This window comes from Ostrinia nubilalis, chromosome 14 (genome assembly GCF_963855985.1).
Source record: "Ostrinia nubilalis chromosome 14, ilOstNubi1.1, whole genome shotgun sequence".
NCBI classification, from domain to species: domain Eukaryota; kingdom Metazoa; phylum Arthropoda; class Insecta; order Lepidoptera; family Crambidae; genus Ostrinia; species Ostrinia nubilalis.
This window is the reverse complement of record NC_087101.1, coordinates 4,955,057-5,027,145: the sequence shown is the minus strand read 5'-3', so window position 1 is coordinate 5,027,145 and position 72,089 is coordinate 4,955,057. Positions and strand designations below refer to the sequence as shown.

The following is a 72,089-nucleotide window of genomic DNA, read 5'->3' as shown; positions in this document are numbered from 1 at the left end:
CTGGACATTTTTGTACTTGACTATCTGAGGAGTTGACCGCCATGTTTCCGCTTACCCTCCTCAAGTTCAAAGTAGAAGATTGATTCCTACTACGCTAATTGAGGACGAAAGACGCAGGAGGACAAAGTGACTGACATAGCCCACAGAATCGCTAAAATCAAGTGGCAGTGGGCGGGGCACATAATTATCTCGTAGAGCTGATGGCCGCTGGAGTAGTGCCGCAGTAAAGTTTTTGAGTGGCGACCACGAGCCGGAAGACGTAGCGTAGGCAGGCCGCCCACTAGGTGGACCGACGATTTGGGGAAGGTCGCAAGAAGTGCATGGATGCGAGCGGCGCAGGACGTCTTCCGGCTGAAACGAAAGAACTAACACTAAGAGAGATGGCTAAGCTAAAGAAATAGCCAAAATGGACCCTCGTAAAACACTTGCGTTTGATCTGATCGCCATGAAGCCTATGATCTTGACAATTTGTCTCGAAGCGCTGGTAGGGCCCAAAAGATAAGGAGACATGTAAAGTGCCCCATAAGGGCTACCTTTTCTTTTTTTATTATTTTCTATTGACGTTCATAAGTGCCACTTGTGGTCTAAACTGAATAAATATTTTTGATTTTGATTTTGATTTTGAATGACCACACTGAGTGAGAAGAACCTCGCAAGTCTCTTAACTTTGGAAATGATCCATAAGGCTGGCAAGTCGCCTAACGAATTCTCTTATCGCTCAATTAATCTGACATTTGTGTTGTTAAAATTATGGAAAAGGATCATTCTTGCTCGTTTATTCCCTTGCCTAAGTATGACCCATGTAATATAGTATACCCGACCATAAATTTTGGCAGAAACCATACTAACCATAATCAGTACAATGTTTGGAAAAGAAAGAATCCTGTACGTCTGCTTTCGCTGCGGCTTCAGCTGGGTTTATAATAAAGGACTACTCTATGAAATTAAAAAGTACCTTCTAGCACACTTCTACTACCTGCTGATGGATTCTTATCTCAGTGACAGACAGTTTTAAATCAAACTCGGTGACAAAATCTTCTCTTTTTAGCTGCAGAGCTGGAGTACCCCAGGACTCTGTACTTGGTCCGATACTCTATAACATCTACTAGTAAAGTAGCCCAGACACCAGAAAGCTGCGGCATTCCTCAAATGTAACTGTGATCTTAAAGTGACTAGACTGTTGCAAAGTCAGCTACTTGGCTGACCAAGTGGCGCATGTAATTAAGCCCCGAAGTCTCACCATATTATCATTTAAGAAGTGAAACTTATCCTCCGGCCAATCTAGACCTCGACACATTGCTGCAATCAACCTGCATTAAAATCCTGGACCGTAGGATAACATGGAAAGACCATAAATATAAATAAAACAGAACTGAATATAATATTCCACCGACAGTCAGCTAATCCAACATTAACTATTTGCCTCTAAAGAGCTCAAAAATACATGTTAAAGGTACTTTTATCGGCACATTGTTACGCTCGCCTTTAGGAAGTACACGAGAACCTGATCTCAGCCAAACCCGCTATCCAAATATCAAAGTACCTATCTATGATCAAGAGAGCTAATTTACTAGGGTAAACCATTGCTCTAGTGGCTCAAACCCCAACCAACTGCAAATCACCTGATTAGTCTTGACGACAGAGACTAAAAAAAAACGGATTTAAAAAAAATACCTAATGAACAAAGGTCAAACAAGGTCACGCCGCCGACGCCGCCGCCGCCGAGGTCAAAAAGTCGGCGCGCCGCCGCCGGCCAATTTTATATCGGCGCCCACCTCTAGACTGGACTGGCACCACCTTGCAATGTCATCCTCTCATTGTTATCTGTAATGTAAATTATTTTTAAAATGTATTTAAAAAATAAAATGTTCGTTTTATTATTTCAATAATCTGACCTCTCAACTCAACTACACTACACAAACACCTTTGTTCGCAACTGTACTGACGAAACCTCGATATTATACCGTTCATTTAAGATGGCAAGCTTTTTGCTGCGGTAATGCACTCCGTGTATGTGTGGTAACCGTGTGTGATGCTTATTGCTCATAGTGATTTTCGATACAGAGCCCTGTACATACGTTATACATAAATTATGGAAAGAAAACATCCAGACCAATACAAACAAATATGTATGCAATTTTAGTATGATATTTTTATTTATTAATAAACAAAAAGACTGAACAAAATTGATGCGTGTACTGATTAATGTAATTAACCACATGCAAAGCTTTGTGAATTGCAACAACTATGATTTATTATCCAAGCTCTAAATAATCGCTACTACGAGTAACTGATCATAAAATGTTTTTCCAATCGCTCAAGCTCCCGAGGATCTACCGATAGGTCGGGTGACGTAATCTTGAAATGCTTTTAGCCAGCGCGGAACTTCCGGAAGGTCGGGTGACGCCACGCCTCTTTGAACCGTGTTTACTTTGGCAGTTATATTCTATATTTATTCGATTCTAAAATATATTCCCAAAAATTTTGAAAGTTGTTTTAATTTGTATCACTTGGATATGATTTGTATTAAAAAGTGCTGTGAGTGTGACGCTTGAACGGAAGGAAGTCAACCTAACCTAACCAACTGCGTATTTCTATACTGTGTAGTCGCGAGAGCTCTTTGGCGCGCTGTCTTCGGCGAAGTATTGCGCGCGCAGATTTTGACAGCGCGAAATACCTACTTTAGCAGAAATACCAAGCCTTAAAGCACCGTTCGAACAAACGTTTGTGGCGAAATTAAGATGGTATGAGATACAATTAGCTCAAACGTGAAGATTTATCTGGTCATTCGTGTAGCGAAAAATAAAATTCTTATCATGGTCTTGGGCAATTTTTTATATCACCTTCTGTCTGGACACCACTACCTATACTAACCAATGACAGAGTTCATGGTGATGGCAATTTACTTGTATGAAATTTTCATTCTAATAAAAAAAGTTAATTAGGTATCTTAGTATAATCGAGCGTTGTTAATCTTAGACGTGACTTCTGCACCCTTTTAACGTTTCTTGCATTTGTGTGAACTTAAAATCAACATTTCTTACGTCTAGTTGCTGTAAGCTTGGTCTGCTTGACCTTTTTACAAAGCTTTTTCAAATTAAAAAAAATACCGTCGAATTATTAACGAGTATTTTCATCACGATTCGAGTTGTTAGTAAAATGCACAAGCTCCTAAATGAAAATAAATTAGTCAACGCTTCTCACGGGCGAATGAGCAATTATAGATTATTTATAGTAATTTGTAAAACCGCATGTTAACTCCGTTCATGGTTTGTTTAAATATTGAGCAAGTGAGAATTATGAACAATGTTCTGTGAACTGTGAATGAAAAATCGTAAAAAGAAAACTATTTTGCTAGATACTGAACGCTTTGTAATGTGTTCCAGTCTGGCGATGTCTGCTATTGTTTTAGTCGCATTCTAAATTGGCACTCGGCATCTAGGGAGAACAATAACCACAGAAAAAGAAAAGAAATTATGTAGATGGGCAGTCAAGCTTTCGTCACGACAATCAACTAGCTGAAGCTGAATTTGGGGCCTATAGAACAGCGGGCAACTAGGCTATAGTGATAATATGGTTTCATTACGCTAAGTACCTAATTAGGCGGCTACTGCTGCTGGTAGAGCATTCTCAGATGTCTGTAAGTGTAATAGTACTAAGTTAATTTGCGGCCCAGTATAAGAAAAATCTGCTAAAACTCTACGAAATGCACATGAAACGCCACAAAATTATACAACAGGCATAATCCAACGACATATTTATGTAGAGCCTCAAAACTAGTAGTACCTACCCTACCTGCAATTAAGTTTTAAGTATTTCCTTCCTGCAGAAAGCTATATCTTGATGGAACCCTATGCACGATTCTAATCAAATAATACGATTAAAAGTATGATTATTCATAAGCATTCCGCCTACAGTTAGATAGTTACGCTCATCGCTCTGCCTTACGACTTACCTTCGAAGGTCTTGCCGTGAGAAGCCGCAAGTAATACTAATGCAGTATCTACGAGTACCTATCTATGTATCTATCTACTAAAGCGGCACGATTGAACTCATCTGCAGGCTTTACTATCGGTCTCTTGAAAAGGAAATTGACGCGGAAACCGCAAATAGTCTGAGTGAATTAGTCACTGCAAAATCGTTGCTGGTAATGGATTTCCGATGATTCTTTCATTGTGTGGGGTAAAAAGAGGTATTGAACTAACTTATTCTGTTGTTTGTGTCGATACGAAAAAAAGTTACCAAATCTCAACTAACGTTCTAAGATAGCTCTACAAGCCCCATAAAGTTAGTTTGTTTAGTTAGGGCACGAGTTAGGGTCTTGTAGAGTCAAAATATCTGGCACGGTCGTGAAGTGTAGTTGAGAGATAATCAATCGATATTGATGCCTAAGTTTAATGACCTTTTAAAATCTAATTAGCAGCTGAATTTTGAAGTCCAAGCAATCCGAAGCATCGACACTTGAGATTCAATGTTTTTGTGGCTCTAAACGGACCTTTTTGTCATCTGCAGTCTCATACAACGGTATCTTTGCACAGTTGCACTGCTTATTCTTAGGTCTCGAAGGACGCCGTTAGCATCACACTGCATCCCGCCCTGCGGTTTCCGAAGTTCACTTGACGTAACTGAGATTTGAGCATCATTTGTAACGAACCTTCGTGTCATCTGCAGTCTTATCATTCAACGAGAACATAGTAATATTAGCACCGCTTTTTCCTAGGTCTTCAAAGGCACCGTTAGCATCACATTGCCGTCACCAGTCACCCTGCGGTTTCCGACGACAGTTCACTTGACGTAACTGACATTTGAGCATCATTAAAATTTGTTGTAACGGACCTTAGACTTAGGCTGAGTTGCACCACCTAACTTTAACTTTATCAAACGTAAAAAAACTGTCTAACTCCATACAAAAAACACCGGTTATCGTTAAAGTTACGGTCAAATTTAGGTGACAACTCAGCTTCAGTGTCATTTACAGTACAGGGACAGGGTACAGGGAACCTAGCACAGTTGCACTTTTTCCTAGGTCTCCAAGGGCACCGTTAGCAATGCTAGCATCACATCGCCCTGCGGTTTCCGACGACAGTTCACATTTGAGAGACGATTTGAGCATCAATTGTTGTAACGGACCTTAGACTTAGGCTGAGTTGCACCACCTAACTTTAACTTTGTCAAACGTAAAAAAACTGTCAAACTCTATACAAAAAACACCGGTTATCGTTAAAGTTACGGTCAAATTTAAGTGACAACTCAGCTTCAGTGTCATTTACAGTACAGGGACAGGGTACAGGGAACCTAGCACAGTTGCACTTTTTCCTAGGTCTCCAAGGGCACCGTTAGCAATGCTAGCATCACATCGCCCTGCGGTTTCCGTCGACAGTTCACTTGACGTAACTGTTGTGACTGAATCACATGTGAATCTGCCGGAACGCTTTCACTCTCGCGGCCGCTCTTTGATTATTATCTAACTAACTGTTATGTTATACGATGCTCACCTTAAAAACGCGGTGTACCATATTATAATTGCCTACTTAGCATTTTAGGTGAGCAGTACAGAAGTGGTCGGTTTAATTTATTTAGGACGAAAATCGCAGATTTCATTTGCTTTTTGATTCGAGATTAGAGGCAAGTTAAGTTGATAAGATGCAAATTAGACATTTGGGTGTTAATTTTTCCAAAGAACCGTTTCGTCATTTAAGTTTTCTTCATGTTTTTATACTTTGAGTAATATCCTATTAAGTTTCGTTATTATTAGTGTGCGTAAGTAGGTACAGTGACATTGAGGAGAGTCACAAGTATATCTCATCTGCCTTAAACTTAATTAGGTTTGTATCTTTCAAAGTTTACGTTTATGCAAGTGGAAGCAAAGAGGTAACCCAACAATTTGATTAATATGGCTCGATTTCTGGATTGTGATTTTCGGCTTGAGCGTGCTCATCTTCAAATCATGTATGAACTTTTCATATTAAATTTATCCTGAGCACTCTCATGCTGGATATCTCGATTCAAAAACCGGGCCTATTATTCTATACTCTTAAATCAACATCATTGAAATGTCGACAATTCTACCTGACTCTACATGTCCACATAACAGATGCATAAATGGATACAAGTCCAGAAATTCCACTATAATTAGCAAGCCAAAGCACAATAAACCACTGTGTAATTGTTTCTATTAAACAATCCATTCGAGCACATTCAGGTTCAAGCTGTGTACCCTATAGATACAAAGGACATCAGTATGTCAAGCTAATTAGGGATCTTATTTGATTGTAATAGGTACTATTTTGAAAGCAGAATGTACAGTCTGATGTCCTCTCGACTGTACAAAGTAGGGATGTTATGGATATGTAGTTTCGGTTATCGATACGGTTAATATCCGTAAGTTTCGGTTACGGTTACGGATATCTGTGCTTTAAAATACAATTTGCAATAGTTGTCCAACACGGTTCATTCATGGCCGCACACTTTACATCGAATAAAAATTAATAAAAAAATAAAAATTTATAGTCCTAGATGACATTATAAAGGTAAATCAGGCTGTTATGCCTTTACATGTAATGCTATATAAAAAACAATTTTAAACTGCCTACATCCGAAACTTTTGAATCGGTTACGGTTTCGGATATTTTTTATTTCGGATATCCGAAAGTTTCGGTTACGGTTACAGATATCCATAACATCCCTGGTACAAAGTAGTGGCTTGACCGCAGTCGTCTAATCCTGTTTTAGACGGGATGTGACTAGTCTGGAAGCTAGAGTCCAGCCAATAGGCAAACGACTCGAAACGTTCTAAGCTACATCTTTTAGCTCAGCTCTGAATTTGTTAGAGAAATAAATTGCCTCGTCTTCGATTTATTTGGACCTGTCGTTGTGCTGGTTAATAAAAATAATGTACAGCAGATTGCAGCTTATTAACTAACTTATTAGGTACTTAATTCCTTAAAAGACAATATTCGTAGTAAAGATGCTCTTATGATTACTTTCAGATGTCCTTTACGTATTGTGTAAAAGACACAGTAAAAGCTCCGTTAACAGAAGAGCTTTTTTTAACTTAATAAAAAGCCCAAGTTTTCAAGTAGTAATTTTGTTGCAACGTAAAGCGCCAGAAGAAGGGTTATGTTTTTTGTAATGTAGAGTTTTCTTTGGATACATACATATTATGACAGTTTGAATTTTAAACCAGGTTAGGAGTTCATTATAACATAATCTCAAATCGAGAATTCCGTTTATTTCGTAATGTTTCGATTATGGCAAATTTTATTCGATAATTTTGCGAATTTATAAGTTTGTTGACCCGATTCCACCTTAATTAGCTAAAAGCAGCAAGTGATTAAGATATTTGTAAATATGTTTTCTGTTCATAATGTTATATCATAGTTCATTGACATACCTATATTTCTCATTAAACTAACGAAAATATGGCACTAAACTCTCCTTTTGCTGACACCAACTGATAGCCTATTCTTCTACTTAATGTAAGGTGCCACGATAAAGTTCTAAAAATATCACTTCCTCTTTTAACTCATTCACTACCAGTCTAAGGAAGTGAGTGCTTAATTTAAGCATCACTTAGTTTATTGATTCATAAATCATTTAAGTGACCACGAGCTGTATTGGAGTCGTACCGCTACCTCGCACACTTCTCTGACTTAGCATTCGGACCACGTATTGGCGACATCCACGGAGCAGACTGGTTTTAATTCTTCAATCTTATTAAAAAGTGGTAGAGTTCAAAATGGTAAGACTTTATAGAGTCCCAATGGTGGAGATTGATTGATATGAGCGCCATGTAGCTCGGTGACCCCATGTGCCTGTGACCTATACAACCTTGATGCGAGTTTGTGAAAGTCGGGAAGGAATCGGGAGCAGCTTGATTACCTACTTATCTAATCTTTGATATTGTTCTACATAATACATTTCCAATTCTGCTTGACCAAACACGGTAACGTCTTTTATCTTTTTGAAGCTTTCCTTGCTTTTTTTTCTTATTTAAACCGACAGCCAGGTGAGTGGTGACAAAGTTTTTGTGGGTCTTTTCCGCAGCACTTGCCAAACGTTTGGCTGCACTTTTAGAAAAAAAAAGAGACATGTAAAAGTTCTCCATCCTTCCATAACCCTTTACACACGACGATACACGTACGTGAGAGTAACTTTGAAAAAATCTCATGCCCATGTAAACTTGTTTTTGCGGCCGCAATCGGCAGCGATCGCTCGTGAGAGATATTTACTCGCACACAGTGCCGCTCATTTAGTGTTGGGACCTGTCAGTGCTCGTTTACTCGGACTTAAAGTTGACTGCATTTTTTGGAACGAGAGGCGGCCAGTGTAAATATTGATTTTATGTGGTTATTGTTGTTTTCGGATAAGTGTTATAGTTTTATTTTATTACGAAAACAGTGATTATCCGAATGGAATACTTTTATTGTTATTTCATTGCATAAATTAATAATTATGACTACCACAAAATTAAGTCGCACGATCGTAGCTGGTCGGTCAAACCTCCAGTAGTTGATTGAAAACTATTTTATTTGTTATTTGATATTATGGCTTAGTGTTTAGTTATTTTTCTATTTTAGTGCATCCTAAATATGAAGGATGTAGGGCAAGTGACCCGGTTGTGGCCACCGACCCCTTTGTGGCCATTTAGAACTTCAAATCGTTATAACTAAGGCAAAGACTAATATATTACTCTATGGTTTACGGGAATAAAAATATCTAATATTAGCAACACTGATAGCGTTAACAGCTTTGATGTGTCAAGCTTCACTTCAATCCAACAAGTCATTACTTTTTGAGAAGCGTTAATTGTTTTAAGTCTTAGCAAAAAGGCTAAGGCGAGCGGGTGAGTAAACAATCATTATTTTCTAAATCCTTCTTATTTTTTTAAATGTTTATGTTAATCCTTAATAAAGAATACACTGTCTAAGTGGTACTAATGATATTTTATCGCTATTTGTTTATTAAGTGGGTTTATGAGAGGTGGCCACTAATGGAGCCAGAATTAATGAATTTTCCCATCTTTGGCCACATGCCTGGCCAAAAGTGGTGCACGAAGAACCCCACTTTTGGCCATTTAGTTATTATCGTGATTTTTCAATTTAATTACTTAGCTATTTTGATATAAGTAATCGATTCATTTTCAGAGTTACGATAACCTATAATGCCTCCATCGAAACCAAATACTAAAAAAATCGGTGTTGTGAAAAGAATTGTTCCAGTACTAACCGCATAAACTTATACTATAGGTTAATGTTGATCTCCTTAATTGTAATTTCAATTCGAGCTGAGATATTATATTTAATACTAGCGGCCGCCCACGACTTCGTACGCGTGGATCCCGTTTTACCCCCTTCATCTATCTTACGCGGTTTAGATTTTTTCGAACAAATGCTTCTTCCCGCTAACTCCCGTTCCCGTGGGAATTTTGCAATATCCTGTTGTAACTAAGCTTTAAGTTTACTAAGATACCTGCATGCATTTCAAGCGTCTAACTTAAGCGGTTTAGATTTTTCATACAAAAGGATTTTCCCGCGAATTCCCGTACCCGTGGGAATTTCGGGAATTCCTTGTAACTAAGCTTTAAGTTTACTAAGGTACCTACATACCAAATTTCAAGCGTCTAACTTAAGCAGTTTAGATTTTTCATACAAAAGGATTTTCCCGCGAATTCCTGTTCCCGTGGAAATTTCGGGAATTCCTTGTTGTAACTAAGCTTTAAGTTTACTAAGGTACCTACATACCAAATTTGAAGCGTCTAACTTAAGCAGTTTAGTTTTTTCATACAAAAAGATTTTCCCGCTAACTCCCGTTCCCGTGGGAATTCCTAAGTATACTATAACCTGCCCAGGAGTATGAAAAATAATTGTACCAAGTTTCGTTAAAATCCGTCGGGTAGTTTTTGTTTTTTTTTTGATGAATTTTGATGGCCAGAACTGGCACATGACTGTGGCCAGAAATGGGGTAAAGCTGGCCAAAAATGGCACAAATTCCCATTTCTTTTTCTTTTCTACAGGATTATTTTTCCATTGAATCATTATGAAAAAAAATGTATCCTTAGGCTAGATCTAAATATATTTAATCACTTTTTACAAGAAATAAGTCCGTGATAACAAAAACTGTAAAATGATATAGCCTCAAAGTCTAAAAAATTCTTAAAATGGCCAAAACCGGGTCACCTGCCCTATCGTAGCATTATTTGGAAACGCGACCGACTATGAAATTAAAGATTTTCATGACTAAAAAGACCAGAAAACACAATTTCGGGTTTTTACGGACTTTGAAGAGTAGAATACCAAATATGAAAACTCAGTAGACGAAGTAGACCCTGAACATGAATCAGCAAGGCTGGTCAGACATTTTAAAAATACTATGTGGCAAGCAGAAGTTGAAACAAAAGCCACGTCCGCAACAAAATACAGGGTCAATTTGGAAGAAAATTCAAACAAATTGAATTCGTACTCCAACTGAGTATCTCAATTGATTATTTTGATTACACATTTTACAAAGAGATGGCTAGGTGTACAAACTTGCACTACATGCGTTAAATCGATAAAGAATTAAAAACTATTAGAATCGAAATTGCTATAGTGTTCGGTGCACATATTTTCATGAGATGCCTTCCGGGCCCATGTTTACATATGTACTGACACACTAGTATAAAAAATAGGGGCTTATTGCTAACAAAATAGTTCATAACCGATTTGTACACACACGACATTCCCTTTATGTATTTTACCATGACCAACTAGCAGAAACAGAACAAGACAACCGCTTTGGAAGGTGCAACCCATGATAAATAAAGGATCAATATACCTGCAAAGAGGTCCATCTTATTATTCAATCGTTGAACGATATGAGTGATGTAGATATTCTGGACTAACAAATGGAATGCCACCAAACCTTTATTACAAGATAATAGGGTTTGAAAGTTCTAGTATAAATTTTGGACCTGGCAGTTGTTAATTCGCGGCGGCTTTAGAAAATTGATTGCACAGCTAATGGTTATTCAAAAAAAGACATTTTAGCATTACTAGATTTTCGTTTCAGCATAGCTGAGGCTTTAAACAGATATGCTAATAAAGAGCATCGTGTCGAAAATTTACTAAACGACTCGACATCCATAAACAATATAATATAGACTTTTAAGGTCAGAAGGCAAATGATAACACAGATGAGAACGATTACCTGGCTAAAAAACACCGAGGTGTTACATGTTGGAAGGATGTTCTAGCTGGTCAAAAATTAAATGTGCTAAGTGAGATGTTTACCTGTGCCTTTCTCGCAAAAAAGCTGTTTCCAGTCATATCATCTTAAGCCATAAAAATGACATTTATTTCTTTATTATTAATTATAAAGTAATTTTGTTCTATTTTACAATCTCTTAATAATCATCTCGGACCTCATATTGGTACCAACCAAACTAATAAAGGTTTTTACTTTGCAAGTTTGTCAAAAGGTGGATATTTTTTAATTAATTCGATTTTTGTAAGACAATTTGCTAAAAGAGGTTTAATTGCTTGTTAAATTATAGCTTACTCTTTACTTATAGGGGTCTCTTACCAAATGAATACTTATGTGCTCATAAATTAGTAGTTTTCATTAAATAAATTAACTAAATAGTATAACACTCACTATCGTGAGACTAACAAATTATACCGAAGACTCACTATCGTGAGGGCATACTTTCAGGAAAACTGAAAATTCAAAATTTTTTAAAGTATTTTTCTAATCTTATTTAAACTCTAAAATAACCCCTAAGTAAAGTTTTATTAAAATATTGTCACTTTTTTATTCTCGTGTGTAAAGGGCTAAGAGCATTTGACGATTTGTAAGAACTAATTGACAAATAAAGATATTTTTTGATTTTGACGACCTATCTATCGTCTGACACTTCTTTTCCACTATTATTAACCAACCCAAGTTAAAATTATGACGAGAAACACAATAACTTACTAATAAAGTGAAATTCGACTAATTACTTTCTGTTCACAGCTCATACAACAAACTTGCATAACGCCAGCATAACAGCCCTCGTCCGCTCATCGTGGAAGAAGATCGTTGACATTGCTGGGAAAGGAATTGTTTCGCGAGCAGCCAAAAGTCGTAAACGAAATTCCCACGGTGCTCGCTAAAACGGAACTAAACAAACCATTATTAGTAACGTTGTATCCCACACGCAGCACGTTTTAATTTTAAGAGCAAAGAAGCCCTCTGGACCTTTTCTAGGGCATCCAACACCCGTTAGCTGACCGTGACCGTGTCAATGAACGATGACTTGTGTTTTGGTCTGTGCGATGACCACGCGCATTATGTCATTCCCGATAAGTCACTTACCGCTTTTCGTCTACGTCGTAAAGATCAAGATGCCTGTCAATGTCACCTTCTCGTTAATAATGTTGTCGTCGGTCGTGATGTAACGCAATGTCGGTGGGACTGGAGCCCTAATGTGGGTCACTATTCCGTTAGACGACGCTGAGAACGGGTCCTTACCGTTTAGATACAGTACAGATGCTGTGCCTAGAATATCAGGAAGTAAGGCACTTGTAAAATGCACACTATATTGAGGCCGCGTGCCGCCTAACGGGCACCGTTTATGTGGAGTAGATTATATTGGAGTTGCACCTATAAACAGATGAATTGCTCGGCCAAACAACTGGGTTTATAGTGTTTCATGTGACTAAGCATTTTCTCCACAAGTCTTATTGTTAACGCTATACAGTCTGGTTTGATCGAATCAGCTGGTCAGCTCCGTTGGTAGAGCAAACAATTTTAAAACCTTCAGCAGAGGTGGAAACACCTTTTTCTTGCACTCCTCAACAACTGTTAAAATTAATTAACATTGAATCTCGTCGATAATCACCTATTAACGACGTGATTACCTATTAACACCGTTGCTTTTGTTAAGTACCTTCAACAAAAAATAAAGTCCGACGATACACTTCGATGCTGATAACAAACGTTGAGCAGAAGCTGTATCTATCGATGAAGTGATTAATGACTGTGGGTCTTCAAAGCCTCGTAAAATATTATCGTTTCTTATTGAAGGGAGATATTACATCTATGTTTATCTTTCTTGCATTTATGAGATTATTTCCAACTAACATCTAGGTACACTGTTAGTCCAAGCTTCGAATGCTAGCCAAAACCGTTGTTATTCTTGTTGGAATCTAGAAACAAACTAGTCGACTGTGCTTCATAGCATTCCGTTAGTTTGAAGGGACGGTCCCGTTACAGGCTAGCTCGCGAAATGCTCTCCCAGCGGATTGGAAGAGGAATTTCACAAAACATCTTGTAATTACAGAGGTTGCGGACTTGTGTGAAAATGGCGGATGGTTCACACTTGTGAATAATGGCTAAATGTTTAACGCAGACACTCTAGTTTGCTGTAGGACAAAGGTATAACTCTAACACATTCCCCCGGGAAAAGAATATAATTGCTTAAGCAAGTATACTATTAAGAATCAACAGCATAGATAGGTAGACACTATTATATCGATGCTAAGGTGCAAAAGTTTGTTATGTTCTAAAGGCACGCAAGTCGTGCATCATAAATGGTAAATTCCTCAGTAAATAAATACTGGAAGAAGATAATATGAATTTTATTATGATCGTGACCAATTCAATCTCTGTGAAATGTTTTGCGATCAATACTAAACAAATAATTTCTCTATTTGAAGTGGTAGTGGTAGGTACTATCTTTACCTAATAATACTCCAAGAAACATGATTCACTGTATGATTGTGTAATTTTATACCAACGAGTTATTTGATTACTTAGATTATGATGTACCGATTCCTGTTTATTCAGAACTGAATGTAAATGAAATTACTTCATACTTGAACAGGGATAGGGAATTAACCAACCGGGAAGACCTTTTTAAGAGAACAGTATGAAAAAAGGATGAGATAAGGAGATGATTATCTGGACAAGACATGGCATGGGTAACATCAATCATTATAATCTGTCGTACGTAAATAAATATTCTCTTGTAAATTCCTTTTTGAGAGATCTTAACAAGAGTCCTTAATAATGTTTCATACTTAGTTTTTTCTCGTTATCGTATGATATATTTTATCACTAAAGCAAGGAAAATACTTAGCCGTTTAAAAACAAAATAAATAACAATTAGTTTTTAGTAGAGTTAAGTAGATACTAAATGACCGTTTAACTCCGTCTAGTCCTTCGGAAGTTTCGGAACAAACTTTTACTTGGTTTGTTTATAATTTTAATGATTTATCACACAAAAATGTACCTACCTACTCGCCTTTTTGTTCATCATCATCATCATCATCATTTCAGCCACAGGACGTCCACTGCTGAACATAGGCCTCCCCCAATGCTTTCCATGTTGATCGATTGGTAGCGGCCTGCGTCCAGCGCTTCCCTGCTACCTTTACGATGTCGTCGGTCCTTTTTGTTAGTTTAGTTAAAAAAGTAAGGTAAGTAACTACAATTAAGTAGAGTTTACGCCAAAAAATCAAGAAAAGGATTGGATGCCTGCGCAATCTAAGCAATTTTCGTTTAATTCACCCCACGAAATATAATTCTTGTGTGAAGATATTGGAATTAAAGGTTCCGAACAAATAATAGCCTTAGTTTTAAGTGCCGTTACGGCTTTGAGGCTCGAAGATCACGCGCGGTAATTCGAGAGAGGGCTACTCCGAAACGCTGTACGTAGTTTCGGGTCTATCTGTCACCGTCGCTCATGCTGGCATATCGCTTTGCGTGAGAAGGATAGCAACATTCGAAGCTTCAGATAACGTTTTTCAGAGTAACCCCCCCGTCCTATGATGCCGGCGATAGAGCCGCTATCTGATTATTCTATCTGCGGCCGCGAAGGACCTATCAGGGATAGCAGTCCTTAAAAGGTTCACAGACAGGTGGATTTTTTGTAGAGACTACCAAAAGTCTAGGCAAAACTTTCTCTAGGAACTTTTCTTTCGCTACAAATGTCTACTAAAGCATATTTATTCTGTGACTAAAGTTAACCTTCGGTTTGGGGTCTATTGCGACTTATTAGGAGTCCAATGTGTTAGTTTTAATTCATCAATGGGAGATTTTAATAATAAAAATTAACCTCACATATCATCCATCATCATCCTTCTGTTTTTGAAGTGTCGATTCAAGTCTGTAATGTGCAGGAGGTAAAAGGGACCCCTAATAGCTTTTCTGATGTCAAGATTAAAACAACTTGATCCTTTATAAAACACGATCTCATATTTATCCTAACAATTTTGTGCTAACCCTGAAATGGATCGTGAATCTGCTAGGTTCTTTGTAATAGCACGATTATTGTATCAGTCGAGGTATCGCCACTGGTCGGCCCGTTTGAATGAGTTACCCATCTATCATAGATGAAGCATACGTTTATTTATTTGTGCTTTGATTTTTACGATATTGATACTTGATAAGTTTTTGTTTAAGACGATGCACAAGCATTCATAGGATGGCTGGAAAGATCTAGTTACCAGTAGATAGTAGTTTTGGGCAGTATAAAAAAAACGGTGATAAAATAAAATAAGCGTAAAGGGTTGTATGTTTAGTCGTCGCTAGGTGGAAGTCGACGAAATTTTATGTATATAGTTTACTTATAATAGAAAACCATTTTTAACTGCGTTCGCCTGGAAACAGATCAGGAAGTTAGCACTTCAAATAGATCCTCATAAAATAACGCACTTAACGGTTCTCAAACGAACAATAAACTAAGTAATGATAGTAATAAGTAAGTTGTATGGATTTTTATGAAATAACGGTTGTTAGTCCGTTACTCAGATAATACAAACAATCCTCACGCACATGCCTATTATTAGTCGGGTTTCAGTGATCGCCTTTAATTAAACTAATTAACTAGCAACACTGCATCCCCTCAAATCACTCAGACAAAGGATTTAGCATATTTCCTCAAGTCATTAAAATTAATCACGACAAGCAGCGTTTAAACCAGCTTTATACTTATTTCATGCGTGCTAATGTCTTCATCTAGACAGAGATTGAATTCCAGACTGCTATCTCAGTTCCCTATTCATTACTTCAATAGGAGGCCATTAAACTGTTTCTCATGATGCTCGCGGAAGTACAAGGCGCACGGTGTAGCTAACTTACACACCCTATTCATAGTCAAGTGTAATCAACCCGAACCCCATTGTTCTAGCGAGAGCACCGGCGTATCTTGATCCCCCTCGTCTCCCTTTTCCCAAAGATATTCGCAAGGCCAGGGGCAAAAACTGCATTTGCGAGGATCAAACTTGAATGGTCGCCGTACTGGATGCACGACGCAGATAGTAAATAAATCGGAGCGAAAGCTTTATGTTCAGGTTACAATAATGGCTTATTGAATCGATGGCGTGATACAGGTTTGTTTATGCGTTAGGAATGGTTTTTCGGACTGGACCTAGCACATTGTTCACAATACAATGGGACCAGAAATAATACGGCAAAACAAAAGCACCACCCCCTAGAATGGTGTTATTGGATCCTTAAAAATAAATCACAGAATCAGATACGAATGCTGGTGGATCGTGACGTAGATGATATCGTCGACCTCTTATGACATTTCCATAACTAGTTGCTGATGTTAGGTATTTTTACAATGAACCCAGTTCGAACTGATAAGCGATAGATCTGTTTGAAAAGATTAGCATAATTTGCTAAAGATACAATCAAGTTAAACCGGTAGAGCCAGCGAAAATAGAGTCTTAGGTGAATAATTTATCCAATACAATAGTTTGGAATCGCTACAGTTGTGACGTCACAGGCAAAGTCAGTGAACTAGCGCAGCATAGAGTTTTTACTTGGATAAAAACTACTGGCTGCGCCCGCGCCTGCCAGCGCTTCCGAGTGACGCCAGGCTAGAGAAACCAGGGCAAAGAGGAAAAAATATTAATCTAACGATCGAGCCGCCATTGTACCAGCCAACGAAGAGCCTTCCCATGAACTTTTATAGGTTTAACAAAGGGATTAAATTAAATATAGATCATCGATCTTAATGTAACACCTCTGCTGTAATTTTGATCATCAATCAATCATTTATACCGAGTTTTTACTGGAAGCTCGCTAAAGTGGAAAGAAGCCAACGCGTCTTTTAATTAGATAAGTATTAGAGAGTTCAAAAGCTTAGCCTATTCATGAAGTCCAATTTGTACGAGTAGCTGCAAGCGCCGAAGGTTTTGTATGGTCCCAATTAGACGCAAGACGGAATGAATTCCATTTAGGAATTAAAGGGTCTCCGATTCTTTGATACCGCCAATACATGTGTCCCGGGGCTGAAGCGTTTTTGCCGCGAACATCGAGGTAATCCCGCGCATTCCACGGCGTAGCATTATGGAATGCTACTAGCATTCCATACTGGCTGCGCATGCCGCGGGTGCCTAATGCCACCACCGTTATGACGGCTAACATTTCAAAGAAAACATTACACGCCGAGCGACGCTCATTTGTTTTATTGCTAGGAAGACTGGCTAAATTACCCAAAAACAAAAGACGACGAGAATCAACGCTGAGATGACAGACAGCTTAAGAAAAAGTGAAAAAACATTTTATTAGCAACTAACGGTGGATTAACGAGCTGATGACTCTATGGTTACAATACAAAAAAGTATTTATTAGTTGACATCGCCCAAAATCACTTTTAAAGAATCAAAATCACAAATAAAACTATTTTTCAAATAATTCATAGTTTAGTGTTTCTTTTGTTGAATTCTGATATTTATTGCGAAATGTAATCAAGTTACCGTATTGAATAAGCTGTTAAAAATTAATACTTATTACCTGAACATCATATAAATAAACAATTTCAGAAATCGTTCATTGTTTTCTTATTTTTAATTTTGAAATTAATTGGAAATCGTGTCAAGTACCGTATAGGATGTTACATTATACATCAATAACTTTGTAAAATTATTTTTCGATGATTAATAAATTACGCTTCAATGGGATTCTGCGACGTTCGATACTATAATTTAATACTATAGAATAGCGTTAAATATAAAACATAACAATTGTTTAAGTATTACACTGTTGTAGATATTCGAAAGTTCTACATCCTTATTAGGAAATAATCTTTTAGAACGGTGAAGGCCACTAATTAATCAAAATGTATGTTACTTAATAGTAGTTTTTTTACTTTTAAATAATCTAGTTAGGTTCTTAGTTTATTGCAGACATAATGCAAGTAAATATAGTCTCTACTTCGATTTTCTAAATTATATCAACTTAAGTAAAAATTAATGAAATATTTTTGAGATTGAATCGAGTTTTGAACACCGTTCATGTGTGTCCCTTAGAATAGCAATAAATCGTATTATTTAGAATCGATTCTACTCTCTTTAAGTACATTTCACGGCTCGTACTCCAAATGTGATTTGTTTTGCAACCCTTTGTGCATCTTAGAATAGGTTTGATTCAGGTGTTGAACCTCAATGGCGCGTATTGAGGTCAATCGTGAACTTACATAACGTCATTAATAACATTAAAGACATCCATTGCATTGGGCACAATGGCACAAAAACACGAACGAAGATGCGTCCTCCTTACACGACCTTGGGGTTTGTAAACATGCAACTTTAAAGTGTGGAACGCTGGTAAAATGCATTTTTAACGCGATGACCTAAAGTGGATGCGAAATGTTTGAGAATAAAGATTGTTAAGAAATGAAGCTATAAAGCTTTTTGGGCTCTCTCTTTAGAGAGCGAAAATGCCGTGAATCCAAATGTAGAGCTTAAGTACTTTATTTAATAAATATTAGTGATCATTTTAGGTCAAATCCATAACAATAAATACAATCTTTATGTGTCAATTATTGACGAAACATTTTGATGATTCTCGTCTTTAATGAGAAACTTTATATTCCTCCATCCACTTAGTGCTGTCAAATAATGAAATCAAGAGAACAAGACCCTACGTTACGTTCAGTGCCCAATCAATGTCAACATTCCATAACGGCAACATAAATGACAAAATAATAACATGATCTCTAAACAAACCACTTTTATGTAGGGCTGCCAGAACAACAGAATGCTGAATTTCGTCTTTTGTTTAAACGCAACAAGTATTTTCTAAGGAAAATAACAGAACATAATGGTTACGTAATACCTAGTTGAACTCTTCATCGTAAAAGTATCATTTGACATCATTATTTTCAGACTCTACCCACTCATTTCTTTCTTTCATTTATTGCTTGCTTGCTCAGCCATTGGCATTAGTGTTAAATACTTTTCTTAACTTTTACTCTCTGGGACAATACTGTGGACTGCCACTCATTGCCTTCCTGCGACAAAATCCTTACTGGTGCGTTGTAGGTATACTTGTACCTACTATTTACATTGCCCAAAATATATATAATTTTCGGTGGTTCGTGTCGGTTTTTGCCGTCGAATCAAATGTTACTGTAGATCTGGCTATACTGGAATATGATGGATGTCAGCCCTACTGCCAGCGCCGGTGGTCTGCTGACGGCGCCGCTATCCGCTTCCCTGCCAGATGGGATCACGTGTCCTGCCATCTCGATCTACCGTTACGGTTACGATCTACGATTATAATGGAAACTTGTTGGTTCCTCTTCTGATGGTCATTGGAAAACTATTGATGGTTCAGAATGTACTTAGATAACTTGATTTTCTCTAGAAGAAAATTTTTTTTACTAAGAATTCAGTCATCACTCTCCCTATACCTACATACATATCTGCGCTAGAAATACCTACTCAAAATAATATAATTAATTAATGATGTAGTAGAGTCGGTCTTAGCCCTTGTCATTACGTAGTTCTATTACTTTTGAATGCATCCAAATAAAATCCGTGCCATTTTTTCAGTTATTTAAACTTTAAGCTACGGCTACGAATCAATGTTTAAGTAACGTTAAGTCGATATTTTGTATAGGTAATTATTTAATCCGATACACAGACATGCGCTAATTAAACCTATTAATTAACCTATTTTCTGGAAGAAATGGTGTAAAATCTACGAACAACAGAACGAGCTTCTCTAAATTAACTGCAACAATAACAGTTTCACGGCCATGTAGAACAGACTACAACATGTTCAAGAATTTAAGATATTAATTTACTATACATTTCTAATTGGAAAAACTCACGGAGAATGTATCATGTATTGTTACTCCGAGTTTAACATTGTAGCTCCCGATCCGAGTGGTATTTACATTTTTAATAAGGGCTTTTTGTAAGCTCATGATTCTTCAAATGTCTTACAAGCTTTCATAAAAAAAGCTATTGTATTTAGATGATTATTTATTTAGAAAATGTTACGCAAAAGACTGTTCGTCTTTTCCCTCCATTCCCAAGCTACTAAAAGTAAAATTTTGATAAAAATGGGACTGATTATTGAAGTAGCTACATAATTTATTAGCGGAATTTATTTTTAGATTTTGATTGGACAGAAAGGAATTGTTAAACTTGACCTTCATTTACTATGCCACAGATGTGTGGTACCTAAACATAATGGCACGTAATGCCACAAAATGTACGGAGCCCTGGCTTATAGCAATAGCTTGCACTTGTCTTGTTTTTCTTTCGAGTTAACTTTATTAGAACCTGTATCAAAAGACTTGCGCATGCTCATTCGCCTTTTACTATGAATGTTATTATAGGACACTTTATGGCCATGCATTATTCAGTTGCATCATTGTCGTTACTTTATGGCTTGAGTGCCAGCATTATGTGATAAAATCCTTTAAAAATAAACGCTACTAGTTCCTGCGTAATACCACAGAATAATAAGCAGGGTGTACCCAGTCGCGGGCATTGGCATTTAGAGGTAGGCAGCCGTTTCTATAAACCTAAGATATCTGTAAATGACAGGTCTTGGTTGATTACAAATGATTTTCACGCGTACGAACTCGCAGTAATGCTAGTTCATCAATAAAACATCGTTAAAGTTTACACGCTAAGCAGTGAAATATAGTTTGTATTGATTCTTCCAAATGTTCCATTTCATCAGAGAATCGAAACTAAAAATATTGTGAAGAATGATGAAAAAGTATAAAGATTAAAGATGCAGGCAGGAAAGTGCAATTTTCGCTTAACTCTACCAAAATAATGTTACTTCTGTGAAAAATTTCAAGTCTATTCCTCCAAAACCGTCTTGTATAGTATTAGTGCGAGTAGTACACTCGTAATATCAAGTATGCAACTTTAAAATGCATTCAAATAAGACCAAGTCAGTGCATTGCAATCCGGTTGCTCTAAGTATTTCTTAGCAAAACGAGCAAAAATCTCACGTAACACCAGATTAAAATTCAAGATGTAGCCTAGAAAGTAGGATTCAAAATCGATTTTGCGCCTTTTACAATGAAACCACGTAATTTTGCAGCACTGGGGATAATAAACAGGTAAGTACGTGCAGGTTTTATGTTATGCATCTAGTTATATAACTTAGGGTATTGACACTTGGATGCAATTTTTATATATCTAAAACCGGTTTAGGTGCTACATTTCCCTACTGAGATCCGTAAAGGCCGTTCTTAAAGGTCTATTTTTAGAAACGCATCTTTCAATAAGACTGCATTGTAATGGTCATTTGTGAACTGTGGTATTGTAGCTGGTACCTTTAAACTAGCACTTTTTTCGTATGAAGAAATGAGGGTAATGTATTTTGCGCTGTATACGTTTTGACCTTTGTAAAGAAAAGCTTCTCAATCTATAGAAAAGGTTCACGAAACAATGCCTATAACCTAAATAAGTAAAGGTTCATTTATCTTTACGTCACTGCAGCAATTTACAAGGTAATTAGCAGGATGGCCAGCAGACATTTGTCTCTTTACTTTTCGCTACAACCACCTAGTGATTGATTACGCCTGTCATAAGTTTACTGACTTGGTTTATTCATAGCACCATCAAACCTGCTGAGACTGCCCCTGAACTCTTTTTCCTTTATGCCAAATTCGTTCCGCAAAGAGAACGCAAGATTTCTTCAAAATTTACATAAATGTTACAGACTTACAGTGGCCTTATGTTACATTTCTCGCTTTCAGTCAGGTATTACTTAAGTTAAGCGTTCTCTTGACCCACCTTCGTTATCATGTAATGTTTACAATGCTCGTTCGTTTAGCCTATTGTCTACTAGTTTGCTGGAACACGAGCCTATATCTCTAAAAGCTGGTTTAGCAATGCAAATAGGGTGACCATACGTTTGCTTTGGCAATTTTCCTATCTTGCATGGCTAAAAAAAGTTGTGAACGACTTGTAATTGCTGAGGGTTTTCTGATGTCAGATTAATTTTTCAAGTTCAAATTCTTTACTGTACTTTTTGAGGATATATGCTTCCCAAAGTGGTCCAGGTGTTGTGCCAAGATGGGGGCTCACAAGTAGCTTCCAATGAAACCATTTGAAAAGTATACTAGAAGAAGTTTGAGCACCTCTACAGTATGTACCCTGTGGGGCACAGCAAAAATTAGAGGAATTTCTAGATGGTAACCCTAAGTAACACACAAAGACCGGCGTGCGTTACAATGGTCGGATGGTAGTGATGGGGCGATTGGCTTAGTGGCCGATCCACCGGATCTGTTGCAAGTGTGGGTTCAATCTGACCTGATTACTTCACGTTAAAATAGTCTTCACCGGTCGTTAATTTGGCTAAAGCAATAAACACTGCTGTATGTAAATTACGCAGTTTAAAATTTTTAAAACGCTGATGATTATCTACCATCATTAAAACAAACGAAACCCCAATTAGGATGCATTATCACATCATTATTTGCATAATTTAGCATTATAAGTAGAGGGTTGGAATTCCAAGATTCGAGATCTTTCCTTCCTAGATAGAAATACAAATTAAAAACCACTTTGTCGCCAGTTTAGTTAGGTCTAGGCTTAAACCAACCTTTAAAATGGCTGGCTGAAAATAATTTGAATTCCGTTCTAGGGAGGGTACGTTAAAGCGTCAATTGTGCCATGTAATATGTAAATCTATCTATTACAGCTAGGGTTGCCAGATAGAAACTTATGAAATCCGGGACAATTACTAGGACAATGCAACGGTGTCGGGTCATGGCCATAGTAAAAAATATCTTGTTTCTTTTTTATATTAAAAAGAAAGAAGATGTTTTATAAAGTCTAATTACTGGAAACGGGACAAGATGCAAAATTCCGGGACAATCCCGGATTTTCCGGGCCACCTGGCAACCCTAAATACAGCTCATAAAGCCTGGCACTTGAGGTGGTCTTACTCAGAACTCGTTACAAAACTAAAAGAAGAGTGTGAATTGGATTTTTCTATCACAGTTATAAAAGTGAAATCTTCCTCACTTTTAGTTTTATTTTGTAGTGCACCAGCATCATTATGATCTTGAACCACCTCATTATCATTAGAACTCGTAAACCACAGAGTTACCTTTGCGAGTGGCAAATTACGTTGACGTTTTGGGGCAAAATAACAAAAACATCGACATTCGCGTTCACAGCGGTTCATTAAAAAATAATGGCACCCACATCCTGAACCTCGAGATTGGAAGATTACTGCTTAAAATAGGAATAATTTGGGTGAGTAGGTTAGGTTTCAGAGATGACAAAGAAAGCAAGCAGCAAGAAACTTTGCTATTTGTGCTTGAAATTGATTCTACTTTTCAGTTTTGTTCTTCTATGTTTATCAATATTAACGAACAAACGGTTGACGACGATATTTTTACAAAAGTAATTACCAACCTTTCTTCCAGCTCTACCACAATATTTCATGATCACCCTACATAACTCAATCGGACAGTGGGTAACAAGATAAATCACAGCACACCCGCGCGGGCGAGGCTAAATAAAATCTTGTAAAATCAATCAAACCCATCATAACAGGGGTAAAAAACTTTCCGTTAGCTAAACTCACTTACAGAAATTGAATAAACACAGAAAAACACTTGTTTCCATCTGTTTCCCTGTTCCTGGGGCTGCGCGATGAACCGGCGCGCGCTGCCCTCGCGGAACGGAAAACTGACGGGCTATATTATTTCACACGCGAGTGTATAGGCTTCTTATTTTATTTAAACCTTGTTTAAACTTTGAATAACTTTATTTGCTCTAGTAATCTTAGATTTAAAGCCTAGATGGGTAGTCTTCATACAAACGCTTCGTCTAGTGAGGTAAAAATCTTATGTCATTACTGTGAAAACGTTGTTAAAAATGTTTATATTATGGTGATTTTTTCGAAAGTGAGAGATTTTTATCCACATTTATGGTTATCAAATGTTATTATTTGTTATTAAAAAGACATTTAAGTAATTAAAACAATAAAGTTTCAAACAGTGGTGAACTGGTGACTGACTTTGTTGCGGCGCTTCTTCTCAGCACTTGCCAAATGTTTGTCTCGAAGCGCTGGTAAGGCAAAAAAAGAATGAGACATGTATAGGCTCCTTAAGAGCATTTGACGATTTGTAAGTATTAATTTAATTAGTCTAAACAAATAAAGATAATTTTGATTTTGATTTCAAGTTTCAAGTGGACCACAATGGTCTACTAAAAGTTGCCTTACCTTTCTGCGCTTAATATCTATGTAGGCTATATTAATCTATGCTAGTAATATAAAAAAACTACTTTAGGACATGAGGAATGCGCTGTCCGATTCGAATCATATCACGATTCATTTACTAATGTTCGCAAAGGGTCCCTTTGAAAAACCTCCTACAAGTTTAAAGTTGGTGAAGTGTTGAATCTTATAACTAATTATCGCCGTGGGTTTAATTTCTGTAATGAGAGTATTTTTTTGAAAACAGGAACACTTATGTGAAAGCACAATTAGTATTTTTAATAATAATAACGTAGGATTCTATTTTTCTCCGGAAATGGTTTTAATTTAAAAATTTGAAGTTTGTAATGTGAAATTAAATAATATAGAAGTGTGGTTGATGAATTTGATTACTGAAATAATATTGATTTAGAAATATAACCTAATTGCTTTGTAAAAACTTGATCGTTAAAGTATTTATTCAAATACGACGAATTCATCAGGCAGTCCCGTTAATCTCAATTATAGATCACCGGTAAGTTATCGATTACCCGTTGCTTAAAACAAGTAAAAAAACATTATAAAGTTAATTTAGGTTTAGTTTGGTTTTCGCAAAACTCAATGCTGATAAAAAAAACAAACGAACACAGATCCACCGTGAAGTGGCCAGTTAAAAGTAGGTATAGCGACAGATTGTGGATGCAATAACTAACTAACTAGCAGTAGAATGGAAAACGCGAATCGCCTTCATCATTTTATGTTATTTTCACAAATTGAAATATCAGTTTTGTATTTGAAATGGAAATAAACACAGAGCAAAGGTTGCATTGTACTCCATCGACTTTCGATGTTGCCCGCAAAAAATTAGGCGCCAAATCGAGTTGTGTAAAAAATATCTATGGTTTTTTATTTTTTACTCACGAAAGACCGGTGTAGCGTAACCAACATTGAATATTGAAGAATCTGAGTACGCATCTATTGTTGATAACTGTCCCATGTTAAGTAACTTTCGCCGGTGCGGTTTTGGTAAATTCGCTACAGTACCGACCAAGGTACAACAAGTACTTACTGTAGTACAGCTGAAAAGTAAAGTGCACTTTCTCCCTTATCATTTCATCATATTTTTATTAATTTTGCACGCTACCTACAAACAAATATAAATTATCCTCCGTATATAAAATTATACAAGAGACTACACATTACTTGTTTTTCAGTATGTTAAGTTGTTGATAACTATTTATTCATTTATAAATCACACATTATCGTATAAATTATATTAATATACGTAAGCTGTATAATAATAACATAAAATTAATACATATAAACTGCATCATTGATAAAACACGAATCTTAATGAAAGTCATAAGTTGCGTTTATTTTATTTTTAAAACCATAAAAGTTAATTATTATTTCTAACTATAATAAAAGGTACGATGAGCAATTACGTGTACTTTAATAACTACGCTATTTGCAGGCCATCGTAGTTAGAATTAGCAATTTTAACAAACTTCATGCCGACTGCGCATTGTGGAGAAAAATTCAGAATCTAATTAAGGTTTTAGTGGTTGAGTCTGTAATTATACGTGTTATGAATAGAGAATGGCATAATAGGCCAGTAGAATTAAACACAAAAATTGATTAAATCGGAAATAATTCCTACAAAAGATTTTTTTGCTTTAATGGCTTCATTGGTTGCCCATTAAGACTCTCCTAAGTTTTCGACTTCGACGGAGTTGTGCTTAAGTGGTGGGGGCCCCCGAAAGCGGCGTTTTTTCGGTTTTCCGGTTATACCGCGTAAAGGACTTACCCTATCGAAAAGTGGTCTTCATGACGGTTAAAGGGCACTTAATCCTGCATTGAATAAGACCAAATTCATATGTTTTGGACAAACCGTTCTCGCGGTAAAGTTCGGCAAAGTAGAAAATATACGTATAATTAATGACCCTCTCCACGTCCAATGGCTTGTTACCCACATGCTTCCAAGCCTTGTAAAGGGTCGCCTTAACCAGTGTAACCCTAACAAGGCTCACGAGTTTGATTCGCTTATCCTTGTTCATCCCAGCCGTTCCTTAACTGCGGTTGCTGCACCTCTTCCTGACACTCTCCTGAACGACTCTGTGTTACCTAATGTGGCTGCCTCTCTTCCTTGTACCCTCCTGTACGATTGCATTGCTTAGCTATATGCCTGGTCCAAGGTTCGACGCCACAAAATCAACTTTGTACGCGTGAAAATAGTTTAAATACTATTTTCCGTGCTTGCAACATTTTTCTTTACTGCTTCGCCTCTATTAGTCGTAGAGTGATTGTATATGTTACTGTAAAAGCTCGAATTGCAGTAAATCCTAAGATATTCCAGTAAAACCTAAGATCTACCAATTCCTAATGGTAAATGTCTCAAAAGGTTTGCGATTCGAACTCTTACCACCATTTCGTTGGTAAATCTTAGGATTTACATTAATGGCACGGTAAATGTTGAAAAACAAAACAAGCGTTTTTGACAAGTAACAATCGGTCTTATCTACGCATTACACGAGCGCAGCCTTTTTGTTTGTTTAAATGTACGAACAATTTAAGAACTAAAAAGAAAGACCACGACGTAACTTTTCATTTAATACAATTAAACAAACCATGATGTCACTGCCTTGTTTTTTCTTTAGCAACGTAAGATCATGACGTCATATAAAATAGCTAGCTTTTGCCCGCGGCTTCACCCGCGTCAAATTTAATTTGTCACAGATCGTCATAAATTATAGCCTATATGTTATTCTGGGTTATAATCAATAATACTGTGAAATTTCAATTAAATCAGTTCAGTAGTTTTTGCTTGAAAAGAGTAACAAACATCCACACAAACTTTCGCGTTTATAATATTAGAAGGACGCATGCAGTACAAAATTTCAGTGTTCTAGATAGGTTAGATATGATATTTACAGATATGCGCTACTGTCAATGCTGGGTTATTATTATTCCGATTTTTTCCACTTAACATTTCGTCCATGCCATGGAGTCTATGGTATTATCATTTTTGTTATAATCTTACTAATTAAAAGTTCTGTAAACTTTTACGAAAACAACATCGTTGGTAATGAATCAGAAGGAATAAAAAAAGGAAACAGTAAAAATGTGAACACCAAAACACAAGAAAAAGAAATTATTGCAAATAATTTAAATAAGTTGGTATTAGTTTGTACTTATTACTATCACATGATACCATTATAATACTATGTACCTGTTTTGTCTAATAGTTGTTGAAAGTAAGTAATTAAGAATTACTCATTGTTTTATTCCTAAAACCAACATCTACCAGCTGTCAGAGGTAAAACCTAGCATATACTGAATTCGAATGATAAAAGCTCGAAAAAATCGACGTATTTTCAGAAATACTTACATTTACCAACTCATGTCGGTAAATCCTAAGACTTACACTTAAATCTTAAGATTAACCGTAGTTCGAGCTTTTACAGTAACATATATATCCTATAGCCTTCCTCAATGTATGAGCTATTCAACACAAAAATAATGATTTCAATCAAACTAGTAATTCTTAAGATTAGCGCGTTCAAACAAACAAACAAAAAACTCTTCAGCGTTTTAATATGAACTTGTTGTTGTTGATTTTTGGCGTCGAACCTTAGACCAGGCATACGGCTAGGCAACGTAGTCATGCAGGAGGATACAAGGAAGAGGGGCAGCCACAGTAGGTAACACAGAGTCGTTCAGGTGAGTGCCAGGAAGAGGTGCAGCAACCGCAGTTAAGGAACGGCTGGGACGAACAATGATAGGCGCATCAAGCTCGTAAGCCTTGATAGGGTTACACTGGTTGAGGTGGCCCTTTTCAAGACTTGGAAGCCTGTGGGTAACAAACCATTGGACGTGGAGAGGGTCATTAATTATACGTATATTTTCTACTTTGCCGAACTTTAGCGCGAGAACGGTTTGTCCAAAACATATGAATTTGGTCTTATTCAATGCAGGATTAAGTGCCCTTCAACCGTCATGAAGACCACTTTTTGATAGGGTAAGTCCTTTACGCGGTATAACCGGAATACCGAAAAAATGCCTCTTTCGGGGGCCCCCACCACTTAAGCACAACTCCGTCGAAGTCGAAAACTTAGGAGAATCTTAATGGGCAACCAATGAAGCCATTAAAACAATAAAATCTTTTGTAGGAATTATTTCCGATTTAAAAGCTAATTCTACTGGACTATAAGGAAATAAACTGCTAATGATAGTACACAAAGGCATAACATTTTTAGGAGATTTTTAAAAATAATATATGACCGGCAATAATATTTTACATGCCAGGTAAAAAAACGAAATGTGCGCATGTTATTCATTTCCTTGTTTTCAAATTAGATTGTGGTTTTAATCATAAAATTTCAAAGCAAACAAAAGCAGTTATTTTTGTACATTAATGTGATTAAATTATACGCAAAGTTTCTAATTGGAGATAAAGTATCAATGTAAATTAAAAATTATATTAAAGTATAAGCCTAGCATTAACAAGTTAAAGGCTCATTATGAATATTATGCAAAATTCAGAAATAAAGAATATCCCATGCAGTGTTCAACATGAATACTAAATTGAGCAATTATCACCCGACTACTGACTAAAATCTTCTTTATTTTTGTTGAAATTAATGAGCGACTTAAATTATCGTTTTTCTTCGTGATATTGAAATTTAATGTCTTAATATTGTGGTACTTATCTGGACTTAGCAAATCAATTTGTATTAATTAATTTAGATGCGGACTAATTAAAAGAGTCGTAAACGAGTGCTGTTTTAAGATAATACGTTTTAAGGAAGAAATTAGTTATGTAAATTGTACAAATTGTAATCGTTACTTTGAGTAATTTACGAGTTTTCTTAGTTTTCGATCACAGAGTAAAAGTATAGCGAGGAAACTTAAAAATTACAAGAAAATAAAAAAAAAATGAAGTAATCACAAATGTTAGAAGCCAGGGTTAAAATAGTAGGTAAACATGTTTTTCTGCATCCGAGGCGCAAACTTAGCATTCGTGCAATCCTGTTTCACTTACCACTACTTAAGTTATTATAGAAGAATCCTTTGCGTCCACATCGGTTCCTTGTTTTTAGGGTTCCATGGGGTTTTGGGGGGGGCACTTGAACGGTTTTTAATTCATAAACACAGATTTAGTCGCGCGCGCTTCCGTGGTCGAGCCGCAACGCTGCGTGCGTCGGCGCACGCGGTCATCTATGAACTGAATGTTTTCTTCCACGGCCGACTCGTTACCACCTGTCATGTTAACGGGATGCGTGGACGTAGATCGTAGATACAGCAGGGATTTAATTACCTCTCAGAAGGGGTTAGGACCAAAACTACAATTAAAAACATCAAGTTTATTTCCTTAACTAAAGTTTTACACGGGTTTCTTTCGAGTTAATATAAACGCATCTTAATGCATTCTAGTAAAAAGTACATTAAATATTTAACTAACTACATACTATCTAAATTAAATACATGGGTAAAATTTTAGAAATATCTCTAATGACAATTCATTTGTGTTAAAATCAATACCCTCTAACTATACAAATAGTAAATAGTAAACGTAATCTCCTACCTAAATTAATTTGTTGTAAGTAGTTAATTATAACAGGAAAATTTTCTGTTATCAATAACAATTTTACCTATAATATGTAACTAAATTATTGGCTATTTAGCATTTACCGTTACGGGAAATCATTTACTAAATAGACAATTTATTGCAAAGGTTGCCGTTCACGACATGTTTTCTAATATTAAACAGTTTTTCAAAGAATAATTAAACACGTAAATAAAGTTATTTCTTTTCTTTGAAATTAATGACGTTTTAAAAGCAGATGGCTATATCAATAAACCCGTCTCGCTCTACTTACTTATATACATTTTATTATCAAGCTCGATATTATGTTACGAAGCAATTAATAAGTATTTGAAATTATAATCAAAGAAATCTTGCACGTTACTGATAAAAATTACTGATACATTCCTAAAAATACTTCAAACAAAATTTTGAGATTTCTTTTTTATTTACCCTTAAAAGACGAGTATGAATTAAGCAGTCTAAATTATCACAAAATCCATCCCTGGTACATTTTAATGTTAAAAAATGAACAAATAATAACCAATTAAATTATACGCCAATTGAAAAAAAAAATTAACGCTCTACTCTTTCGATACGATAAAAATTACCTTTACACCATTTTGTTTTATTTATAATTTAGAAAATACTTTTTAAAAGTAACTTGTTCTCCTACCGCCAATTTATGTTATTTTCTAGACTGACTAGTTGGTATTATTTAACTTACAAGTTCAGCTTGTTACATAGAGCAATACATATGTTTTATAAATATGCATTAGGATTAGAGTTACATCTATGATATAAAAGCTTCATACAGACTCGTATTGTAACATTTTAGTTTTAACAAACTAGATAACTATTGGGGCCAGAATTCCAATCGCCAGATAATCTTAACATGTAAGTTGATTGGTACATCATTAGTAAAAGAAAAAACTCCAAAGTAGATCTAAGAGCATCGTACTACATTAAACAATGTAAAAAATATTTTTAACTGATCTCACTTATAAAATATTCGATTAATAATTTGTTCCAGTCATAAATTATTTTATTCATAAACAATATTCGAGTAAATGAAAAATATGAGATCAGGTTATTCATAAGACAGATTCGGAAGACTTCATAAATTCACAATGCAGGTACAACTTGTTGTGTGGCGATATAATTTAAACTATTATAATAAAGTTTTATTATTAAAGAATTTCTTTTGCACATGACATGCATATTATAAAAACTTCACAATTTCGATACCTACATTACATCACAAAGCGATTAATTTTAAATGCTATTTCATATTTTTTTATTGCAGATCTGTCTTAGTGGAGTGGAATATGCATGATAAATTAAATGAAAAACTGATTTTAATGCGAAACGAAAACGTTACCGCCAAAAAGATCGTTTTTATTAAACGTAAAACATAAATTTTGATCAGTAAGAGAGGCAGACATACCTAATTAAGCACTGGAATAATTATGTACACTATAGCACCTTAAGTAGTAATAAAATGTGCATTTTTTTTTAACTAAAATGGTTAATTTTATTACAGAGGTTGTCTGAATGATGTAAGGTTAGACCAATGTTTAAGATTTAATTTTAAATTGCATAATGTTAATGATCTAATGATATTAACTCCTAGATAAGTCTTTATTTAAGCTTGAAACGATGCGTTTATTAAAAATAGGAAAAATGTAATAAATGACATGAATATTTAAGTTAACAAAACAGTAAGCCTAGCCGCAGACTGCAGACTTTTTGTCGGCCGATAGTTTGGTCGGGCTGTTAATCAGTATGGAGAAGTATGAAAGTGCGCACATTAGTATCGGCAGATTCTTCATACAAATTAGAATCTGACTCAACTATCGGCAGAGTTCGAAATTATCAAGATAATTAACAGTATAAGATACATTTGTCTTAATGTTTCATAAGAAATTCTGATGTTACATTGTTTCAAGTCGAGTTATTTGTTGCGAATGTTGCTTTATGTTTTGGTTGCTGATTGTTGCCAAGTTATCCAACGCTAGTTGTGGAAAATAGATTAAATATTTTGACCCTCGATAACGAGTGATCGTTGTGGAGTTACCACGCCCACCACTAGACGCAAGTACGGAAATACACGTTCGAAAACTTCGAATACAGTACCTCTATTACGAAAAACTTTCGAGTTCGTTTCGTTGCGTATTCAAAGTGTCATCGAAAAATTTTGTATGAAAAATTAAACAGCGCCCCCTATATTATAGCCGCCCTAGGGGGCGCTGTTTAATTTTTCATACAAAATTTTTCGATGGCACTTTGAATACGCAAACGAAACGAACTCGAAAGTTTTTCGTAATAGAGGTACAGTTCACTTTCACGGGCGCATTTTTAACCGATAATTATCCATCTGTTATTATCACGATAATTATCATGATGAACCCTGACTATTGGCCGACCAAAACTCTGTAGTCTGCAGGGAGTAAGAATAACAACTCATACATACCGGAGTTTACGTCTCCTCAATGTTGGGGTTTTCCGAAAACAGTTGGTGGTCGTTGTAGGTTCGCAGGTACTTCTTGGTGGTCCAGTACAGCATGAGGCCCCACTTCATCATCATGAAAGACCACACTATCCGGATGATGATGCTGGATTGGATCGGCATTACGTCTGAAGGAAAAAAAAATATGAAAAACCTTTGGTTTTACGATAAGCATCAAAATTTGTGGAGTCTAAAGTTTAAACTATCCAAAATGGTGTTAAATATGCTAAAGTAATTAATTTTTAAGCTTAATCCACTGCATGGGATTTGAGATTGGTTAAATGTGAATAATGTTGGAAGAAAGATAAAGCAAACTTTTTCGCTTTTTCCATTGCGACCGTTTATTCCATTGCTGATTAACACTTTTTGTGGCAAAGCAAAATCGACGGACGAACTCGTGCAAAAGCTGATTAGGCTAGCATTTTTTTTTTAATTTGTAACAATCCAAATAATCATCGGAAAATTGGGGAAATATCTGTCGGGTCAGCTCAGTCTTGTGTCGCTATGCTAGTTATACCCAATTATAAAAACATTGAAAGCATTAAGAGTTGAGGGCGTTATGCCACGTCGAGTGTTTGCGGGCAATGTGGCTTGGCACGTCAATTTTGCTACCACTTCGCTACGCACCTCGAAGATGCCGTAATTGCAGCGTGCCTCGTACGTAAAGTGTTAATAGGCCGTTTGCGCTACGGTAGCCTGATGATTAGATAATGGGACTCACGATCCGGCGTTCATGGGTTCGATTCCCCAAGTTATATTGAAATGTGATATTGTAACTAAATTTTGGTTAATATCTATCTAACATTGCAGGCCTGAATCAACAGGAAAACAAATTTGTTTACTTCGGAGGGCAGGGTGAGCAGTTTTATATCAGCTCTTATGGATGGCGGCTTACAGACCTCGGTTGTTACACAACCCGCTCGATAATGCCTCAATAGTGCGTATTCGACGCACACTGGTTTCGATATCGAGTGTTTAGACTCGTTTGATGTATGCAGGGTGATGAAAAAAATCTTCTATTCTTCATTGAGTAGGAATGATATAAGTGATCAGATGATGGCAGTGTGCGGGGCACATAGCTCGCAGAGATGATGGCCGCTGGGGCAGAAAAGTTCTCGAGTGGCGACCACGAGCCGGAAGACGTAGTTTGGGCAGGCTTCCCATTAGGTAGACCGACGATCTGGTGAAGGTCGTGGGAGGTGCCTGGATGCGGGCGGCGCAGGACCAGTCTTTGTGGAAATCCTTGGGGAAGGTCAACGAACGAATGAGGAATGATATCACCTGTGTTTTCTACTCTAGAAGATTTGTGGCAAATGAGGCCAAGATGTTTTTTGTTCCAGCGTTTCTCCTCAGCACTTACCATATGTTTGTCTCGAAGCGCTGGTAGGGCCCAACAGATAAGGAGACATGTGAAGTGCTCCATAAGGGCAACCTTTTCTTTTTTTATTATTTACATTTTGACATTCATAAGTGCCACTTGTGGACTAAACTGAATAAATATTTTTGATTTTTTTTTAATGCTACTAGCGTCGCGCGTCGTTGTGTATGAGTAGGCCCTTCCCTGGACCAGTGAGTAGGTATCCCATTTCACGCATTTCTTGAAGATTCATATCGAAAACGATAGCCTTTTCGCGATGGCGTTTTGGCAGCGTATTTATATAGCAACATACTTGTCTTGCTTATTATGATATTATACAACTTCTACTCAAATAGTAGTACCCTTCTTACATTATTTTATCTAGGCTCAAACATTTTGCTAAATCTAATAAAATATGAGTAAGTTAATGTTATCAACATTGTTTTTAATTCATATTTGAGAGCCATTTATTATCTTTAAAAGGAAAGGACATCATCCATTTTGGTCCAAAATCAAAAGTGCCGGCCAAAAAATAAAAGTGCTGTATTCTGATAGAATACGTCCGCCTTAGCATTTATTACTATGGCACCAAAGCTGTAGCACCACTGTGCATCGTAGTATTTGAGTTCTAAAAATATATGAAACGACTGACTTTGATCTCAAATACTACGACGCACAGTGGTGCTACAGCTTTGGTGTCATAGTAACAAATGCTAAGGCGGACGTATTCTGTCAGAATACAGTACTTTTTTTTTATTGGCCGACATTTTTGATTTTGAACAAAAAATGTATGAATCGTCGATGAATTTTAGATCTCAAATACTCGACGCACAGTGGTGCTACAGCTTTGGTGCCATAGTAACAAATGCTAAGGCGGACGTATTCTGTCAGAATACAGCACTTTTTTTTTATTGGCCGACACTTTTGATTTTGAACAAAAAATGTATGAATAGTCGATGACTTTTAGATCTCAAATACTCGACGCACAGTGGAGCTACGGCTTTGGTGCCATAGTAACAAATGCTAAGGCAGACGTATTCTGACAGAATACAGCACTTTTTTTTGTTGGCCGGCACTTTTGATTTTGGACCAAAAATATATGAAACGTGGATGATGTCCTTTAAATAAATAGCAGGTTGTCGACTTTTTATTATTAAGGTCAACACTAATGTGTATGACAAACAATGTTTAAAGCAATAATCAAAACATGTGACTTCTTATCTAATAAATAATATTCAAGCATAATATTATATTGCTGTGACATATTACTAGTACTTTAAAGAAATGAGATAATGGACATAATATGATTAAACTTTTCATCAAAATAGTAAGAGAATTTTGTATCTATTTGTAACAATTAGATTTTTCAAGTTTATCTCACTTATTTTGTGATTTGTATTACTTCTTACATAAAATAAAAATCTAATAAGAATATAAAGCAGGTTGCTGTGGGAATCCTTTGAGGAAGAATAAAATAAATTAAAGTACTTTACCTGTTTTGTAATAGCTCTCCAAAAATATGTAGAATAAGGTAAGCGCCGTGCCAGAGACAAAGCCAATCATGCCGAAGTCTCCGATGTACTGGAGAGCTTTACGGGAGAAGTTCACATGCAGAGATTCCTTTAGGTAGTGGCAATGCAGCATCAGAGCCAGTGATGCATGGATACCTGTGAATAAACATAAACATTCAAAGTTTAAGTATTTAGGCAGTACATTTTAATCAAACTTCTTGTGTAACTGAAGGAGTTACCACAAGGACCACTTATGATAAAATCTGAATAAGCTTAAGCTTAGCAAATGGCGACACAATCTTATTTCAAGACAATAGGCACCCATTAATGTATTTAATATGGAAAACTAGGTACAAGTTTCTTGTTTTATACTTTTTTCTGGATAATCCACTTTAAGTTCAAGTGAAAGGACTTGCGTTATTTACCTAGACTGCCTGCAAGTGCATTGATCCTTGAAGGTCATCATTATTCCGTCTATTTAGAACAATGTAATAAGAAATTATATTGAGCTACTTACCCGATAATAACGCCCACATGCCTGCCTCAACATTTGCGTAGACCAGGCAGAAACATATAAATGCAGATACGCCTAAAATTGCACCGATGGCACTCAGAACAATATGAATTTTTGTGCGCAACATATTGGCACGAAAACAATATTCTTTGTTTTTAGTTATGCGGAATATTCGCAAACTTAATATTGTGATGACAAACAATTGAAACGTAATCACCACAAAAGCGTAATCTTACGAACTACGAGATGAAAAGCTTGCAATTATTTAGTGGAAAAGTTTGTCAACAATACGCGGTCAACAACAAAAACGACGACTTTTTTCGGTTTCTGACATTTGACAGCCAGCTGACAAGATGTGACCATAGAGCCAAGACATGCATCCATCTTAGAGATTTTAAATGGAGACGACATCGATGAAAATAGTCAGTTGGTATATTTTTATTAACAAAAAATATCATTTTTATGAGGATAAATATTTTAACATCCAAAAATTATCATTTTCTGGATAAAAATTGTTTAGAACTACTGACTGACTAGGCTACTGCCAGTTATTTATGGAAACTTTGTCTAGACGTCTCCACTTTCAATGAATAATCCTCTGTGATGATGACACTTTGACATATGCCTAGTAAAATGACATTTACGATAAGTCGTTAAAATAACAAAAGTTGTTGTTTGGTTGGAAAATCGTGCAATGGGATGAAAAAGAAAGCTATCTCAAGCTATCCTTATAATTGATTTATAAAATTGGTAATGCCTCGATAACTTTGACAGTGTGAGTTGCGGTGAAAGCTTTTGGTTGGGTCAATACAGGTCTACCACCGCTTAACGTAGGATTACAATGAGTAGCACTAGAGGTAGGGTCATCCCAGCACAAATGAAGAAGTTGTTGGATTTATTGAGTGAAGATGGAGTGCTTCTACACGGGAAAGTCATGTATACGTACACTACCAAACAGTGCTTCTGGAAACGTATCGCCACTCAGCTGAATTCCGTTGATGGTGGCGTTTATAAGAATACTTGGAAATGGTGCAAGGTTGGTTCCTAATTTAGCAACTTAAATCTATTTATCATTATTATTGCTACCATATAAAACAATATTGACCGTTTTCAATTTAAGAAATCATCTTGTTTTTCAGATGTGGACAGACTGGAAAACTAAAACTAAGAAAAAAGCAAACATACTTCTGAAACGTAAACAGTATGATTGTGAACAGCCAGTTTCAGCTTTAACTAATCTTGAATTAAGATTATTGAAACTAATAGAATACCCTGTAGATGACCTGCCAGAGCATCAGCAGTTTGGAGTGGTAAAGATTTTTTTAACTGTAGATCTATTGAAGTAAATTGTTAAATTTGAAATCTAAAACAATTTTCCACTTACAGACAGTGAGTAAAGAATACTTATCAGACAATGCGGACCCAGAAGTTGAATGCATGATTTTCAATGAAGAAGAAAACGGTGACCAGGATCTGGAAGATGAAAGTAGTCAACAGGGCCACACAAATAGAAATGAAACCCAATTTTACAGCGTTAATATGCCTAATGGTAATTAATTTAATGTTAAAATTATTTAATTAACATTGTCAACAGTCTATAAATTGCCTAATATCAAAAGAATTAAAAAAGATATGAGTGATAAATAATTCATAACTCTTGTTTGTAGTTGCAGATAACTCAAAGGAAAAGTTTGAAGATTCTTCAGGATCAGACACAAATAGTAAAAGTGGTATGTATTTATAAGTGTTCAACCCCATTCCCTTGATATTGTTATACTTCCCTGATGTAGGACATAAAATATACCTTCTTATTTATGTTTTAGAGAGATTCTTTACAAGAAGAATAAGATTACAGGACCTAAAGAAAGTGATGCCTAAAGATAAAGTACAAAAAAGTGAGGAACTCCGTTTAAAAGCCTTAGAGTTGAAGCTGAAAGGAGAAGAACTGAGACTGAAAGAGATGGAAATGAACAAAATTAATTATTTGACGAATATTGAAGAGGAAAAGTTGAAATGTTTCAGAGATATATCAACATCATTGAAGGAGTAAGGATTCTAATTATTGTAAAGTGAAACATATTGCATTTTGGATCTGCCATTACATAATTGATTTTTTTCCTTACAGATTGGTAGAACATGCAAGAAATGGGAATATTCGGTTTAATAATGCTGTTTAGTTGAGAATACATTGTATTATTTTTATTATGGACGCAGGCCGCTACCAACCGGGTAACATGGAAAGCATTGGGGGAGGCCTATGTTCAGCAGTGGATGTCCTATGGCTGAGATGATGATGATTTTTTATTATCAAGCTTTATGTTCCTGTGGCAAAGGAAAATTGTGAGTTTAAGCACAAGACTGTGGTATTGTTACAAGATTTTTATTGTTAAGTTAAATACTATGGAATTTGTAGATATTATATGCAATCAGAAAGACAAATAAATAATATTCCATTTATTTTATTGAGTGATTTTTATTATTACTATTTTACAAGTTTAAACTTTCAACAAAAAAACCTTTTTTAAAGAAACATAACTTTTAAGGTAATATGTAGGAAAAAGAGATGTGAAGAAAATATTTTAAAATTATGAGAAGACAATATTTTAAAATGCATTGACTTAAATTAACATCATGGTTGAGGCTATTGGCATAACATTATGGTGATACAAATCTTTATCACTTTATCACCCATAGAAACCCCATGACATGGACCATGGTACCTTTAATAAAATATCACTAATAAGGACGAAAACATTCTTATAATAATAATGTAGGACTAAGTTTTAATAAAATAAAAACAATAATGCATAACTATTTGGGTACCTAGGTACTTTCATAGCTGATACATAAACACCTCTGTATAAAAATTATGCAATTAAAACCAGGAAAATATTGACATGCTTGTAAAATAAAGAGATATTATTATAATCTTTAAGACAACAGTATAAATTCTAACATACAATATTAAATTGACACCCACAAGTAAAATTTTAACAATTTTGTAAAATATTTACGTAATTTCGAAAACAATATTAAACTCAGCTTAATTTTATGTAACAATATAAACATTTATTTACAAAACAATGTGCCTACAAGAAGTTTAGGTTACAAAAAGAAATGCAAGTTAAATATTAACCCAATTTCCCGTGTTGATACTTAAAAGTTAAAAAAAGTGGCTGCTCTTTGCAGCAAGTTAAAAATGTAACGTGCTAAAAACAAAATCAAATTTATCGAAAATCTTTCAAAAGTTTCAAATAATTAGGTTTTAGTTTGCTTAACGTAGTGGCATCTAATTCAGCTAACCTGTGTATCCGTAGATGGCTCTTCATGTTGCCCCTTTGTGCGTAGCCTCGTCCACAAATGGGGCACTTAAAGGGGGTTTCACCTGTGTGGAGACGCATGTGCTCCTTCAAATAGTCTTCATGGTAGAAGCTTGAACCACATACAGTACATTCTGCTGGTCTTTGACCTGTAATAATAAAAAGATAATGAAAATGTTTATTTCGTTAGCAAACAATTAAATAGAATTTGAGGAGATCCGTAGGAGAACCAGAGTGACTGACATAGCCCGCAGAATCGCTAAAATCAAGTGGCAGTGGGCGGGGCACATAGCTCGAAGAGCTGATGGCCGCTGGGGCAGGAAAGTTCTTGAGTGGCGACCACGAGCTGGAAGACGTAGCGTGGGCAGGCCTCCCACTAGGTGGACCGACGATCTGGTGAAGGTCGCGGGAAGTACCTGGATACAAGCGGCGCAGGCCGGTCCTTTGTGGAAATCCTTGGGGGAGGCCTTTGTCCAGCAGTGGACGTCTTTCGGCTGAAACGAAATAGAATTTGAGGTGGACTCTTTCTTGTAAGTGCAAAGAGAAATAAATACATATTTTTGTCTTTGCTGCCACCTATTTAGCAATAATAATCCAATTAGGTATACATTTCTTATTTTCTTTCTTCAGGTTTTAGTAACAGAACATTGCTTATGTACTTATTCTAGAGCACTTCACCTAAATTAGTTTATTTAGACAGTTTTCATTTATAACATTAATTTTGATTCAACTTACCTGTATGAACAGATCTCTCATGTATTATAATAGATTTAGCACATTTATATGTCTTGTCACAAAATTTACATGCAAACATCTTCTTTTTCATTAGATGTTTCTCGTGAACTATTCTCTGGTGGTTGCTCAGCTCCCCTTTGAATGCAAACCTACGTCCACACGTCGCACATATAAAGTTCTTTTCTGTATCATGCCTCCTTTTTATATGTCTCTTTAAATAGTATTCTGATACACACATTCTAGAACATTGTGGACATGATACAGGGTTTTTGAAATGCACTTTTCTTTTGTGAATGGCCAGTTTGTCTTGGTTCTTGAACACTTCTCCACAGATATCACACAATTTTGGTGGATTAGGTTTTTTTATTTTTGGCAATTTAAGTTTTATCTCCCGGTGCTGTGTACCTTGGTTTGGTATTTTCTTTTTGACTTTACTTTCTTGTTTTAAAGTTGACTGAAGGGAGTTGGATTTTAAACTGAAATTCAAATTTTTAGTTTAGTGTTAATTGAATACTTTCAGACAGAAGAAGTAATTTTTTGAACACCAAAAGAGGCATTCTTTAAGTAAAATATAAATGGAATTATCCAATTGGTTTAAAATTGGAAATTCTAGTAGGGGAAAGAAGATAATATAACACAAATATTACCACCATTTATCACCAGTCCATGTGAATTCACCTTCTAGCAATGAAGATGCAATCTTATTGGTTTTGTTTTTCGACAGAGTTTTGCTTGTCGACGTTTTAGTCTTTTTTATTGTGAGCTCTTTAGAGTCTATCTTCAGCTTCAACGGCTTTATCAAGTCTATAAGGCATACATTATCATCAAAACCGTCTTCAAATTCTACTTCAGGTTCAGTTTTAATGTTTTTAATTTCGATTTCTACCTCTGAATAGTGGTCACTGTAGACATGTGTATCATCATTCTCATTTTTCACAATAAGTAATCCACTTTGTAGTATTTTACTTGATTCTTTATACTTATTGATAAAGTTTATAACTGTTTCCAACGTGTCGTTGCATAGCGAACAAATCTTCCTAGGGAATCCATCAACGTCTTCTATCTGTAATTGCAAAACAATTATGTTATTATAAAAACAAGAAATTAAGCTACTGGGAGTAAACAATTCGTTTATGATATTACCTTCTCCTTCATACACCGTGATAGTTTGGAAAATATACTGTCTCCGATATCATTTTTAGAATCAAAAATTGGATAAATTGCTCCATCCTCCAGACAAACTCGACACAGAGTTGACGAATTTTCGGGATTCATAATTTAATGTTTCTACTATTCAAAATATTTCAAGTCGTATATTATTAAAAACGTTTTGTTGCCTATACTAAATTCTATAAATTATTCACATTCATTTTTACTTCATCCACTTTAAATCCATAATTTTACCTAATAATTAAAATTTCGCCATTGTTGTTTTAATTACAAATGTCAATATTTTTTGACATTTTGTTTTTTTTTTCTATTCGATCATATTTTAACGTTTTATCTTTTTTTGGGAATCTAGTTTCCGCACGAAACATTTTACTTTTTTTCTTGAGAGATCACAAGACCAGCCATAGACAATTTTGTTTTATCATCTATTGCTGTCATCAGGTGATCGGGATTGTGAGCTAAAAATCCTGAATTTGGGATAAAACGCAAATAAATCTTAACTAAAAATGTCAGGAAAAGATAGATTAGCGATTTTCCCTTCTCGGGGGTGAGTATTACTAGAATATAACTTTCTTTTACTTGAGAAACTCTTTATAAAATGTGTTAAAATGTTTTGGGTTGGGTTCAATTGGTTCATGGATTATTTTCTGGTTCTAGTGCTCAGATGTTGATGAAAGCTCGTTTGGCTGGAGCACAAAAAGGCCATGGACTCTTGAAGAAGAAGGCTGATGCCTTACAAGTCAGGTTTCGTATGATCCTGAGCAAAATTATTGAGGTAAGTTTAGCACCTTTTGGTATCTATGCTGATAGCAATAAATTGTATCATAATTTTTTTTCCATTATTGATCAAATTAAATAATAATTTTGACATTATATACTCACAATGAATTTTGCCTATACAATGTATTTTGTTTTTGGAATAAATAAATGAGCAAATATTACTCTAGAATATAAGTTCTTAATTAATTGTTACGAGAAAAACTATGAATATACTTATATAGAAACAGTAGCCTTGGAAATTTCTAAAAAATCTTCGAATCTGAGGTAATCCTTATAATTATATTTACAGACAAAAACCCTTATGGGTGAAGTGATGAAAGAAGCTGCGTTTTCACTGGCCGAAGCTAAGTTTACGACTGGTGACTTCAATCAAGTGGTGCTACAGAATGTCACCAAGGCTCAGATCAAGATCCGCTCCAAAAAGGACAATGTTGCTGGTATGTGCTTTGTTCTGTACTTAAAAGGAAATTTTCTTTCGTCTTCTACTTCTTCTTTGTGTTTAGACAATAGTAATTGTGATTTTAAATGGGTAATTAATTTATTAGCGTGACATTTTCTAACACTACACTTTTTTTGAGATTCTTTATTCTAATCCTTGTTAATCAAACAAAAAAGAAATTAATTTTGTTAATTAATAACAAGTAAAAGAAGATGAATGAGACAGTAAAAACAATATTCTTCATTGCCAATTACAGGTGTGACACTCCCAATCTTCGAGTCGTACCAGGATGGCTCAGACACATACGAACTGGCCGGATTGGCCCGTGGTGGTCAACAACTGGCCAAGCTGAAGAAGAACTTCCAGAGTGCTGTCAAACTGCTAGTAGAGCTGGCTTCTTTGCAGACCTCATTCGTGACCCTGGATGAGGTCATCAAGATCACCAACAGGCGTGTGAATGCTATTGAGCACGGTAAGATAAGCATAACTTATCAAAATGTTTTTAGAGTTCAGCAGAGTAGAATTTATTCTTTAGATTTATGAATCTAAATATACCTAGCCAAAATAGATTTTATTCGTTACGTTTGCATTGCAAATAAAAAAGCGATTGTAGTATTTTAAAGACAAAGTAATTCTAGTTTTGTTTTATAATTTGGTGCATCAATTGCAAGAAATTATTCGATGTGAAAAAATTTTTCGGTGCGAATTTTTTTTTAACTGTACAGGAGAGCAAAAAACGACATAGTGCCTGAAGAATGGAGTATTCTGTATACTTAGCTAAATTTTTGACTGTGTGATGTTTGCCCCTTTGAGATGTAGGCGACGAATTATGTCACTATACGTGGAGTGGTATTCTTCTTTTTGGTTAGCAATAAATTAATCGAGAGGTCTCTGGTTTAATGCCAATTGACTACTATCATGAGGAACAAACAAGTGATTGCAAAACTGTAAAGCAGTCAGGCTACTGCAGTATCTCATGAGTGATGTAAGCGATGCTAATTTGGCGGCTTTCTGTCGACGATCCCAGATATCGATTCCAAAGCAACATGGTTCATAATGTACAGTCACGGAATGAAAAGGTTCGTCAGTTTTCAAATTGATTCCTTCAACGAATCACGAGCACATATTACCTTTTGAAACTATGTTACAAAATAATCTCGAGTTGGAGAAAATAATCTTTAACTGTTCATCAGTAAAGTTCAAAATTATTCAGATCAAAGTTGTTTGACGATTTAACTTGTCAAGAAGATTATTATGATTGATAAACTAAAACCTTCTTGTTGGTTCAACCTGCCATTATCTATTAAATAAAAAAAACTACATTTTGTAACATTGCACTGATGGGATAGAAAAATAAACAAGCAAAACCTTATTCGTTAGCAAACGTCATATTTATTTAAATGTTAGCAGCACTGTTTCTTGCACGGTTATGTTGGCAGCTTTGACTCTTACAGTACCTAGTGCAAGCGAAAACCGACACTAAGGTGACGAACCTTTTCATTCCGTGACTGTACTTAACTACTAGACTAAAGAATGCAGACTGCTTTTAGTTTTATCTTGGGCTAAGTTTTTATGCAGTAATAAAATTATTCTTATTCTCATCTAGGTTTGTATTTGGAAGATTTTTTTGTTGTGACACAGGATTTTTGTGTGTATCTTTTACAAATACCTGTTTATCGTTTGCAGTGATCATCCCACGACTGGAGCGCACCCTAGCGTACATCATCTCCGAGCTTGACGAGCTGGAGCGTGAGGAGTTCTACCGGCTGAAGAAGATCCAGGACAAGAAGAAGATCATCAAGGATAAGGCAGAAGCTGTAAGTTGCATGTCGCTTATCATTGATCTACTTATTTCCATTGGTTTCAGAATTAATGTGAGCCCCGATTACGGTAACTTTTAACGTCTACAATCCAGACGCGTTTCTGATTCTGCAATACGATTGGTCAAAACAGCTGACGTACGCTGTTGAACGACCAATCGTATCGCAGAATCGAGAAGCGTGTCTGGATTGTTGACGTTAAAAATTACCGTAATCGGGGCTCTGTTCTATTCATTTGGGGTATACTGACATTGGGCTCGATTCTGAGATTGTAATCTCTGAAATAAAGCTCAGTTTCTTCTTCTTTAGAGATTGGAGAGTAGACAATATCTATGACTTTTCAAACTTTACATAAAGAAACATGTTGATATTGTGTTAGAAGAATAGGAATGACTTCATTAATTCTTGGAATTGGGCCCTTTGATTAACTTTTAGATACTTTCGCTTGAAACATTATTATAACTTTAACATTGTGGACGTGAAGCAATTAATCTGTTACCTCTACTCTACAGACAAAATATTACTTATTTACAGATTATTATATTTAACCTGGGTTCTTTCTATTTTATGTCTTCCACAGCTGGCTAAGTTTATTATGCATGATTGATAACTTTTATAAGTTTGCATTGTTTTAAATAGATTAGATTAGAATCATAATTCTGCATTTTTTATTGCGTTTATTTCGCCAACTTAACAGGATTGAAGATCTCGGAAGCACTCACACACGAGCCTAAATAAATTAGTTCCAGTTAAAAATATTGAGGCGATATTTCATAACACATTCATGTCACTAATGCGTAGCTTCGTTATAAAACGTGTCGTGACAAAAATAATAATCCAACACAGACACTGGCTGCGAAAAAAGGAACTATGGCCAAAAGGTATAAACCAATGCCCTAAAACATTAAATAAAAAACCAAAAAGTACAAATAAAAAAAAAGAAGCGCGCATATCTATGAGATGAAAATCAGCTGATAGAAACGGAAGACTTGGCTGTACGGCAATGCCTTTGCCTTTTTATAAAAAAAAAATCGAGCCAAAAAAGAAAATGCTGACCGGCCATTGTTGTGGTTTGCAGAAAAAAGCCGCCCTCCGGCTGGCTGAGAGTGACGTGCGCGGTATAGCCAACCTCCTCGATGAGGGTGACGAGGACCTGCTGTTCTAGGCCGCTCGTGCGGTGTCGTGGTAGGTACTGCCCGGCCGGTGCACTTGTGATTTGGGAGTTTTGGCGGGTTTTATCGGCGTAGTAGGTTTTGGTAGCATTTAGAATTTAGCGTTCTTGAAATGTAATATTTGGTTATTAAAGATTGCCATTATTTTTAAAATCTGTACTCGGTAACTAGGTACCATTACCGAGAATTAAATTACATTTATTTTGCTATCAATAAAAATCTAATAAAAACTAAAAAATATGTTGATAGTGTTGCCCCTCTGGACTCCATACCTAATTTCAATATTTTTTATTTGAAATAGTGTAGCCCAGTGACAGACTTGATAGCTTTAATTGGCGCCCTTGTGGTAAGAATCTAAAAATAAATTTTCCTTTTGATTTAGCAGTTTAAAATTTAAAGTTAGTAGACAAACATTCTTTAATTGGACAATAAACGGTGTTTTTCACGAAAACTGTAAGTTGAAGTTTTTCTCGAGAACTCTAGCCCTACATAAATTATATGTCAGAAAAATGTCTTTTAAACCTGAGGATAGCCGTATAGAATCGCCATTATTTCACAATCACAAGGCACGGCCGGGTAGTTTAAGCAGACCAACGCTTTCAGAGCCCAGCTCTGCCTCACTCGACCACTCGCCTCAATTTGCCTCAATCTGCCTCAATCTTGTGTCGTCACGTCGCACCTACATCCCTCTCTCTCTCTCATTCGTCATCAGGTTTCACCAAAACTGATCATTCGCATCGTTCATTTTGGGTTTCTGGTTTTTCTGTCTCTGGTTGAGGATGTCGTGTCTAATTCATTTTACTAAAACTTCAGTTTTTTACTAATTAATTAATTATCCACAGGTTTGTTATTATTATCACGTTGTTTTGTTTCGTTTGAAATAATAAGACTAGGCGCAGGCCACCGATTTTTAGTTGGCCGATAGTTGTGCCCGATTTTAAATTGTATGAAGAATCGGCCAAATCAAATCGGTGTAATGAGCACACTTCCATACATGCCCATACTGATAAACTACCCGACTAAACTATCGACCGACGAAAAATCCGATGGTCTGCGCCTAGGCTAAGGGTTTATGAAAACACGACTTGTTGTTACTCTTATTGTTGTATTTACGAATGGTTTTATTACAATGCTAATTATTTTTAGTGTTTAATCAATGTTGAATTATCTTGTGTTGTGAGACTGTGGTTATGTGCCCACATAAAGTACATTTTTAAGTAAAAACAACTAAATTAACGTTATAATTTGAATTCATGTGACTGAATTGGATTTTTGTGTACGACTAAAGCATCGATTGGTTTTAGCTTGCGAGCTTACGGTTGAAAATTACATGTCGGGTGCAAAGACTTCTAAGTTCTACTCTAAGACTAGCTGTTCAGAATAAATAAAAAAACGGAGCGTGAATTTGACCGTTACCAAAACAATTTTAAATCGTGCAACAAACTGCACCTAAAGACAACATTTTGACAACTAATCTTTGCGGACCTTGCGTGCCCCGTGCGGCATATCGACTATATACATTTTTGGTACTTATCAAATCTAAGGCCCAGAACAGACGGTGAAACGCAACTGCAACGAAACTGCAACTTTCTGATGATTCTGATAAATGAAACTGAAACTGAAAGTTTCAAACTGGTCGCGTCATGTGTGGTCTCTCAACGGACGCTATGGCAGAAACTTAGATGCAACTCAAAAGTAACTAGCAGTTGCAGTTTCGTTTCACCGTCTGTTCTGGGCCTAAGTGAGCGATATCTTAGTTCAAAACAGCCTGTCTAGCAGCACATAAAAGCCTTTGCTCGGGTGCCACAAATTAACCTACAGATACCATTGATAAAAATGTTAATTGCAGAGAAAAGCCGCACTGAAGGCCGCCGGAATCGACCAAAGCGACTCTTCCAATCTTCTCGATGACACCGAGAACGACATCCTGTTCTAGACCCCATATAGTTCACAAATATTCTTTAGTAGACGTGCAGTCAAGTTCCTTCATAACACGCGATGTAGGTCAAGTGTGAAAAAATCGTCGTAACAACGTATGTGAACGAGTACGTTGGCAACTGCACTGTAAGGTCAATGTAGAGTTTTAAGGATATTAAAGGATATTATGCCTCTAATGTATTAAATTGTTATCAACGAATGTTGCAGTTGAGTGTGACAGACTTTTCTTGAGTGTTTAACCCCCAATATTTTCGGTCTCGAAAAATGGCTTAATGAATTTGAGATCCAATTAGTTTACTTAACCACTTGACTGCACGAACGTAGGTATACAGTGTTCAGTAACGTTGTAAATACTGTATTGTTGTCAATGTTAAAGTGTTAAATCGCGCTTGGATATTTAACTTTTCTCTGTATAACGTTTGAAGTGCAATGGTATTATTAACTAAGTATTTTCAATGGACGATGTCCTCGCTTAGGTATGAAAGCATTCCATCATATTTCGTTCTTCAATAGGCGGTAATAGATGAATTCATAGCGCTTTATGATGCATAAGTTCTGAATAAGTACACCCAAAATGTTATAGTTTTTTTGAAATGTTGTTTGGTATATAACTATATATTTTAAGTAAGCAATCATGTAAATACAAGTTTGTGAAGCGAAATATTAAAAATATTATTATAACTATTGAATCGTTGTTTGATTTAAAAAATATCGTAGTTACCCGATTATAACCCAGAGGTAAAAGTTCTTAGCAATATCGATTCTTTCGGTAAGCCCCAAGAATGGTTTTGGTTTTAAATATTGTTTTGTCTCTACACTACACACACATACATAAGTAGGTAACTATGTCACTCACAAGATTCACAAACAACAACAAAATGTACTAGGAAAGTAGACTTCTGTAAAGCTAGGAAGTGACTTTTTCCAGACAAACTGCATTAAAAATCTAGAATATTTCAACTGAAAGAACCTACCATTGACAGCATTGATAGGCGTGAATTAGAAGCGCAGGATCCACGAACGAAGTAACGCAGTTAAGACAACTAAATTGACCTCAATTCCGTCCTAACACTTCTAACTTGGCTAAGTGGTGGAAATAAAAACATGTAAAAGCTCACTGAGCTAAGCTAAATTGGTGAAAGATTCTTCCCATTACCACGTAATTAAATCTAGCATTAGCCAGTATCAATTCGTGGTGCGTTGTCTTACCAATAATTAACTATTACAGCAATTAAGATTATAAAATATTTCACCTAGCTAACACGTTTACAGACTGTGAGAGATAATGCCTCGAAAACTAATCGAATGATTATGAGAAATGCATGGTCTTCCAAGTTCCATGTTAAAATAATCATTACCTTCGTTCGTCAAATCCAGATCTGGCGAGTAATTAAAAAAGTATCCTCGTCCTTTCTAAATTATCGAATCGATATGCGTGTGAGTGTGATAACGCCACAAATAAAACATCACAATCGTTTCATACGGACTAGAAATGATAAGACTCCAATACGCTTGTACTTATATTTTAGGGATAACAATCTTACGGTCTTACAAACACAGACGGCCTCGTTTTGAACATCAACGTATTTTCGAGGATAGGTAATATTTTTTGCCGCGTTTTTCCAGTAGGCCGAAATCTACTGCGCATCGTAGCATGGCGCCTATGGACTTGCCAGTCCGGTCGGGGTCGTCGACGACTTTGTAGTGTTTCTTTAGGAAGTTGATCACTCGTCGGGATGTGAGGCCTTGGTGGGAGGGGATCTTGTGGAAGGCCCAGAGCACGATGGCCGCAGGGATGGAACGCCGAAGGCCTACTTTAATCCTGTTGTAGGTCCTCCTACTCTTGAGGGTCGTGGCGGAGCAGTAGCTCTCGCACGTGCCCTCGCTACTGGGCGAACGGCATCTCCCATGTTTCATCTTACCGCGGGCCCGCTTAGCAAAAAGTCGGCGTATTCATCGGTACGTTGCTGTTGCTCTTTTTATTTTGAATTTTTGGAATAACTGTTGCTTTCGGTGAGTGACAATTTTGACTTGTTTTCTAAAAGTTGTTGGCTTAGCATGTGTCAGCTGTCATAGGTCACAAACTTCGTGAAGAAAGCGAAGAAATAGACAATGATCATAAAATGTCTATCGCAAAACTTTATTCAAATAAATATTTCAGCAATATCTCAGCTTGAGACAGTGATGCTATTTGAATGAGGTGCCGATAACTCATCAGCTGAATTCATCTGGCCAATTTCCCTCCAGTCGACCGCTCGTCGGATAGGTCGCCCGACATATCGATCAGTGGGTAGTGTTGAGCCGAGTAGTATTTTCTATCGAGGGAGCTTTGTAAAAACTTTTTACCCTAAATGAAATTTAATACGCCTAAATTCGTAGAGGTATGGAAATTATTTTTCAGCCAGTTGCCCAGCTAACAGAGACCTGAGACCTTTCGTTCATTATTATGGGACTGTGTTTGAGTCAAGCAAGTTACATCTCAGAATCTAAGTAGGTACATTAGTAGGTGCTATGGCAAATAAATCACTTACCATTTAGGCGACCTACTTAGATGTCTTTCTCTATCTTTCAAAGCTGCACTTAAGCAATTTATCCATACAGTAACTTAAAATTATAGGTACCTATGTTTCACTTAGATCGAATAAGCTCTACCCTCAGATCATAGAAGGGACCCTTCTATGATCTGAGGCTCTACCTAAATAGAAAACACCGCTGAAAAGTCGAGTAAAGTAAGCAACAAGGGCATCCCTGCCTCGGCTGGGGTGAATTATTGCATCTTCATTTACTATGACGTGGGGTGTATTCTGCGAGATCAATGTAGAACACGCTTGGTGAGTATCTACCATTGGTATTGCATTTATCATTTAGTTACTGGCTGTTAATGCAGAATATTGTTTTTTTTTGTTGATAAGCTTTAGAGTAGGCGCACGCCGTTGATTTTTAGTTGGCCGATAGTGTCCGATTTTAATTTGTATGAAAAATCGGCCAAATTGATCGGCGTAGTGTGCGCACTCCCATACATGCCCATACTGATCAACTGCCCGGCTAAACTATATCGGCCGACGAAAAATCAACGGTGTGCGCCTACTCTTAAATTCCGTTCTCACAGGTTTTACAGCTTTAATAGGTCCCACTGTTATACGAGTAAAAGCAAAAGTACTTAACTATCTGTTCGTTGTGTTTTTAGTTTAGGGCTGATTTTTCAATCGCCGGATAACTTAATTGAAGATTATTCTTGAACTTAAATGTTCAATGGCACATTGACAATATTATTATTGAAAAATCAGCCCTTGTACCTACTAATCGCGGACAAACTACAGTTTTACAGCAGGTAAAACTGAGAACCTCTTTTTTAAAAGTCATAAGTAATGAGTCCTGCTAATAGGCTTTTATTTATTTGTTTTATGATATAACTTTATATTAATGAGCGCAGAAGTTTGTGTCTGTTCCATCAGACAGTGATGCTAGTGCGGTAGTGCCTCACCCCAATAACTTCGTAACTAATTAAAGTTTTTAAAACTTAGCGAACGAAGTCGCCAGCACTCGCAAGTATTTAAATTACAATCAGTACACACATTGGCCTTCCAGTTTATTATTCTAGCAGGAATTCGGGCATATTACACGTTCCCGCCCAAACTGGCGTCCAGACCGCAATCGATCGCAGCTCGCTCGCTATGGGCAAATAGAATCACAGCCAAACCGAGTTGTTTAAACGCTGTCGAAAGGTTCCACTTTCTGCTTTGTGATGGATAAAGGTGGACTTTATAACTGAAAACTGAATATTAGCTGAAATGTACCTATCTGCAATGTTTTTTCTTTATCACAAAAGGTGGTTTGGGACTAACATTGGTCATTTAGTTAGGATATTTACTCCCAAGGGATACTCAGGTAACTTGATTTGAACCGAGTTGTTTAAACGCTGTCGATAGGTTCCACTTTCTGCTTTGTGATAGATAAAGGTGGACTTTATGACTGAAAGCTGAAAAGTATCTGCAATGCAAATGTTTTTTCTTTATCACAAAAGGTGGTTTACGATTAGCATTGGTCATTCAGTTAGGATACTCACTTAGGTAACTTCATTTGAACTGAGTTGCTTAAACGCTGTTGAAGGGTTTATCCACTTATTCTGCCTTTCTGTATATTAGCTGAAATATATCGAAATAGAATAGGTAGCTATGTTTTTTTCACAAAAGGTGGTTTGCAACTAGCATTGATCATTCAGTTGAGTTGGGATACTTACCTAGGTAGGTAACTTCATTTAATTTTGAACCGAGTTGTTTAAACTCGGCTGTCCTCCGGCATATGATGAAGGTAGTCTTTGTTGAAATAGGTATTAGCTGAAACGTATCCGGCTTGAGAGGCTATAATATGGAATTGTTTTAACTTATTTTTTTATCACAAAAATGATTTCATGACCAGAATTTTCAATTGGTAATGTGTCTAACTGAAATCGATGCGCTAACGCAGTTACCTACGTAAAGTTTCCACGTTTTACACTTTATATTATAAAATAGAAAAGGTGAACTTTATCTAGGTCATTTGATTGAAATACTTACCTACTTGTAGAAATGATAGCGTGCAGCGATGGTGGCAGAATTGTTTATTAACGGTATACTGCCTGTATTAACTAGATGCTATCCTATTTACAACTGATTTCAGTTAACTTTACATGCCGTCTCGTCCGTAGTATACTAGATCTTTCTATGTCTATTTTGATAAAAAAGACTTCTTGCAATATGATACCTACCTAAAGCGGTAATAGCAAGGGGTTTCGCGAGGAAATGACGTCCGATCAAACTGAAAGTTTCTCGATTGGAGACTGCGCGCTTATAAAAGCTTCAAAGCTTGCAACTTTAGAGCGAATAAAAGTCTTCATTTTGTTTTTATACCTACCTATAAAATTACTATTCCTTGTGGTTATAAATCTTTAACATATTTTACGTAACCAAAATAATTTCATTACCTACATGTTGGTGGTACTTACTATACTTACCAAAATCATGGTAGGAAATAAACCTCTCAAAAAATTCTCTCATCGCAAACCTAGGGACGCTTTTTACCCGACTGCATCAGAAGGAGGGTTCTGTTTTTCAATTGTAGTAGTCCAGCTTTGAACTAAAAATTCATCAAAATTAGAAGAACTATGTTACCTACTTATGTAGGCTTACTAACGTTGCCTAATACGTACGGAATATATACGTCCAGAAGATACACATAAAATCATAATGGTGTTTGCTCATGCTTCTATCTCCATCGCCATGAAATGAGTCAAAAAATAAGAAAGTTTAATACATCGGTAACATTCCGCGTAGTTAAATCTATTCGAAAATATTACACACCATCATTCAAAGTTTGTCGAGGCGAGCCTGTAATGTGGCGTGTAAATATTCATAAGGGCACAATGTAGGAAAGTTTAGAAAGCCCAGGTATTTTTACCAAATAGCTCATCTTTTGTTTTCTCTACTCCATTGTAAGTAGAGATGATAGAGAGCCTGCCAATCCTTTTCTCTCTATTCCTAATAGATTAATTTGTTTAAAAAAATTGGTTTTTAGAACTTTAGTTACTAGTTCAATTAGGTATTTCAGGTTGAAGAAAGCCCCTAATATCCAAAGAAAGTAGAAAATGAACAAAGTGATTTATACATTGTAAGATTTTTCGCTTTTTCAATATCAAAACTCTGAGGACATAAAAAAACCTCATGTGTGTTGTAGGTATATCATGTGTTTTATATTATAGAATGGCCCTACTGATTCTGGCTGCGTTCATGTTGCATCACCACACACGCTCTGATCGCAGATCATGGAATATGTCTAATTTCCTTGAATTTATATCGCCCCTGCCTCCCAGTTACTGGTAAATATAAATAGGATTTAGCCCCTACATGTAACGTAATACTTATAAACGAGTATTAACTAATAAACCTTTGGGAATGGCTGAGATTCTCGGAAAAATCACTAGGCTTTTTGTACATTTTATTTTGGCTTTTATTAGATCAACATTTTTTCCGAGTGTGAAGATGTTTGAAGCTCCTTTCATGATTTTTCTTTGATTTCATTACTCGCAAACAAGTTGAAATAAGTTGTTTTCGATTTAACTTACAATCCATCGAATTTAAATAATTTCTTCAAAATGCCGCCATGCCATTAATTTAAGGGCCTGTTAAGTTCTAGGGTTTATTAAATATTTCCTACCGCACTGCACGTAATCTACATGCGAATTTCTATGTATAATAACGCTTATAAATTACTGTTTCGACGTTGATTTCATTCTCGATTTGTGATGCATGCCAGGGGCCTATTCTAAAAAACTGCTACGAGTACACTGATCTACTTTAACGCTGTCTCTCTCACTTGTGCCAGCATTAAGTTCGCATTTTATGAGTAAGTATTAGAGATAAAAAACGAAAACGGGTTGGCTAAATAACTTGGTTTAGTATTTACGCGAAAACTCGGTTTATGAACGGCAAAAGATCACGTCTGGAAATCACGTCAGATTTGATTTCATGACTATTCAGCCCAGGATGTAACTGAAAAGAACGATTACTAATAATCGAGTAAGTACTCTCTAATTTGAGTATCTCTAGTTAAATCGTGCAGAATAGTGGCCCCAGCTGAGCCATTCATCCTGCTACATCGAGCGCGACCAATGACATGCAGTCCAGTCTTCTGCACATACTTTATTATTTATCAGGCCGCCTGTGGCCCATATAGGTACAAACAACGGCGCATCAAGCGACACACTAGCATCTTATGTAAGTTGTAATAGGTGTTATTTTGCAATAAAAATGTGTGGCGTTGCTTGTCTGGGTTGCCATTCGCCACGGAAATACTTAGTACTCCTCGGAAACTGGATATTAATTCTAATATTATGTTACCCACTGTTATTATTCCCGTGTAAGATGTAAGTAGCGTAATGACACTGGTCGGAAACAGCTTTCTAATACAAGCTTTTATTTAGATTTAGGTAGGTAGAGTTAATCAAAACTTACAAGGCGGTTTTGAGTTTGACTCACTTTCCAGGGATTTGTAATACAAATATTGCAATATCATTTAGGAAAATTTTGAATCTTTCGCATTATAATTTTCATACGCAATGGTAGGTACATGTAGTTGTAAACGAATTGCTATGTAATTTATTCGCATTATTTTCGAAATCAGTTCTATCTAATGGTCGAAAGATATCTACATCTATTTAATGATGGAGCCAAATAGAAAAGAGTTGCTCAATAATACTTAAAGTATCTTTATGCCCGTTTTCACCATCAATCCCTATTTTTTAAGTTATCCCTATGAAAACAAAATGCCTGTTATCTGTTACCATAGGGGTCACATAAAAATTAGGGATTGATGGTGGAAATTGGCATAAGTTATCTACTTTAGGTTTTTAAACCTGAATAAGATGAACTACTATGGAATTCAAAAATATTTGCATGAACATAAAACTTTTCTTCTTTTATTATTTGTGCCATAGTTTGACCTATTTTCGTCAATTTTATTTCCACGCATTGGCAGAGCTTTAAGCTTTCGAGTAATTTCAAGCTTGGGCTAGCTCAAGCTCAGCTTAAGCTTAATGAGGCTGACTTAATAAGCTTGTTAAATGTTAATGAGCCGATGATGACCTTTTGCGTCACATCAGGTGATACGCATGACATTTCACTTAAAAAAAAACCTTTGTCTCTATATGCTTGGGAATGAGTTTTGTTTACAGTTTTAGGTTACTGTGTAGAACCGACTTCAAGCTGAAAGTTTCATTAGAAGCGCTAATATTAGTTTTTTTTGTAAAAGTATTTACTTTGTCTTCTAGATACGAGTAGGTTTTTGCACATAGTACTCATCATTGGTGTCGATCTAGACTGTACAAATTGATATTCCCAAACTAAGGAGCGGTTTCAATTTGTACTGTCTAGAATCTAGTCAATATGACAATAAAGTTTTTAAACAGCAATTAAATTCTATGATTTTCAGATCTTAAACTCATACCTAGATAAAATATGCCTTGGAGTTAGTAGGCAATTAATGTTAACTACCTACCTAATTTCAAAGAAAATATGAAAATAGAGTCAGTAGTAAGCAGCAAAAGAAGTTAGTACTACTTCAGTTACACAGAATGTCATTTAATCACCCTGAAATTAGATTCAAAGTAGCATGTTCGGTTACGTAAGCACACCTTATGAGAAAATCTCCCAAGAAAGGAAACCGTTTGCGATGGGGGCAACCCGAGGGGGAGGGGGTGTTGGAGTGTTGTTCCCTGTAAACGTCAAGAGTGATCACCGTGGAATTAAAGGGAGATAGATTTGAGGTGGGACCGGCAAATAAGAAATTAAAACTTAATTTGCTTTTAACGAATGGTGGCACTCAGTGACCTATAAAAGAAACAAACAGTCAGAGACTTCAAAGTAAAATACAAGTTACATCTGTTAACCATACAAAAGAATATCTGAAGTACCTGAACGTAAACCGACATTCATAGATAGTACCTACATTATAGCTATATGATTTTACATACATAACATTTATATCTTATTCTCTCATATTTAAGTATACTTATACATATTATATTCATATTCATTTATAAGGTGCTCAATAGCACAAAATAGCTCAATAGCACAAAATTGCACAATAGCAGAAAATAATGTACCTACTTATTTTCTTTTCTTCTCTTTTCTTTATTTGTTATGTTGTGAGTTGTAACGTTCGCTGTGGGCCACGTGCCCCTCTCTCATGGTGTCTGCAGAATACCAGTGGCCGTAACGTGCTCCCGAGTACGTTATGGCCTCATACTGAGCAGAGACCAATTTGGTACAAATAATTCTTTTTTTTGCTCTTTTGTTGATCTGTATTGTAATATCTTTGATACCAAATAAATATTTTTTTCTTTCTTTCTTTCTTTCAAATGTATTCAGTTTTCTGGATTCGAGTTGGATGCAAGTTCTTTGTTTTAATGTAGGTCATAATAATCTACATAATTTTGATTTGAAACTTGTTCAGTTCGTTCCTGTAATCCAAAATGAAACAAAATACTGAAATATTTTTGTGGTGCATGAAGTAGTTCGTGGAATATGTTTTCAAATTAAAATTGTTACGTAACGCGTGTAGGTATAATTTGACAATGTTTTTAGTCAGTCTATTTTAATTTTATATTAGTAAGAGCTATTAATTTTAATGGGATTTGTAAGTGACTGGGCTTTACTAAGTGAACCTACCACTCAACACGTTTTTTCTCTTTTTCGGCAATTGAACATTTGATTGCTTTGAAACTTTGAGTCTGGTATAATTGGGCCAATGAGTACCTTATCTACTTTTCTACGTATAAGTAATTTTTATATAAATAAGATATCTACCTGATCAGAAACTGCCATGTTCGTTGAACGGAAACTTTTATATCGCGTGACGGAGATGATTTGCCTTTCATGTCCCAAAATATGATTCCAGTAAATAGGCAGTCAGAAAAATGAATTGGTGTCTCTTTCTATCGGCTCTATCGAGGTTTAACGTTTCATTTACTTGGGTATTCGAAATAGGTCTAGTAAATTGACTCCTCATCTGAAAGTTTTTAGTTCGACATCCAGGTGGAGCATTATAAAGTAGCAAACCAGTGTGTTAAGGATATTAAAGGCTTAGATTTAATTAATTAATTTAATTAAGAGACTAGAAATTATACCTGTTTATTAAATGGATGAGAAATAGTAACATCAGGTTTGTCATTATAGATAAGATATTTATTATAAACCAAACAAGACTAGAAAAGAAAAAGAAAGAAATATCCAAAGTACGGCTCAATTTAGGCGGTCTTATCGTTATAAGGCGATCTCTTCAACAGAAGACCCCGAGGAAAGTCATAATCATGTAATGCACTAAAGACACAAAAATACATATTATACAGTGTGTCCGGGCATGTAGTGATCAAACTTTAAAGGCGTAATCTATGAACAATTTTATCGATGAAAATACTTCAAATTTGGGGCTTGACCCATTTCTCGAAAAGTTACATCGATTTAAGTTTTTAAATATTTAGTTTACACCTCTTCTTTAAAAAACAAGTGAAAGCGTGGGTAGCTTAACATTAATAGGCAAATATTTTATATCATGCGATAGCCAATAAAATTATCTATTAGTAGAAGAAGAAAAGACATACAAATTTCATACATTTTATGGGAGTAAGAATGGATTGAATTAGAAAAATACATTACTTTTTTCACTTCTTTTTCAGTTATTTTCCAACACAAGAAAAACCGGGTCGTTAAGGTATGTTTTATTTGCATTGTATTATTAGTATTTGAGCTATTCTACAAAACGAATGTAAATTTATTAGTCTACGTCCATTAGTTTCGACGTAATTGTTGAACAAAGATACCCCTTCCCAGCGGTTTCCATAGCGCACGCGACATGCGAAAATGCACTGCCTGAAAGAATCACACAACCTATTCCGATTACTATGGAAACCGCTGGGAAGGGGTATCTTTGTTCAACAATTACGTCGAAACTAATAGACGCAGACTAATAAATTTACATTCGTTTTGTAGAATAGCTCAAATACTAAAAATACAATGCAAATAAAACATACCTTAACGACCTGGTTTTCCTTGTGTTGGAAAATAACTGAAAAAGAAGTGAAAAAAGTAATGTATTTTTCTAATTCAATCCATTCTTACTCCTATAAAATGTATGAAACTTGTGTCTGTTTTCTTCTTCAACTAATAGATAATTTTATTGGCTATCGCATGATATAAAATATTTGCCTATTAATGTTAAGCTACCCACGCTTTCACTTGTTTTTTAAAGAAGAGGTGTAAACTAAAAATTTAAAACTTAAATCGATGTAATTTTTCGAGAAATGGGTTAGGCCCCAAATTTGAAGTATTTTTATCGATAAAATTGTCCCTAGATTTTGCCCTTAAAGTTTGATCACTACAAGCCCGGACACACTGTATAAATTTATGTATACAGGGTGTCCCAAAAACAATGGATAACCCTGTAACCATCGATAGGCCTCGCCATGGTCTCCCTAACGTCCAATTTTGATCCCAGTAAAAATATCACCGTTTTCAAGATTTTTAAGTTTTTGTGCATTTTTAGAAAATTGCCACCTGCGATTACTTTTTCTCATGCCATTTCTACAAATGAGGATACTTTTCAATCTAGTTTTTTTCCTTATCACAAGGGATAGTTGGGCTATCAAAAGAAAAGATTAAAGTTCAACAAACTAGTTTAAAAGTATGAAAATTTTAAGAAATTGCAGAGAAGAAGGAAAAATTAATTCATTGTCTTGCACTTTTGATCAGCCGTCGTGTAAAAAAAATGTAGGAAGACCATCGTGCCCATTACCTTAAAAACTTCCTTGGTTAATTGAGATTCTAAAAAGGTATCACAAGCCTATGTATTCTGTATTATTTTTATCTTATGGCTACTTGAATAGCAACTAGTATGAAAATTGCAAAAATGAGTTTTTATCGTAATAGTTAAACTAGGACTGCATAGTGGCATTAAACACAAATGGATAATTTTTAGCGTAGGAATTTTAATAAAGCAACATTTTATCATCATCATCATCATCATTTCAGCCATAGGACGTCCACTGCTGAACATAGGCCTGTACCCCAATGATTTCATAATGACCGCTTGGTAGCGGCCTGCATCCAGCACCTTCCTGCTTACCTTTATGAGGTCGTCGGTCCACTTTGTAGATGGACGTCCTACGATGCGCTTTCCGGTACGTAGCCTCCACTTTAACCCTGCTGCCTCAGTTCAGCAAACTACTGTGCCCTGCACATTGCCACTTCAGCTTGCTGATCCGTCGAGCTATGTCAGCGACTTTAGTTCGTTTACGGATCTCCTAATTTCTGATACGGTTTCGTGAAGAAACCCGAGCATAGCCCCTTCCATAGCACGCTGTCCAAAAAAATCCACGTTTCCGAGCCGTGTATTATCACGGGTATCTGTCAATAGGCACATTTATAAGGTTTAAAACAAAAATTAAGTAATCACAAAAACGCAGAACGGACGGCCAATGGGGCAACAGGGTTCAAGTGGAGGCTACGTACCGGAAAGCGCATCGTAGGACGTCCACTAACAAAGTGGACCGACGACCTCATAAAGGTAAGCAGGAAGGTGCTGAGTGCAGGCCGCTACTAAGCGGTCATTATGAAAATCATTGGGGTACAGGCCTATGTTCAGCAGTGGACGTCCTATGGCTGAAATGATGATGATGATGATGATAAAATGTTGCTTTAAAATTCCTACGCTAAAAATTATCCATTTGTGGTTAATGCCACTATGCAGTCCTAGTTTAACTATTACGATAAAAACTCATTTTTGCAGTTTTCATACTAGTTGCTATTCAAGTAGCCATAAGATAAAAATAATACAGAATACATAGGCTTGTGATACCTTTTTAGAATCTCAATTAACCAAGGAAGTTTTTAAGGTAATGGGCACGATGGTCTTCCTACATTTTTTTTACACGACGGCTGATCAAAAGTGCAAGACAATGAATTAATTTTTCCTTCTTCTCTGCAATTTCTTAAAATTTTCATACTTTTAAACTAGTTTGTTGAACTTTAATCTTTTCTTTTGATAGCCCAACTATCCCTTGTGATAAGGAAAAAAACTAGATTGAAAAGTATCCTCATTTGTAGAAATGGCATGAGAAAAAGTAATCGCAGGTGGCAATTTTCTAAAAATGCACAAAAACTTAAAAATCTTGAAAACGGTGATATTTTTACTGGGGTCAAAATTGGACGTTAGGGAGACCATGGCGAGGCCTATCGATGGTTACAGGGTTATCCATTGTTTTTGGGAAAGAAAGAAAGAAAGAAAGAAAGAAAGAAAGAAACATTTATTGCCATGGACATCACAGAAGACAAAAGATGTAAATAATAGAAAAAAAAAAGTAAATAAGACATAGGTGACATAAAATAAAACATACAATGAAAGTGAAAGTAAAACTGAGCAGTGCCACCCTGTCGCACAGCGATGTCCATCGCAATGGGACCCCACTCAGCATATGCCATGGCCCCCGGTGAGGGAGGCCACGACGCTGGTTTTCAGTGTGCCCCATGCCGAGTGGGAGTCACGGACACTAACCTATACTGCATAAAATATACATACATAAATAATAATAATAATAATAGTGCGCGTATAAGTTTTAAGTGTAAGTACAGTATAATATTATTGTAAAGGAAAGATGTAATAAGATATTATAAATAAAACGATAATATTTGAAAAACAAAACTGTGTGGGTGTACATAATAAATAAATTGTAATGTAATAAAGTGTTTGTGTATACAGTGCTTGTGTGTGTCTCGACGACCACAAAACCGTCACGTGCGATCGAACCATTTTGCGTGGTTGTGTCTATTCATAGCATCAGGTAGGTAAATCAGATTGGCCCATAATCCTGAGCGCGTTAGTCGCATCGCCTACCCACAATACAGAAAAAAAAAACAAACAAAATAAAGTACATCATTAGTGTCAGATCAAGTAAATTAAATAAAATTCATTTACGCATATTTAAAAATAATTATGTCAGATAGATGTCATTACGTTATTGTTATTACGATGTCAATTAATTATATACAATCTTAGTGGTGCTAATGTGCTACGTCGAGGGAAGAGAGTCAATTTTATGAGAAATCAAGACAAGTCAAGCCACTGCACTCTTAAATGCGATGATCGGTGACCGACCTACCTACCTACCCCCGTGCTCGTTTGTCTGGAATCTTGAGGTATGGATACAAGTTACCTACGTCAGTAATTGTGTACTAAAAACGTATTCCCTGTACCTTTTTTTAAAAGTGCTTATTGTTTGTAGACCTCGCAATGGCGGTGGTAAGTCATTCCAGCACTTGGACGCGGCAAACCTGAAACTACCCCGGAAGGCAACGGTTCGGTGTGGGGGAAGGATGAGAGTGCTGCCGGAGCGACGAGTCTGGTGCGAGTGGACTTCCCGAGTCCAAACTAGTTTCTCCAGCAGATAAGTCGGAACATTGTGTTTTATTGTGCCAAAAAGCAATGTGGCGAAGTGCAACGTCCTCCGTGAGTTCATTTTCAGTATTTTTGAGCTATTTATGTAAGGCGTAACGTGTGTTCGCGGCGGGATCGTAAAACAAAAACGGGCACATGCATTTTGCACACGCTGGATAGATTGCTTGGTGCGCGACAGCAGTCGAGGGCCGTATACCACATCCATGTAATTGAATTTAGAAAGAACTAAGGAGTCACATAATTTAATCCGATTTTCAGTGGAGAGATATTTACGTATTTGGTATAATACTTTCAATCTATAAAAACAGTTTCCTATTATTTTATTAATATGTTTTTCAAAACGCAATTCCTCATCCATCAGTAGTCCTAAATTTTTCGCCTCTGTTACCCTTTCTATTGACTCCCCCTTAATCAAGATTCCAACTCCTCTGTTTGTGATCTTTCTCACCTGATCTTTTGAACCCAATACCATATATTTGGACTTATTTCCATTCAGTACCAGGGAATTGCACTTAGCCCAATTAGCTATTCGTTCAAGATCCTCATTCAGAAGCGCAACGGCATCGTATACATCTTTTGGCTTACTTGATATATACAGCTGTATGTCATCATCATCATCATCATTACACACCCTGTATAGGCGGTGGTAGGCAAATAGTTGAGCCTGAAGCCTAAATGACGTCGGTCCCCTCACCGCACGTACTTAATAATACGGTTTATATTCTAACCTCTGGACTGCCTACGTTCATCATGCGTAATGCTGTACATTTATTTTGAACTAGCCCATGCTTGCGGCTTCGCTTGTGACGATTTTAGGCTAAAAAAGAAAATTCTGCCCTTCTAAGAGGAGCTAATATTACGAAAATAGCGTAAAATAGATGAAGAAGAGCAGCTTTTATCAAGAAAGGAATTTTCGGAAATTCTACTCGTACTGTAATAATAGGATACGAGTCTGGTCTTCTTAGAAATATAAATAAAGAAGTTTTAGGAGTAAATTCTATTAATTACCCACTACCTTCCTACATAAACTAAAGAAAATAGTGTACAGTATTAAGTATTAAGTACAGTTATAGGTCATTGATAGATATCGGTATGTAGTTTTTTCGCTATTTATATAAGGTTTAGATGATACGTGAAGTAAATTCTATTTAGGTTTTAATTTTATTCAATTTGGTGAATAAAACTGAAAAAATTAAAACATAGGTGTTATTTTTTTCAGTTTTAGTCATTAAATCAAAAATTTAAATTATTGCCTTGTCTTTGTCAACTGCGTGACCACCAAAAGTACAAGTGACAGCTCATCAATCGAAACACTGTAGCGCCTTATTTACTTGCAATAAGAGCGATTTTGAAACAAAAGTGTATATTCTTATGTGCTATCTGTAGAACAATGGCCTCTTAAAAATAATGGGCGTAGTAATTTAGAAACTTTGGGCCCTAATCCCGGTGTTGATCAAAAATTAAAAAACCCCGGGGCCCCGGCTCTGTCATGTCGCAAATTCGAAAGTTATTAAATTCACAGTTTCAATGTAAGAACAGCATAGAACTAAATAATTAATTTTGGAGAAAAGTTATCTGTGTGGATGTAGCTTTTTTGGTGTTTATTTTATTTTATTTTATTTTATTAATTAGGACAACCAACAAGACAAACACGTATAGATGAAATTACTATAACTAAAAGTGCTTAAAACTAAGTGTTCTTTATGTTATGTTAATCACAACGCTTCTACTTCTAAATTAATAATGTTAACAGTTGCAGTAAATTTTAGAACTTAACAATGATTTTTATTTGTAACGGGAAAGCTCTCATGTTGATGAAACACACTTTTTAATTAAGCTGCATTTTGAACACAAAATAGGAGCTTTTTAACCACTTTCCGGGCAAATGTGTTGAAACGAAATCAATAGAATCAACACAATATGAAATACAGAGCTATCTACTAATGTGTAACAAGTTACAAGTTATCTACATAATTATTATGTGAAATTGATTTACATTAACTCAAATAATGTACATTATTTCATATCCTTCCTCCTAATTGAGAGACAGACTTACAAAAATATCGTAAAAACTAAAAAAACATAATTTATTTGTAAGCATTTTCATTATCTCCATTCGTAATACTTTAATTGAATTTTAAAAGCTGTCTAGCCTTTGTTCTGAAGTTACAATAATTTCAAATCTAGAGAAAATATTTATTTATGAAAAAGTAATTAATCGAAATGTAATTAGTTTTAAATTGAATTCAAACTAATACATTTTCTTGTAATAACGTTCTCAATTGCATTGTAAAAAGCTTAGCGGAGCGCTTACGCTAAAGAGGACTAGATGGCGCTACGAGTCGTTGCAGACGCCAGAGCTTTGAGCTTTCCATGTCTCCAAGCGCGTTTTACTTTGGATTGGTTTTAGAATTAACTTATTTGATATTGTTTGGGTAAAATATTGAATTTTAATTTTTATGGAAAACGTGCATGATTATCTGAGATAAAACTTTTTATTATTTAAATAACGTTAGTTACTTACCTACTTTTAATATACGTAAAAAACACTTATTTTTAATATACGTAATATTAAAAATAAGTGTTTCTTATACTCGTATTCAACATAATAAATAAGGATAATAGTTATAAGGAGGTTCAGTTGGTGTAAATAAGTTTCTGTAGGGTAAATATGTAGAATAAGTAAATTGGTGTGAGCTTGAGCTTTTTTAAATGGGAATAAACACGGTTCTATTAGATCCTTCAAAACCTGAAATCCAAAGGAGTGATCCTGCGGGTAAAAGCTAGTTAAAAATATAATTTAGTAAAGACACCTTATTTTCCCACAAACCTTGTCAAAGTAAAAAAACACGTGGGCTGCCGTGCACAGTAAGTATTCCAAAGCTAATAAACTACACAATTGAATATCTACTCAATGTTTTAGGTCTTAAGGTTCACTATTGAAAGGGGCCTGTTTGCTCTGTGTCCCTTTCCACTCAGGTAATAATATAATAAGAGATTACATCTTTGCGTAAGCAACAATAGGGCTCCCGCTTATTTCACTGGGGACCGTACTTGCTGAAGTAAAGCTTAAAGCTCTATATTACGGTTCAATTTGGATTGTTGTATGTCCAGGTTTGGTTATAACAAAGTTGAAATGTTGTGATAGGTAATAGTTGTTTTAAAATCGTTTAAGCCCGAATGCCACCTGTTAACTATGAATTGCTCGCGTGTTGCGAATGTGGGCAGTTTTAAAGTAAAGAGTTACTTTGTTGTTGTGTTTATTTATTTTAATGAACGTGCATTTGTTCCAGTTTAAAATAAGCATTGATATACATAAAATTTTATCCATCTACGAACCTCTATAGATGATCTTAAAGTTATTAACTAATACTACGTTTTAATAGAACCAGTATGTTCTATTTTGGCACGGCCACGGGTAGGTACGGCTAAAATATTTTAATTAGACCACAAATATCTATGTCTAACCATTCAAATATTTCGACTCGTATAAAATTAATTTTAGCTTCGGTTCAGTTGTTTTATGTTATTCATGCATTGTCAAATGATACGCAGATAATTATAATTTAGGTAGATTACTTACATTCATCAAACCGACGACATATGAGCCGACACTTGCCCATGTTAACATGGTCAATGGTCATATAAATGGTATGGTGAAGTCAGAAAATTTACGTCTTCATTTTAATTATTTTAATTTTCGTACAAATCGGATTTTATAAAATTTATTTTGTATGAAAATTTAAAAAAATAAAATGGTGATATTAAAATTCTGACTTCCCCATACCATTTATATGCCCATGTTAACATGGGCTAGTGTCGGCTCATATACCCATGTACCTAACATCCTGTATTTTAAATTATTGCAGTTTTCTATTAATTAATTGAAAGCAAATATCCAACATAAACTCATGTAGAAACATCACCGAGAGTCTAGACTGGTCCACATTTTAACAATCGATGCTTAGATTCTAGACGATTCTCATTTCACCGAGCTAACTTAGAGGTTACATTCACTTTGACACAGTAAACAAGCTTTTGAGGACTTTTTTTATGTTGTCGTTTTGTAAATTAGTAAGGCTGGGTTGCACATATTCTAACTTTGATAAACGTAAAAAATCTGTCAAACTCCATACAAAATCGCAGGTCATCGTATAGTTACGGTCAAAGTTAGGTGGTGGTGCAACTTCTGTGATGTGAAATTATTTTAATAGCGTAAAGAACAAGTAAAAGGGATAAATAAAGTAGGTAGAGCTATTTGACACGGATCAATATTCTAGGGTAAAACTCCCTGGGGTATTGAAATTTGTGAACCACCCACGCGTTCCAATAGGTTAGGTTACTTGTAGTTCAGTATTAGTGTAAGGGAGTTCTCCAAATAATTGAAAATAGCAAATCATCCCTAGTATGATTATAAGACCTAAGAGACGATATTCAATAGAAGATATCATGACTATCTAATCCTGTAGGTCATTTTGACATATTTCCCATACTGAAACTGTCAATGTGCTAGTTATACCAAGAGTTATTCTTGGATAAAAGTTGGGTCGAATCGGGCCTAAAAGTAGTAAACCTCTACCTACAAAAATAATGTATTTATTTATTGAACCAATTAACGCTTGTTTGTTTGATTTCAATCAAAATTTAGATCTTCATCCTAACAATCCCTACGGAAACAGAATCAAAGGCGTTCAATATTTTTACACAAAGCGGCCATTAGACGCGTCAACAGAAGTCCAAATGTAAAGGGAACAAAAAACCGTGAAACGGATACAGCCAGTGAAGAATGCATGGTGAAGTGACTCATCCCATCACTGGCCACCTCGAACTGACGATACCAATTTTAAAAAAATATTCAGACAAATCATTGTAAGCTCTATTACTACACGATAAAACTCACACCGAACGCACCACAGAAGTCCGTACTTTTTTATGACAAACTTATTGTTGCAGTTGAAATGTTTTTTTAAAAGTGCGCAAGGGAATCTAAACGCTATGCCTAGAGAGCTAAGACAACGTTTTTATTTATGACCAATAAAAAGGTTAATGTTAAAAGGAGTTTAGACTACATTCCGGCGCAATATGACTTACCTAAGCGAGTCGGTACTGTTAAAGCCGTAACACTTAAATCTTTGCATAACAGATTATGGCACTGCAGAAATGAAGTAAGATAAATCTGTCAATACTGAAGAAAGCCAATTACGTAGTACCTCCGGGTACATCTACATTTTAGATATTTATCTTGACTGAAGATTTCAGTAAGTAGGTGACTGAGTTACAATTTTGTATCAATTTAGTAGACAGAATTCTAAATTAAGATGTAATTTATAGAATTCTTGTAAACTAGCACTAGATAGAAGCTCTTCCACGAATCTAAAAAGCTAGCTAGAGTGGACTCAAAGCTAAAAATGTAATCAGGTATTTTATTACTTTGTAGGAATTTAATTAATTAGGTACCTACTAGTGAATAATATGGATTTTAGGCTATTCGATTCTTTAGCCTAAAGTGGGACTTGTTATTCCATTAGAAATTGGGACACCTCTTCAAAATCGGGACACATAGCAACGCTATGTAACGCTTATTTGAAGAAAACGTTAATAAGTATAAACATAATGTTTGTATTACCTACTTACTTTTCTTTTGTAGAGTTAAATAATCCATGCAAAGTCAAAAAAAGACGAAGGCAAGTGACTTGGATTTATAAAGATGTGTCTAAACTGTATCCAATCCAATGACATAAATGAGATTAAAATTATTGAAGCATGATATTTGTTTGGGTAGCTTTGCTTAAACAAACAATACAAAGCTTGTTCAAGTTTCGCGTTATTGACTAGCTAAAGGTTAAAGAACAAATGAGACGTACCTACATACTAACAAATACTACTTGTGTTTCCTTAACAATTATTTTTAGGTAGGTAGTAAAAAACTTAATTACTCAGTTATGGTTATAAGTTCATCTGAATTGAAATCCTGTTTATTCCTGAAAATTTCACGTTATTTCTAAATGACAATAGTAAATTATCACAATAGTACATTTTGATTGGTATACTATGAATTAATTTACTTCTTGAGTATTTATAATCCCAATAGCGGTTAACATTTGCATTCTTCTCTTGAACAAAAGCAAGTGCTCTTAAAACATGTTTTAGCTAAAGCCCAATCAAATGCACAATTGTATTTTATCTTCCATCAAATATTTGTCAATTAATCGTGTCCAAAACAACCGAGCATTCTCTAAGGCTCACTTTACACTTAGCGGCAAATCGCCCCCGAAGTGTTGGCAAACGGGGCGCTAGGGGGACATCCTCCCCCGGGCATTAGAGCATGACATCCCTTTTATAACTCCACTGTTGCGTCTGACGTTTGACATTTGTGTTCGAATCAATATTGGGTTCCCACTTCCCACCTGATTATTCGATGTAGTTTAAGAATTACGATTTGCCGCGTGGGCGGGAGCACACTTTTGGGTAAGATTAGGTTTGATCTGAGATAGAAAATTAAAGGTGTATTAAATTAAAGGCTATAAAATATCCTTTTGTATTACAGGTAACATAATAATGTTGTATTACAACCTATCAAGTTAGGTACTGTTGCTGAGAAGTTTATATTAAGTTTTACACCCGTATTCACAACCGAAGCAGCAAATTGAACGCACAGCTTTGAATAGAGCTCTACGATTGGTTCGTGTGTCACCCTATGCGTCCACGCGCACTGTGAGACCTCATAGTAATGTATGTGAATATGGGCGTTAGTTTATTAACGTTCTTTATCATAAGGAAAATTTTAAATGGAATATTACTGCGTAAACTTTTAATTTAAAATCATAAGTTGTAGATAGTTCGAGTCCTGTAAAGGCCTAATGATCTATTGACTATGGTGCTATATTTATTGAAACCGGAGTGATGCCATACAAAAACTACTCGTATAATTAGAAGTCATGTACTTTCCTCTGTATAAATATTAATTAGACTTGTAATCGTGTAAACTAATAGGCAGTAATATGAAATGAACCTAAAATCTTGTAGTTACTTATCTAAGGATATATTAGAGCTCTCGTAATTAATGTAAGTGTCCACAGGCGACACGAATCTCCCCTCACTTATGCCAGGAACATGGAGATTAGACTGTAAATCAAACCAGTAGAGTTCACAATCGGTTTGCTTGTCTTCGTAGACAGTTCTAGAACTGTTCACATTCAACGGCTCATCGTGTTTTTTTAGTTTTATCGTGGTTAAATTACGCAATAGTTTGATATTAAAAAGGAGTAGGTACTCCAATTAATACAACACTATGACAATGGAACTGGAAAAGTCATAATGTAGCACAAGCCCTTTGTGTTTGTTTGTATGTTAAATTTTAATAGCACTGCTGAAAAGACCGGTTTGTTGTTTTGTTGAGGACTGAACTAAAACTTAAAAGTTTAGTAAGTACCTAATACATTATTCTATGGTAATACGAAATTTCTATTTTTCGTATTACGTACTAACGTTTTATGTAAATATAAAAAAGCTATTGTTAAGCCACGACAAAAAAGAAACCACACTATTTGATTGCAGATCTGTCTGTCTACAAATCATTCCCCCTTAATTCACACTGTTGCAGTAGTTCCATAAACTAATTTGCCCCATTGCAGTATCCGCCTTCACCCCATTGCGGTTACAGTGCAGATTGATGCAGCAGGGTGTTTGAGGTGAGGTGGAACAATCATATTTTTAGTGAGTGATATGATGTTGATAGGTATAATATTGCACAATAAAAAAATTGGCGTCTTAGTTATAATTGCTTTTTCATGAAATTCATGGAGCTGAAGTCTTTAAACGGAAACGTTTAAACGGGATTTAAGACGCTATTGCATCAAAAGTAAGTTCACACGACAATTTGTAGACGCGTTCGAATTCAAAGGCATAATTAATGCCTCTTCTCAAATTTAGGAGCCTACAAAATAATACCAGATTTGAATGCTAAAGTCAATTAATTTATAGATCGACCATCCATACTTTTATTTCAACTATAGCCTTAAAGCCTTCATAGAATGGAAATCCTAATATCGGACCGAATCAATTAATTATTCCATACTCTAGTTGTCACTCGCACGAATGATGGAAATAAATGGAGTTGATACATCAAAATCATTTTATAGCCATCGATAGCAATCGCTTTCATTAACATCCATTACTGCAGGAACACAAATCTCTTTACCAACTGTCCTTATGAGCCGGTGATGGATGTTTCATTCTCTGAAAAGTCAATTTTTCAAGGGGGTCCTACTACTATATGCTACGTTGTGCTGCCTCTGTCAACTCGTAATCTACTGATAGTTCTAGTTTTATACTAGTTTTCCATTTCGCTTGAAAAATCACAAAAGGCCAAAGAGGATTCTGTAATTAAACATTTTTCGGACGGTTACAGCTCAAACTATTTCATTTATCCTGATTCTCGCTAGTTAAAAGTTTTTATTGGTAAAATAGTTAAGTTGGAGAGATTGTGTAGAGTTATGCTGTAAGTATAAACTTTCAGACTTTCAATCATGTCCGCACCATTCGAATGGAAGAGAGAGACTTAGTACAATTTGTGTTTCCCTTCAATAAAGCTTAAATGATTATAGGCTGAGTTGTTTAGACATGGCTAGTCAGTTTTTGTTTGAATATAAGTTAACTTTACATACAGGGTGTCCCAAAATCGGATCAAAATCAAAGTCTATCAAGTCCATTTTTTACAAATAACTAGGATTATCAGTCATATTATTTCAAAACTCATTAAGCTTTTCTATGAACAATAATAACTAAAATTGGTCATATCTCGAAACTTTTCTATGGACATAGACCTATGTTTAAGGCTTGTTCGCGCTTGCAGTCTTACCTCCTGTGTCAGTGTGACGTGCTAATGTTGGCACACCCTGTATGATACTGTCCTTTGTCATAAACACGGGGCGAAATAAAATTACTGAACCATTTAAAACGCGTCCAATTAATGTAACTGCCTGACACATTCGCCTATATTTGTGAAAGCATTTACGAGTAAATGCCAAACCGAGAGTTCTGTCCGCCCACCGGAGTGTTTTCAGATAAGTCGCGGATGCGTGGACGTTTGCTCTTTAAAGGTTAGACAGGCTTCCTCGACAAATCTGGAGGATGCTTGGTAATTAGAATGCTAAACGGTGGTGGATGGGGTGATATTTAAAATGATTTACCTGTGGTTTTCCTCGAGAACCGTTACAGGGGGTCGCTGCTACCGGTAGGTTTATGTGTGCCTTTACTACATTCATACCGATTGTAGCTGTAGAAGTTTCTCATAGCTTATTGACAGCAGAGCTGAAAAAGAACATAAAAAAGAAATTTAATATTTATTTAATTTCAAACAAAATTTTAGCACTTATGAACGTGAAAAATAAAAAGGATTATGGTCCCTTAAGATTATCTTTAGTAAGAAAGAAGTAGAAATTCCATTGTGTGTAGATAGGTTCCATACATTTAATTATTTATTCAGTAAGTGAATCTGTTATCTACATGGTAGGGGCCATAGTAATTAATACTCGTAATCATTGTATTTATGACTAGCGGCCGCCCGCGACTTCGTACGCGTGGACCTCGTTTTACTCCATTAGGGGTGGAGTTTCGTAAAATCCGCTCTTAGCACCTATAGCGCATACATTTTAAATTTCAACTCTCTTACTTTAAACACATAGGACTTTCATAATATAAACTTCCAACCCTCCTTTTATCTCCTTAGGCCCAGTAGTTGATTTCTAATGATACATTTTCAGTATACATATGTACCACCACCACCACCACCATTTCAGCCATAGGACGTCCACTGCTGAAAATAGGCCTCCCCCAATGCTTTCTATGTTGATCGATTGGAAGCGGCCTGCATCCAGCGCTTCCCTGCTACCTTTACGATGTCGTCGGTCCACCTTGTAGGTGAAAGTTCCACGCTACGTTTTCCGGTACGCGGCCTCCATTCCAGAACCATTCTGCCCCATCGGCCATCAGTTCTGCGTACTATGTGCCCTGCCCATTGCCACTTCAGCTTGCTAATCCGTCGCTATGTCAGCGACTTTGGTTCGTTTACGGATCTCTTCATTTCTGATTCGATCTCGCAAAGAAACACCAAGCATAGCCCTCTCCATAGCACGCTGTGGAACTGAGCTTCTGTATAAGGCCTATAGTGAGAGGTCACGTTTCCGAGCCATAAGTTATCACTGGTAACACACATCGGTTATACACTCTAGTCTTCAGGCATTGAGGTATTTTGGACGATAAGATGTTGCGTAGTTTCCCGAACGCTGCCCAGCCGAGTTGGATTCGACGATTGACCTCCTTCTCGAAATTGGACCTACCTAGCTGGATCGTTTGTCCGAGGTAGACATACCTACTTGTCGACAATCTCGAGAATTGAGCTTCCAACTGAAACTGGTTAGGGCGCAACATGGACATTCGACATACCTAAGCTTCGTTTTGTCCATGTTCATCCTCAGGCCTACCTGTTGGGAAAATCGATTAAGGTCTTCGAGCATTGTGCCAAGATCTTCCAACGATTCTGCCATGACCACAATATCGTCGGCAAACCGATGTGTACACAGTACCACGATGTACCGAACAGTATAATGTACAGGTGTACATTATACTGTTCGGTACATCGTGGTAGCTATGCTCTCTAGATATTGTGGAGGTCACAATATCTAGAGAGCATAGTGAGCATACATTTTAACTTTCAAGTCTCTTACTTTAAAAACCGAGGACTGCAATACAAACTTCTAACCCCCTTTTTAACTCCCATAAGGTTTGAATTTTGCAAAATTTCGTTTTAGTG

General features: G+C 35.9%; 4 protein-coding genes across 7 annotated transcripts; 2 read left to right on the top strand and 2 right to left on the bottom strand.

Annotated features, from left to right (window-relative positions):
* Positions 1-32,365: 32,365 nt before the first annotated feature.
* On the bottom strand, positions 32,366-36,236 carry LOC135077996 (heme transporter hrg1-B-like). The gene is made up of 3 exons (XM_063972538.1): positions 35,923-36,236; positions 35,388-35,561; positions 32,366-32,665 (listed from the first exon to the last, which is right to left on the bottom strand). Exons 1-3 carry the CDS (start codon positions 36,044-36,046, stop codon positions 32,508-32,510), a joined length of 456 nt encoding a protein of 151 aa, XP_063828608.1. The 5' UTR covers positions 36,047-36,236; the 3' UTR covers positions 32,366-32,507.
* A 341-nt stretch (positions 36,237-36,577) lies between these two features.
* LOC135077994 (uncharacterized) lies at positions 36,578-38,381 on the top strand. Of its 2 annotated transcripts, none has more exons than XM_063972535.1 (6): positions 36,578-36,955; positions 37,059-37,226; positions 37,306-37,468; positions 37,587-37,649; positions 37,743-37,965; positions 38,045-38,381. In XM_063972535.1, the coding sequence occupies exons 1-6, from the start codon at positions 36,761-36,763 to the stop codon at positions 38,094-38,096; spliced, it is 864 nt and encodes a 287-aa protein (XP_063828605.1). In that variant the 5' UTR covers positions 36,578-36,760; the 3' UTR covers positions 38,097-38,381. The 2 variants fall into 2 exon arrangements, with proteins under 2 accessions (XP_063828605.1, XP_063828604.1); XM_063972534.1 differs by having other exon boundaries at positions 36,580-36,955; positions 37,059-37,229.
* LOC135077993 (zinc finger protein 33B-like) lies at positions 38,363-41,471 on the bottom strand. Of its 2 annotated transcripts, none has more exons than XM_063972532.1 (4): positions 41,118-41,471; positions 40,622-41,037; positions 39,975-40,450; positions 38,363-39,388 (listed from the first exon to the last, which is right to left on the bottom strand). In XM_063972532.1, exons 1-4 carry the CDS (start codon positions 41,247-41,249, stop codon positions 39,147-39,149), a joined length of 1,266 nt encoding a protein of 421 aa, XP_063828602.1. In that variant the 5' UTR covers positions 41,250-41,471; the 3' UTR covers positions 38,363-39,146. The 2 variants fall into 2 exon arrangements, with proteins under 2 accessions (XP_063828602.1, XP_063828603.1); XM_063972533.1 differs by having other exon boundaries at positions 40,625-41,037.
* A 92-nt stretch (positions 41,472-41,563) lies between these two features.
* Positions 41,564-47,982, top strand: LOC135077995 (V-type proton ATPase subunit D). 2 transcript variants are annotated; one of them, XM_063972536.1, is made up of 7 exons: positions 41,564-41,691; positions 41,802-41,919; positions 42,214-42,361; positions 42,620-42,835; positions 44,050-44,180; positions 45,262-45,368; positions 47,205-47,982. In XM_063972536.1, exons 1-6 carry the CDS (start codon positions 41,651-41,653, stop codon positions 45,346-45,348), a joined length of 741 nt encoding a protein of 246 aa, XP_063828606.1. In that variant the 5' UTR covers positions 41,564-41,650; the 3' UTR covers positions 45,349-45,368; positions 47,205-47,982. The 2 variants fall into 2 exon arrangements, with proteins under 2 accessions (XP_063828606.1, XP_063828607.1); XM_063972537.1 differs by lacking the exon at positions 45,262-45,368.
* The last annotated feature ends 24,107 nt before the right edge of the window (positions 47,983-72,089 follow it).

Coding starts and splice junctions, on each gene's coding strand:
- LOC135077993 (XM_063972532.1), bottom strand. CDS start 41,249: ATGAATCCCGAAAATTCGTCAACTCTGTGTCGAGTTTGTCTGGAGGAT. Junction 41,038..41,117: donor CACGGTGTATGAAGGAGAAG/GTAATATCATAA, acceptor TTGCAATTACAG/ATAGAAGACGTTGATGGATT. Junction 40,451..40,621: donor TGGACTGGTGATAAATGGTG/GTAATATTTGTG, acceptor TTTGAATTTCAG/TTTAAAATCCAACTCCCTTC.
- LOC135077996 (XM_063972538.1), bottom strand. CDS start 36,046: ATGTTGCGCACAAAAATTCATATTGTTCTGAGTGCCATCGGTGCAATT. Junction 35,562..35,922: donor CATGTGGGCGTTATTATCGG/GTAAGTAGCTCA, acceptor GTTTATTCACAG/GTATCCATGCATCACTGGCT. Junction 32,666..35,387: donor GGAGAGCTATTACAAAACAG/GTAAAGTACTTT, acceptor TTTTTCCTTCAG/ACGTAATGCCGATCCAATCC.
- LOC135077995 (XM_063972537.1), top strand. CDS start 41,651: ATGTCAGGAAAAGATAGATTAGCGATTTTCCCTTCTCGGGG. Junction 41,692..41,801: donor GCGATTTTCCCTTCTCGGGG/GTGAGTATTACT, acceptor TTCTGGTTCTAG/TGCTCAGATGTTGATGAAAG. Junction 42,836..44,049: donor TGTGAATGCTATTGAGCACG/GTAAGATAAGCA, acceptor TATCGTTTGCAG/TGATCATCCCACGACTGGAG.
- LOC135077994 (XM_063972534.1), top strand. CDS start 36,761: ATGAGTAGCACTAGAGGTAGGGTCATCCCAGCACAAATGAAGAAGTTG. Junction 36,956..37,058: donor ATACTTGGAAATGGTGCAAG/GTTGGTTCCTAA, acceptor CTTGTTTTTCAG/ATGTGGACAGACTGGAAAAC. Junction 37,469..37,586: donor CAGCGTTAATATGCCTAATG/GTAATTAATTTA, acceptor TCTTGTTTGTAG/TTGCAGATAACTCAAAGGAA.